Source organism: Indicator indicator, chromosome 26 (genome assembly GCF_027791375.1).
Source record: "Indicator indicator isolate 239-I01 chromosome 26, UM_Iind_1.1, whole genome shotgun sequence".
NCBI classification, from domain to species: domain Eukaryota; kingdom Metazoa; phylum Chordata; class Aves; order Piciformes; family Indicatoridae; genus Indicator; species Indicator indicator.
The window spans coordinates 8,665,845-8,726,792 of NC_072035.1; the positions used below are offsets into that span (position 1 = coordinate 8,665,845).

General features: G+C 38.7%; 1 protein-coding gene across 1 annotated transcript; it reads right to left on the minus strand.

Moving 5' to 3' along the window:
• Nucleotides 1–20,707: 20,707 nt before the first annotated feature.
• IFT81 (intraflagellar transport 81) lies at nucleotides 20,708–60,611 on the minus strand. The gene is made up of 18 exons (XM_054392748.1): nucleotides 60,468–60,611; nucleotides 59,574–59,677; nucleotides 58,812–58,992; nucleotides 55,833–55,922; nucleotides 54,718–54,783; nucleotides 54,291–54,401; nucleotides 52,853–52,937; nucleotides 45,631–45,794; nucleotides 42,929–43,024; nucleotides 40,841–40,987; nucleotides 32,392–32,541; nucleotides 30,138–30,266; nucleotides 29,102–29,191; nucleotides 28,089–28,175; nucleotides 26,478–26,549; nucleotides 26,303–26,388; nucleotides 21,764–21,809; nucleotides 20,708–20,890 (listed from the first exon to the last, which is right to left on the minus strand). The coding sequence occupies exons 1-18, from the start codon at nucleotides 60,609–60,611 to the stop codon at nucleotides 20,708–20,710; spliced, it is 2,031 nt and encodes a 676-aa protein (XP_054248723.1).
• Between the last annotated feature and the right edge of the window lie 337 nt (nucleotides 60,612–60,948).

Below are 60,948 nucleotides of genomic sequence, written 5' to 3' on the forward strand. Positions count from 1 at the left end.
CTGGACTGAAATTTGGAAAACACAAGCATGTCTCGCCTCAGATTTTGGATTATCAAGAAGCAAATAAATCCAGCAACTGGCATTTGAATACATTAATGCTGTAGATTCTATCATGGAAACAGGAAACTCTTTATGAGGCAAAAATATATCAGAGATTAATTCAGTTCTATATATAATATATACATTTTACATATACAAATCTTTGCCAAAATATGAATAATTTGCTAGCAAGCTGAAGTTAGAAAATGCCAGAATAAAGGTTACTTTTCCATGTATATGCCCTAAAATAATCTCTAATTGCATGATTTCTGGCTGCTTTTTCTAACACTGAAATTTTCTAGTCTCAGTGCATGCTCAATTCTGCAGTCTTAACACTTTTCTCTTTTAAATAAAGACTTTGGGGATGTATTTCCCCAGGTTTTCAGAAGAGCACTTGAAAATGAAGCTGTTCCACCCTACTAACATCCAGATTGTGACTTTTATCTGTCATACTAGGAGACTCCTGAGCTTGTAACTGATGTTGGTGTGATGTTGGAGTCTAGGCAATGATGCCAAGTGTCTTCTGTCAAGTGGCATGAAGTTACAGGTGTCAGACAAGAGGGCTGTAAGGAAAGGGGGTGCATGAGCAGAGCTTTCAATAAGTTAATCATTATTGCTCTCTGTCATCCTTTTCTATTCATTAATGCTCTGTGTTGTGCAACCATTAACAACGTTGCTTAGACAGCAGTCACGTGAACTTCATCAACCTGGTTCTGTACTGCCTTGTTCCCTCTGCAGGGTCATTTCTACTCATTCAAAATTAATGTAAGATTTGCTAATATTTTAAAGCTACTTTGTAGCTGGTTTCTGCAGTTGTGAATGGTGGCACATGGTGATAGAGCATACAAATCCAGGGCCCATATGCTGAGGAAGGTTGCACTTTAAGCTGGCTTTCCCATCACAGTTGTAAGAGCAATTGGAAATTTGATCCAGTGTGCTAAATCATTATCCCTTGTCTGCTTCTTTTTATTGTGGATTGAAGAGTTTTGATCAATAGTGGAGCCTCATGCAAAGCCTCATAAAAACAGATCATTTCCTAAAATCTACTTCCACGCTTAGGCAGTTAGTCTTTTATCCTTTGTATTGATAACTGAGAGAGTAATATTTCTAATTTCTCTCTGTGCACAAAAGAAATGCTCCAGGACTAGTATTCACCCCTGCTTCACTGAAAAGGCTGTCTTGTCCCAAATTCTACATTATCACAGAAGAGACTTCAGGACTTGGGGAACTGACTCTAATGAAACAGCTGTGAAGATTCAGGCAGGGTGTGAAAGGGTTACACACTCACTGCATGTTACTTTTTAGTTGATCAATTTAAACCAGGACTATGCACCTGGTACTGAAACTGAAAACTGAAAGTTCTCTGAAAGATCTGGAAAGAGTAACAGGCTGGCTTCCATAAATAATACTGCAAGTTAAACAGTGATTTCACAAGGTCCAGGACATAGTATAAATAAAAAAGCAGAAAAATCCAGGAAATCCTCGGTTAACAAATGTTTTGTTTTAAACATTATATGCTTTTCTTGATCTCTGAGAATCATTTTCACAGTAGATACTAAGCTGAGGGAAATGAAAAAAGTATTTCTCTGACTTGAGTGAGGTGTTTTGACATATTGAAAGCATCATTTGTTCTCGAACTTTTCAGAGTTAATCCACAGCTCACAAACCTGGGGAAAGGTGAAAACCAATTAAATACTCTATTAATGAGTGACCAAGCTTGTGCCAAAAAAATCTAAAATGCTACATGCTGACACCAACCCTCACAGCATTTGGCAACTGCAGGAGGGGCCAAATTTAGTCAGGAGGTAACTGTATTGATTTTACTGGATTTCTACCCAGAGGAATTTGGTTCTTTTTGTTGTGGCTACAATGCAATGCTTGGGTTTAAATTGAGTAGCTGTACAAAAGCTGTGATTTCTTTTTGAAAGATATAATTGTAAAAGTCATCCACTTATTCCAGCTAAGCACAGGTAGTACTTCAAATAATCCATTCTGTTGTTCTCATCTTTGGCTTCCAAAACAAACTGAATTGCTGAAAAATGAAAAGGAGGGAGAAAGGAGCAATTTTGAAGAGGTTTTTCCACTTATGGTGAACACTGATACTTGTTTTTTTTATGCCTCAATTATCCTCAGTCCACCCCATTCTAAATTCAGGACCTGTTCAGGTCACAAGTGTTCTCTTCTGTCTAAAGCATCATCTCTGATATTTATTCCACAGTCCAGTGGACTGAACAACCTGTGAGCAGGCCAGGTGCCAGAGGAAAATGTGCAGGCTGAAGGCAGCCAAAAAACTAGTCAGCAGACACTGGGAAGCTCTGAAGGATTCTGTCCTGATTTTTGGGTTTGCTTTTTTTAATCTATGTGGTTTTTGAGGCCTAGGAAAATACATATTTTGGCTTTGTACAGGTTTCTATATTCTGTTCAGCCCACTCAGCAGAGTATTAACTTTTGTCATATGATTTATTTTTTCTCTTGTCGTCTCCATGGGAAAAAAGTGTTGGAAGTGTAGTCCTTGTGTGGTGTTTAGGTTTATTATTTTTGTGTTTGAATTACATGATAACTAGGAAGTGCATCTTGCCTTGGAGGGAAAGGTAGCTGCCAGCTCCTGAGCAAGTTCAGGAGACCTGGGGCTTGTGAGCAGATGGAAAAAGCATAGCAGTGGGGAACTGTTCTGTATCAAAGGGAAGGATTTTCCTTATCCTGCCTCAGAGTAGTAGGGAGGCATTTGAGCAGCTATTACAGTAATTTCTATATCTCAGGAGGCTCAGAGTTGCTGTAGCAACCTTTTGCTAGATAGGAATTTGGCTGGTGAAGCCCCACAGGAATCTGCTCCCACTCTTGACTAACCTCTCACATCACCAGTCTCAACTGCCAGGGAGAAACCCCAGCCATGAATCAGGCAGGGTGAGGGACCTCTTTCCACAGGTTCCTCACAAAACCTTCCACTGATTACCAGGATCAGATGCTTTCTGGAAGTTTTCCATGGAGACAGAGTTTTGCTGTGTGTACAGAGTTCTCTGCCTGAACCCAAATTGTAAAAATGGTCATAGTAAATTTTGTGCATACAAACAAGCCCTTATTCATATGCTTACAGATGCAGAAAATGAACACACAAAAGCAGGGAGTACAGTTTTAGAGCCCAGTGTGGGAAGCTTGACTGGGAGGCAGCAGTAGTTCTGGTGACACAAAAGAAGTATTATAAAGTCACTGAGGGGATCAGGCAGATGGGAACAGACTTGAGTAGGAAGGAATATAGGCAAGGTCCCTAAAGCCTGTTACTTGGATTTGGATAAAAAATGAAGTGTGAAGTTGGTCAGAGCATGAGGGGATGCATCACTGCTAAACTAGTTCCTTCAAAGTGTGAAGTACCTTCTCGAGTAATGAAAGACAGTTTTTTGGCCTTCCAAGCTGCTGTATGGTTGAGAATAATATTTGGAAGATTTTATTTATAGATAATGTCACACAATGGCTATAGAGAAAAGACAATTTTGGACCCCTCACTTTTCTTTCTAATTCTACAGGTGATTTGCTTTATCAAACCACAGGACCCTGTATGTAAAGCCTAGAAAATGGTAAGTAATAGGATAATTAAAACAAGACTTTGGCATAATACATAGTTCAACAAATTAAATCTGCCTCAAGGGACTTCTGCCAAACAAAGAAGTCGTGCTCCCACTTTACACCTTGCTGCTCATTTCCATCCCTGTATCCTCTCTCGTTGTATGGACACAGGCACTGGAAAGTTATCCAGGGAAGGAAAAGTTGATTTTATTCAGAAGCAATTTTAGCACTACAGCTGACAGACAGTTCAGACACCTTGTGAACTGAATGCTGAACAAGGCTGTCTGAACTTTTCTTCCCTGCATTACTTTTCAGGTGAAGAGTTCTGTGATGTGGCTTGCAGTTCTGCTGCGTGAGCACTGGTGTCAACATGACTGAGGGATGGTAGAGCTGCACAGGGGCATGGACAGCAGGAGCAGGGAACCAACTGCAGTGCTTTAAACCCAGGCTGAGATTTCAAGGTGCCAGCTATAGCCTTGGTCCATGAAGGGTTCAACTAAGAAAGCATGCTCAGAGCTTATCTGACAGCTGTCAGATAAGACTCAGTCTTCCTAGGACTATGTGCTATCTTCTGTTGTGCCTCTGTTGGAGGAGATGTCCTAACTATCATTTTCCTTTTGTACATTTTTTAGTGATTATTGCTTTGGAATCAGGACATGTAGGGCTCGTCCCTTCCCTGGTTTCCAGTTCCTACTCCCAGGTCTGCTTCTGTAATTCATGAATAGCCTGCTTAGACTAGAATATCAAACAGTTATGGAGCAAGTACCAAAGCCAGTGGTGGTTTGAACTAGTATGCCAAGCTGGAGAACCAAGATGCCAGCCCAAATTCGTTTTTGCCAGCTGTGTTTCAGGGCAGCCATTTCTGGCAAGCAGACAGCTCGAGAGTTTAAATTGTCCCACAAGGATCACCAAACTAGCCTTGAAGCATTCAGAGGTTCTTCCCATACTAGAGGTGTAACAAAATAGATTTTGAGTCTGGCTGAGGTTGAACCAGGTCAAGTCTTTAAAACTAGTACAAGATTTAACTCTTGCAGATATTATATTATACAGACAAGTGTCACTAAATGCATCAAACTGTGAAAAATATATTTAAAGACATTTTGATTTGTCTGTGATGATTTTCATTGGTTTAAAATAGAGGTAAAGCAGGGTGAATTCCAGAAGAAGACAATCTCTGTTGTTTGGGGATTTTTTAAATCCAAACACATTACAGTCTGAAGCACTTTTTCATTATAAGCAGGGAAGAGACACATCTCTACTGACAGGTTTTTTTAGGCTGCAGACAGATGTTAGGTCTCAAACAGAAAGTGGGTCCATGCACGGTTACAGCAAGCTAAGTGTGTCACTGAGTGGCAGGAAGAAAGGCAAGTGGGCTTTGGAGAAATGACTGATCTCTGTGCACTAGCAAAGGAATCAAATCTGAATATGGACTGTGCTCTGGTTAGACTTATTCTAACTATCCAAAGCTGGGTGTCATTTCATGCAGTTTGGGATGCAGCCTGGGCTCTGTTTCGGGGGTGTGAGTGCATTTTTTTTACTGTGTAATTTTAAAAAGAGCACCCAGTTCTGAGCAATCTATTCCCAGCTAAAGCACACAAGCTCTGGAAAGGTCAGGGAGAGGCATCTCTAGCTTTGGTAAATAAACAAATCTCTGTGGCTGGGTTGTTGTATTAATAGCAGTAGATTTGGTTTCGCATTGTGGAGCTCCTCCTGTTTCATTGCTATTGAAGATAAGAGAACACAAAATGTTCTGTCACCCTCCCCATGAGAAAACAAGCCAACAGGCAGAGTCTGCTATGCTTAAGGATATTACTGAGGCAAAGGCTTGGAGAACACAAACACTCAGATTTATATTCATTAACTACTGAACACCATGACTGACACACTAGTAACTTGACATTATTTAATGTCTTACATGAAAAAGTTTGCAAGACAAAATCACTTACAGTAGAAATAAAGGTAAAAAGAAAGGTTGAGCCTTAAGCAGATGAAAGTTAATTTTTCCCTGTTTGCATTTTTCTTAGTGATTCAGTTGCAGCAAAAAGTAACTGGCCTTTTCTGCTTCTTAGCTTGTTCACCAGTCTGCTGCAACCTGTTTTACTTCAATTTGCAACCTGGAATTACTCAGCCTTTCATTGCAAGATACTAGGATTGAAAACAGTTCTCCAAACAATTCCTGAAAGGAAAAAAATTCCTGTGAAATTGTAAAGCCCTCTAACTTGGCAGTGAGCATGTGTGAAAAAAAAAATAGCCAAGCTGTCCCCTAATGCTTCTCTACACAAGTTATTTGGGAACAATTAAGTCTAAAAAATTCCACATGTGGAATATTTTACTTTGGACTATGTACTCCTGAGTGGAAGGTAGACTTAGCCTATGCTGGCTAGTGGATAAGAAGTGGGATGGGAAGAAATGAAGAATTTATCATTAACTAATATATATGACATATACAATTGCTTTTACAATGGTATGCACCTATTACATTAGCTAACAACTCTTAAAACATACCTCTTGTCCTTCGTGGCACCTTCTCTTCTGATCAGGCATCCATCCAAAAAGGAGACAGTCTTCTCTTCTGCAAATAAGCATCTTCTGTTGGAGAGCAGATTGCTAGATCAAAGTAAAAATAAACACGAACCAAATCAGATAATTCTCCCCCGAGCAGTTGTTTTCCTTGCCCTTGAAATGTCATCAACCACAGATTTCTTTCTTTCCCTGATGCTCAGGTAGAGAATCAGCTTGGAGTGGAGTCCTTCCTGCTTGCAGAAGACATTTTGTAAAACTACACCTCTGCACAGGATACATAAACAAACCAAATGATTCAACAGAAAAAAAGTTACATGCAGTGAGATCTTTTCCTCTAGGGATATTTTTACTGCAAGAAAATAAAAATATTGGCAGGAGACAAAGGCACTGAAATCATTGAGATTGTTCTCTGCCCAGTTTGAGTCTGACCAGTCTGGAATGTAATGTTTGGATGTGGTGCCTGGTCTGGCCTTACAGTAGCTGTCCACCTTTCTGTCTGTCGTGGGGAAAAGAATCTCAGCTGAGGTTAAGATGCTGCTCACATGTAAGTGTTTGTAAGTGAATATTGTTTCCCATCTGCTCTGCTCATCACATTTACAAAAAAGGATTAATTATTCCTTCTAGATCAGACATATGCAAGTTCCTCTAAAGAATGCATAAGAAATTGTAGGCAGAGACAATGAGCATATTTGACAGCTACCAAGGACTCTTTTCAGTCATCATAAATTTTCACAGAAAGTAACAGTCTTTGTAGTTAAAAATTAAAATTTAAAATTTAAAATTATTCCTAATTTAAAAAAAATGAAGTAATTGTTCCAGATTGTAGCTCCCTTACCACTTGAGAGCAACCCCAGGTTTAATTCTGCCATCACAGGAGTTTTGGCTGAGTTAAATGTGAGAAAAGACTTCAATTTTGAGCATGAAATTTCTTTTAACTGTGATTTCTGATACAACATATGCCATGAAAATGAGGGGGAAAAAAATCCCTGCAGTTAGTGTGAAGGCTTCCTGATCTTTCTGAAGGAGCCTGTGTGCCTAAGTATGGCAGCACCTGAAAGGACTTCGTATGGATGGTTTTAGAAAGGACTTCATATGGATGGTTTTGGAGAGGAGTAAGATTTATTTGTACCTGATACCAATGAAGTTGTCTTTTTCAAACAGATTTAATAGTCATTAGAGCTGTGCTATGAATTCTGATTAAAACTAACATTTTTGCACCCAACAGTAACGTTTTAAATTTTATTACATCATAAGTCACTAACACTGAAATGTTTGGGTTTATGTTAAGAAATGCAAATTTTTTTACGTTAAGAATTGTGAAATCTCATGTTAATAATGGTGAAACTTCAAGGTCATGTGCAACCCACTACATTTATGTACTGACCACTGGAAAAGCAGCATGAGAAACAAGATCATGTTCTTAAAAGACAATACACATTAAATACCCAATATATAGGAATAATATGGAAATTATTTCTTTTATAGCTTCAGTATTGATCCAGTTTTGTGGCTTCCTATGGATTTGTGGAAAGGTTGTCTCTGCAGATTAGTTTTGTGTAGTGATTTTGAGGTCTTAGGTGACAGGTTGGACTTTGATGATCCTTGAGGTCTTTTCCAACCTTATTGATTCTGTGATTCTGTGATTTTGGCAGACTGAACCCTATATTCAGAACTTAAATCTATTTTCTATTTGAACAGCACCTGGATTTTCCTGCAAGATATAATAAAAGGCAGCAAGCAGAGCCTCAATTAGCTAAGCAATAATATAATTGCTGCTCTGCTTGTCAAGGTCATGAGCTGATTTCTGATTATATATTAACAGCAACAAATTAAGATACTTCCAAGAAGATGAATATCCAACATCACTATTTTAGTAGTCCATGTGTCTTTTAAAAATTTCTTTTTTCTTTCAAGAGTGAAGACCATTCTCTGAGTTGGAGAATGAGGGCAGCTGAGGGCACCCCTAAATCTCAGGAGATCAATAGTGTTAGCAGCTGATGATCTAATTATGGATTATTTGGGTCAGACTCTTTTCTCCTAGCTAAGTGTGACTGGATTGACTCAAAAGAGTTAGTTCACTGAGTTCATAGGGGTTATAGCATGCGTGACTCATTCCCTTGATAATTGCCATCCTATTAATCATAAGGAAAGTCTATAATTTCCTATAAGCAGATATTTTGATCTTGCAGGACATTTTTTATGCCTATCTTAATGATATTGCATGAATTGCTGGCAGTTATCTATGTTATTCTATTTGTATATCTTATGTATATTTTTAAGAAAGCTCAGGATGAAAGCATTTACTCAGAAAAATAGATACAAATGTTTCCTTTGCATCCCATTTCTCTTAATTTTGCAGAGGCATAGATCCAGAACAGGTTGCCATAGCATGTAATCATCTGTGCACTCATTCCTTAAGCTGACCATAAGCAAGACACATGGTGTGGGGTTTATTACATATTTTACATTTTCATTGCTTAAGAGATTGAACATTATTGTCTACTTGAACTGCCTGCTCATAACTGGATTCCAATGGCTTTGAGTTTTCTAGTTTCTTATATAAGCAATTCTGTAACCTCCCTATTGTGGTGTTTCACCTCACATTCACTTACGGAACACGTACGGTGTGTCTGGGCATTAATGCAGTGCTCAATAAAACTCATGAAGTCCTGTCTTATAAGCCCACTGTAAACAATGGGGTGCACTAATTAGGGCAAGGCTATTTTCTCTTTGGTTGTTCCAAAATCGTGTTCAGGAAGTCAGGAGGGATCTGTCCGAGACATTACATCAGGAAAGTGACTTAGGTTGATTTATACCATCATGTGTAAAATCTGCAGATTTCCAGAACTTTATGTTCTAGTTTAACAGACATACAGGTTCTGTGAGGGAAGGACAAAGAGTTTATGGAGGGAAAAGCATTCCTTGGAAAATCAATAGTCCAGGTGATCATTCTACATCTTTGTGTTTAATTTTGTGAGAATCACAGAAAGCAGAGGACCATGACACTGCTGATCAAGCTGATCAGAAGTTATGAGCGTTAATTTCCTGCCTTCCAACAGACTGGCTGGTGAGCATTTCTCCAATGATAAAATGTTTGTGTCTTGGTTTTGTTATTTAACTTTTGATCACTCCATATTCCATTAGGGGAGCAGGTTTTGATGAAGGGGAGATTTCACCTTTGTTTATGAGCTTTTGAGTAAAACAGCTGTTACTTTTTAAAATTTGTCTTCAGAATGTCTCGAGCTGATCGTTGAAGCATATTGAGGACAATAAGAACTGCAAAGGTAGGTGTAGTTCTGCAGAACCTTTTCTCTGATGGTGAAGGCTCCTTTGCCCACTGCTCTCTACCCCTTTGGTTGTGCTTTTACAATTGTCTGTGGCTATAAACTGGGTTAATAATCATCTTTAACCAGGAGACTGATAAGCCTGACTGTGCAGCCCCACAAAGAGTTGTGTCAGCACAACTGAAAGAACATTTTCACGAGCTGGTTTAGACTATGATACCCCAGACCAGAGCTTCTCTTCTCTCAGGCTAACAGCTGGTTTTTCCTAACTATTCAGTGATATGCATCACTATGTGCTAGTGTGGTCTGTCAATTAATATACCAATGTGGAGGATTTAAAGTAATCTGGAACAGGATTCTTTCGAATGCAGAGCTGCTGTCTTTTGTAGGCTTTACTATCCAGGCAGTCTGGGGTTTCTCTACAGCTGTTTTACTCCACAGGCACTGTCAGTGGGAGTGAGTGTGCTCTGCTTGTGACCGAACTTCTTTCATGTTCTTCAACTAGCCCACTCATCTTAGTGTAGAACCTTCCAGCTTGTTGGCAGCACTTAAAATAATTTATTAAAAAAAAAAAAAAAAGCTAGCAGTGTGACTTTGTGCAGAGAATCTTACAGATGCTGTGCCTGTGTCTTGTGTGTCCACAGTGTGTGGCTGCAAACAAGCCTTGAAGAGGAAGTTTCTGACGGGTTAGTTCTCCAAAACTTTCAGTGTGCCATCAGTCATACAAGCAGTTTGCTGATGAAGCACAAGGTGGTTACAGCTGGAGGAACATGGGTGTGAGGACTGATACATTCTTTTTTTTAATGGTAATGGCTATGAAACAGCAATCCTATGGGGAAAGAAAACCTCTGTAGAACATATTTTCTGATGGCTGTGCTTTGGCTGGGGTTACTGCTACCTCTGGTCTTACGGCAAGAGTCGCATGCATGTCTGCAGTGCGTGTGTGTGTGGTTTCTCTTTTGAAACCACATTCTTTGAATTCTGGTTCACTGTCTGTACCCTGTAAAGAAAATCTGTACAGAATATATTAATATGTCCCAGGTCATGGATTCAGCTCAAAGTAGAGTTCTCACAACTATTTCACTGGAGGGATCATGGTTTTGAATAACCTTGGGCTTAAACTTCACACACTCTGTGTAGCACCCTGTAATTTAAGAAGCTACATCTACTTCCCCTCTCTCCCCCCCCCCCAGTTCTTTTTAGATTCCAGGTGCAAATTATTGCTGGATTTAATGTCCTGGAAATCTACCTCCTCATTGTATTCAGGGAGCAACCACTGTATGTGCTCTAAGAGGGGAGGCTTAACCCATGCTTACTTACTGTATGCTTCATCTCCAACCAATAATTACCCCCAGTGTAATTAGCTAATGTTGTGTTTAGGTATTCAATATTTACGCATCAGTGAAGCAATAACATTGCAAACCACTCTGTTTGTTGAATGCCTTCTTAGAAAAACTGGATGTACCCATATATGATGTTTCAAAAAGATAAATTGCATCAGCATTATGTATTTGCAGGTAAAACTGGCTCTGAGGCAGCTGCTGTGTCAAAGGCAATTTCCCATACTATGAAACCCCAGTATCCTTGCCTTTCCATGGAGAATACAGTGCTGTCAGCATTACTGAGCCTGCTGTGAGGAGTTCAGCTGATTCTGATGAACTGCACAGTAACAGCGTGTATGTCTTTTAGGTAAGGAGAACATTTCCAACAAAGCTATTTGAGTGGTGTTTGTTTCTGTGTTTTCCTTGTCTAAAGAAGGTCTGTTCTTTTCATTGGTTTGTTCTTCTCCTCGGTCTGTTCTTCCAAAAGTGTAAGTTTTCTTTTGAACATTTTGACTTTGCATTAAGAACTTGTGGGTTGTTTTAAACATGATTTTCCAATTTATTTATTTTTTTCAAGAAACAATATTAGCTTTTTTTTTTTCTGTTGAGATTGAAATTTTCATGGGGAAAATGGTTTTACTCCTCTCTGGCACATGCTTGTATCAACAAATGTTGCATTTGTTTAAGGTGTTAAATTTATCAGACTAAACTGGGGTTGTCACCATTGATGGGTTATTCATTAAATGAGGTTCCCCTGGATTTGTTCTCACACATGAAAACAAAATCTAGTGCTCTAGTGAGTGATAAATCTGTTGCCTTTCTATTTGAGGTCTAATGCCAACCCATTCCAGCATGCCAGTACCCTGAGGAGTGGACCAGACAAGCAGAAGCAGCAGCTTTGACCACAGCTGCCTGGGGAAATAAAAGAAGCACAAACTCTCTCATCCCCTCACCATGTTCTAAGCCAGACAGTTTTCCCCTTGGCATGCTTTCACATTCATGCATCTTTACATTTTTTTGAAAGCATTGAATAAATAATGTTCAAAATGTTTTAATTCCCTCCTCTAGATGTTTAAGGGAAAATAGAATTTCCTGTCATTTCTGGTTTAGGTTATATACTCAATGTGTTTCAGCTATAGCACAAGGCAGACACTTGTAAAAAGCTGACAATGTGTACACAGAATAGGCACAGCAAGAAAAAGTTGCCCCAGAGTGCTGTGTGCTGCTTTATAACCCAGAGACCTCATCTTGGTTGCATGCATGCATGCACATGCACACACGTAGGGTTTCTATTTAGGACTGCTGCTCCTGATAGTTATCTCTCTGGGATTAGAAAAGATCTCAGGGTAAGAGAAAATCTCACATTTAGTTTTGTTAGCTCAATGAAGGCAATTGTGCTGCTTCCTATGTCTGAAATTCCTCGTTATGATTTAAATCAAAACTCCTGCAGGAAACAGCTTTATGTTTGTCTAAAATTTGTTTGTCTGTATCTGTTACACGCTTGTTACTCACTTCAATGAATTATTACCTTGCAGGTGTACAGACATTTTAATTCTGAATTACTTTTAGGCAATGGCAGGGGTCGAATGAGGATATGCAAAGCTAGGACACTGACTGCTGCACTGGGAAATTCAGTGACGTTTAATGTATCATTTTCAAATGAACCAAACCTTGGGCTAGGACAAGTGTTCAGGGGTCTAAAAGCCATGCTTGGGACAAGAGTCTGGAGGTTTTTCAGGGAGATCAGGTTGGGAATCCTGTGCATGCCTTGAGACCACAGCCCAGAGACAAGGACTATATTCCCAGTTTTGCTTTTGTTTCATTCCATACTGTGGTTTGTTCATCTAGAAAATAATCCAAGTGGCAGCACCTTGTTTATCTGGCTATATGGTCAACAGGCTTTGCTAAGAGTTGTTTGTTAACTATTTTGAAATTCTGTGATGAAAATTATACCAAATAGTTTATTTTTCCCTGATTTGTGCCTATGCTGATGTAGTCATGCTCATAAGCATACAGGTTCACAGGATCAAAACTACTTCTCTTAAGCTGCCCATGAATACTTTACATGACAATGCCATAAAATCAGGGAACTGGATATTCTAGAGTTAGAACTGGAGCCATCACATGATAGAGCTACAAAAATATGTACTGACCCTGAGTGTGATCAAGTAAACACTTTACTTCCCAGATGTATATATACATCTGCATTTGCATATACCATCTATGTCAGATTGATTCCACTGGCATGTCTAGATTCAGTGTCCATGTTATACTCTGGATGTGATCATTAGGTAACAGCAGACAATGCTGTCATTGAAGAGAGTAAATATTGTACAGGGTAAATGACACAAATGCTGTGCTCTGTCACTTCAGTTGTTATTCCCTGCAGTAAAACTGCATGATCATTGCCACACACTAATTCCATTTTGTTACAGACTGCAGTATGCCTGTAACAGAGAGTAATACAAATTAATTAAAATCTATTTCTTACATAGAAAATTAAGTGCAAACCATTTAAAACATCTCAAGTGATTATCTGCAATAAAATGTTACCAATAGAATTGCACAGCTGGCAAACCTATGTCAGAAGAAAACAATCACCCCACTCTAGATGTCCAGAGAACCTGGCTCCTAACCTTGGCTTTCAAACTTGAAGCTTGACAAACAATACTTCTGCTGTGATCTGGACAGGTGGCAGCCCCATCACCGAGCTTTCACCAGCATTACCAATCTCCCCATTTAGACTTTACATCAAGTCTGGGTGAGCTCTGGCTTGAAATCAAACTCTTCATGTCTATAAGCAAAGACAAAGGTTAATGCTTATTTATTAACACTAGTTCTAAAGCAGCAAAGGTATTACATAAAAGACCACTGCTCGTGTAGATTACATGGTATTTTTGAGGACCATGTGACACCTCAGAGCACTATTTATATTGGCATTCAAAAGTAACGGTTGAGTACCCAAAATAACTCTTATCCTAACAGATTTGACACTGTGAAAAAGGTACAGAAAAACAATTCTACAGCTGCATAAAACTGTCTTATTTGTGGGTACCCGAAAGGATTAAAGAGTATAATTTTACTCTCTTAGACCGAATGAAGTCCTAAATTGGAAAAGCAGCTTCATCCAAGGTCGCCTCTGTTGTTGCCAAAAATATCTTGAAACAAACGCAAGAGGGGCACTTTGTTGGGTGTTATCTCGACATATATAGTTTCAATCAAATTCTTCCTGAAGTGTCAGAGTAAAAGTCAAACATTTGTCTGACACTGCCGAGTCACCAGCAAGTGAATCCCTTCAGAGGTTGAAAATAGCTTTGATAACAGAATTATGAATTATGGGATATTTTCTTTACTCTTATGATGGAACTGTGAATGCTTTGCAGCCATTTCATAAAAGGCTTGTATAATTCTTTCCGCTACATGGGGTGAGGTGTTACAAGGTTGTGCTAATGATCCCAGAAAATATTTATAGTGCTTTTTCCAGTAGATGAGTTCTCTCCTTCCCTCTTCTCGTATTTTACAATCCACCTTCACTTGATTCAATTAAATCAACAAGCAGAAAAGCACCCTCAGTGTACTGAGATTTCAGAGTGATGCACTTCATGTACAAGTGGTTGAAGTAGTATGTAGTCAATAAAAGAGTAACATTAAGCATAACAGTAACAACCCCCTATACAGTATGCCACACTCCACCTCTGTTAGAAGAATTCAAATTGCTTTCTTGTTGTGGGAGAGATATTCCTAAGGAGACTTAATTTTGAGATGACATTGTCATTGCCCATGAAGTAATGCCCACTTCTCACTGCTGTCCTCTGAGCCCAGTTCTCACTGCTGTCCTCTGAGCATTAACTGGAGCTCTCACTGTTGTGTGGCTCACTCATGCAGATACCTGAGCAGTCTCATCAGCCTACATAAAGTGAAAATGATGCAATGTAAAATATTAGTGGAACAGGTTGTCTGTGGGTGACTTTCAGTGTTCTGATACAGCTCTGTTTTCTTTTTAATATGCTATAAAAACATGGCAAGCTTTAAAGCACAGAATAAGGGAGATGGGTGCAATGTTTTATAAATACCGAAAATAATTCAGAGGTTTTGAATGCTGCAATCCAGAGAATGCAGTCTTGGAGCAATGCATCATTTAAACAGCAGTTGATAAGGACGCTGCATCATCGTCATGTGATTTGTAATGTTGAGATTTTCAGGTTTTAGAATCCCAAATTACTCAGCCCTTTTTGCTTTCGGTTAGTTTTCACTAATGGCTCTGAGATTTCTGGGATAACTGCAAACAAACAAATAAACCCCAAACATTTTAAATCCACAAACTGTAGAAAATTAAATTGTAGGAAAATTAAATCAAGAATTGTGTGGATTGTATGAACCAGTTGTAAAATTCATAATGAAGAAAATGTGAGATTAATTCTGTCATTATTTCCTTGACATGGTTATAATTTGTATGTGATGTATGCCTTCATGGTTCTGTTGTTGTTGATCCTTAAGTGCCAGGCCTATTTTCTATTCCATTCCAGGGAAATGAACTAGGGATAAAGAAATTTATCTCAGAAAACCAGTAAGATCCCATTTTTCAGACTCCTATGAACTATGTTTTTCCTGGTATTAGTAGAATGTGCAGGATTTGACTTTATCCTATTTCAAGAGCAGACCTAATTAAGTGCTTATTGTATAAATGAGCGGGTTTAAAACTTCAGCAGCTGCAATAAAATGTAGATGTTTAAAAATGCTCCTCTGTAATGAGAGGCTGGACTGAAACAGCCTAATAGACATTGGATTGAGGGGATCCATTTGCAGGAAAAGAACTTGAGTTCTTGGCATTCAGAAATGCTGGGTTTGTGTATCCTCATTTGCAAAAAGATACTTTTTTTTAGAACTACGAGGACTGGAAATGCAAAAAAAAACCCCAAAAAAACCACAAACACCAAACCAAAAACCCAACCAACTGAACAAAAAAGCCACCACCAAAACCCCGAAATCAAGAATTAAAAACGTATTTTAAAAAGAATATAAATAATGCCTTTAAAGGCAAGGTAATGCAGGAAGTTGTATTTTAATGCTAAACACTGTAAATACACTTCAGCACTCAACTTGTGCAAGTCAGCCTCTCATAGATGTCTCGTAAACATCAAACCATATTGCCAAGGATTTGTGTATTTTGATTGTTTGTGCTGAGGAAAACTTCCACAAATGTTCAGTTTTTGTTATAAATTAGGATGTGTTGAATGGAATGTTGATTTGCCTTGGATGAAAGTGGCTATTTTAGATAATTACAGTTCTTTTTTCAGTCTCTGTCTTATAAATCTAATGCTGTCCCTTTAATTCCTGCTTGCTCTGTCAGAGGGAAGAATACAGAGCTAAATCCAGCAGACCTTATTTTGGCAAAACTCCCACTGAAGTCAGTGAGGGGTTTGTGAAAGTAAGGACAGCATGATTTGTCTCACAGTTCCTGCTGTTTTTTTTGGAGTATGTTTGCCCCCCCTAGCCTCAAAGTCCAGAGCTCCTCATTTTGACATTACCATAATGCAGCAGCTCCCAGCGCTGCAAACTGGAATCATGAAAATCAGGGTCGTGCAACTGTGAAAAATACCCTTTTCACCCAGTGACCTTGACTAAACCAGATTGCCTTGGGAGTTTGGAGATGGCTTCTGAACTAAGGGTACAGAAAAAGAGACGCTGAGAATTTGGAGAACCCGTTTTAAACTCATGCAGATAATTTAAAGAACTCTTTAAACAAGCTGGAAATAGGTCAAGTTCTGATTGTTAAAAAACAACGACCCGAGTGGGTGTTGCCCAGACAGGTGGTACCTTGTGATAAAATTGTTGATTCATGTAATACTTCCTCACTGGAACACTGGCACGTTCATGAAAACGTCAGTTCTGTTTCCATTCCAAATCGCAATCAAGAAAAGGCAGCTGAAGAGTTAACAGTGTTCCTTCAGCAGGAAAATGCAGCTACCAATGATAACACAGGGCCCACAGTCAGATACAGACCTTTATTTTATTTCACCGAAGTCTGAGCAAACAGGACCAATGAGAGAAACTAGCTCTGCAAGCATCAGTGCTCCCCTCATCCACAGGCAAGGTGATGGAGAAGCAGCTTTCCCTACTCCACCGTGTCAATGTGTCATGACCTTTCTCCCAAGGGGACACATTTTGGGTGACAGCACTTTAGTCTCTGAGGTCTTTCAGTCATCCATCTGTCTGCCTTCATCTGGAAGCTGGCTCCAGGCTCACCAAACACTTCCAGAGTGGTGATTTAGGAATTGGGCTGATAGTGCCAAATCACTCTGCATAGATCACTTGCTGAGGACAGCTACCAGGTAGTTAGCAGTGAGCTTTCCCTTGCACTTCATCAGGGCCAGACATGAAATAGGGATCTAAAGAGAAGCAGCTCTGCATTTCATTTCCAGTTCCTGAACCAGCAAGTCACTTGGAGAACAGATTTCAGATTGCTTATTGGGTACTACACCCTCTATGCTTTTAATCACAATATCCTCAGCGAGAGGCCATTTTCTAGCCACAGAACTGTTCCTAAACACTTTGTAACAGTGAGCAGCATTATATTGTAGGAACATCTTATCAAGAAAGCTCTGGAATTCAGTATATTTAAACATAATAAGTACAATAGCAGGGCCTAACTTTTATTATTGTGTCCTACTATATGCATATGACTCCATTAGCAGTAATATCCATGTAAGTAAAGATAAGCAAGTAATCCTAGATTTGGGTTAATTAAGGAAGTCTAAGAATATTTCTTTTATTTATTACAGTTCAATTGGAAGTAAAATGGTATCACTAATATAAAAAAAAAAGGTATCTAGATGGTAAAATGGCTGGTCACCTAACAGTAGATGAAGTATAGCTATTTCATCTCTTAGGTCCATGTGGAACTTGCCTGTAGTGCTACGGACAGCTGAAGCCAGCATGACTAAATAAATTCTACAAAGCTGCAGAATACTATAGTCGTTCTATAGCTGGAATATTTCCTCATCCAGTTCTGGGGAAAGATAAGGAGAAGCCTTTTGAAACCAAGTCAGCTGCTGCTCATGAGTGAGTGCTCGGATCAGTGTTCCAAGTGGAAGAAATGTGGTAAGTGCTGGAGCCCCAAATTTAGCTGTGCACATTTCTGATCTCTTTGGACCTTCATGAGGGAAAGGCAGGTATTTTTCCATAGGGCGTGTTTAATCTTATTAGTTAACCAGCTAAGCTATTAACAAAGTAAAAAAAAAAAAAAAAGAAAAAAAAAAAGAGAAGTAAGCTTTTTGATGCAAGTTGTTAGGAAGTAAAGATAAAGCTGTGAAATTCAAAGATTTTTGAAAGCTCCCAACAAATCATTAACTAGGTGGAAAAGCCAAGCCAGTGAGCAGAATCCATTAAAACTGCATTTATTAAATGTCCACTTGTATGAAAAGCTAAATATAGCATCTGAGTTTTTCCAATTTTCCTTTCATAAAAGTTACTATCATTTTGTGCTTCATCTCAGAAAGTAATTTTGCTCCTGCTGTAGTGTATAATCTGTGTGCCCTTTCTTGGTGCAGTACAAATGACAGAACACTCATCAGATCAGAACAATCACGTCATCTTTGAGTAACTAGCAATAAACTGTTTTTACAAAGAAGAAAGATGAACTATTTTTAGGGTAACTCTGTAGAGAAAAACAGAAAATGATTATACTCAATCTTACTCTACATCCTTGCTATGAATTTCAAAAGCAGGGCTTTATCCTGGGCAGCAGGCTAATCCGTGTAATACATAAATGGATTTGCATAAATAGTCTGGTCAGATAGGGTTTCTAGGGGTTTGTTCAAAGTTTTGACTTCAAGGATATAAAATCCTCTTTCTCCCTGCCGTGTCTGGTGACTCCAAGCCATAAGCTGATTCCTAAGTAACTTAAATGCCCTTTTTTGGTGATTATCCCATGTTTTCAGCATGTCTCATATTGAGTTGTCTGTGTACTTTGCAGCTTTGGAAGTTCAGGTATGTGACTATCACACTCTTCTTCAGTTCAGCAGGCCCCACCGTGCAACACAAGCCATGTCTGCTCATAACGGCACCGGGCTAGCAAGAAAGCGGGGAGGTGTCTCTGGAGGTGGTTGTGCCCACACTTCATACGTGTGTAAGTCCTTTTCCTGAGCTTCTCCCTTCCAGATTAATACAGCCTCCCTTCAGTGCCCTACACCAAGGCCCATTCTCCTGCCATGTAGAGGAATTAGCTCATGGAAGCAGCAGGTAGAGGCAATGCAGCACATTTTCCCTCCCCCAGTGAACTCTACCTGTGTCCCACACCAAAGCCTTCCTTCCACAGTCACTGACGCTGTGTGCAGGGGAAAACATTCTGCTTCTCCTTGTCCTGGAAAAGGCTAGTGTGCAGCTGTTGAGAAAGCCCTTCTTCAGCTATTCAGCAGTGTGAGAGGGCTTACGTGAGGATGTCCCGGGACTCTATGGATCTGAGCCCCACTCCTTGTACACCCACATTGGCAGTTTTGAACTATTTGGGCTGAAATACATTTAACTAAATGTCCACTCAAACCTCTTTTTCCTGTGGCCCAGCAAGCTGCTGGTGACTAACAATGACCTTAATTTGCCTAAGAAATATGAGAAGGAAAAAAAAAAAAAAAGAATACCAGACAATCAAAATGCAGTAATCAGATTTTATTTAGTTCTGTTAACAAATGTATTTAATGCAAAAGCAAACTAGGAACTATAAAATTACCATACTCTCTCAAAACAAAAAGCAGCAGAAGATCTCAAAGTTAAGTACCAGAGAGAACAAAAATATTTTTTATGTCCTGAGAAGACATTCTACATTAGGCAGGAAAAAATGGGGAAAAAAACCCCAAACAAACTCAACTGTCTATCAGAACAGCAAGAGTTCTGGTCCTGCAGACTTATCTCCCTGCTTCTGATCTCTGATTGTGGCTAAGAGGTGCTCATCTGAAATGATGACGCGTGAGGGACAGTTTCAAGCCTCACCTACATTCCTCTTCTCCTAAGTCAGCTGGGGGGGCTCATGACACAATTATAAGGGCAGTGACAGTTGCCTGTAGGTCATGGGCTAAAGCCAGAGCAACCAGCAGCCTTGCCTGTCTAGGTGTTCGGCATACTTTCAAAGTTTGCACGAGCCACCGTGCCTTATTTGCAACCATCAATAACGCTCCGTCCCTGGGATGACTCTCTTTGAGTAGTGTCATCACTTGGAACTGCACTGCACAGACCGAACAGCAGTGGAGAAAGCCTTTGGTTGAACACTGTTTACACTTTCACATGGGCAGCCCAGAAAAATTAGAAAGCATATATGCAAGAAAAATACCTTTGCTAAAAGCAACTAGAAAATATAATGGAAAAAAAACTCAGAATCCAAGTAATTGTTCTCACCACCGACTCCTGACGCTGTAGCAATGAACTGTCTCCTGGAAGCACAATCAGTTTAACTCAACCGTGCAAGGAAAGTATGATTAGGAGTGTGCAGGCAAGGTCTCTGCAGCTCAGACTGAAAATGGCTCCATTCTTGCCAGTCACACTAGATGAGTAAAGACAATAGGGAAAGAGAGGGCCAAGCCAGGAGGTCCACAATTATACAATATCAAGTCCCAGGCCTTCCAAAAATGTAACCTTAGTGATACAGAATAAGGAGCAGAGCAATTACATAAGTTTTCTGTGACCCTGGAGAGGGATTTCTTTTCCTTTGATCTCTCTGCAGATACATGCTATTCCCAGCCTCATAAAACCAAGATTTACGATCAAGTTCACCCCAGTGCAGCTCTCCTAACAGATCCTCCACCCACATTATCTTGTTGCTTAAACAACAGAGGAAAAGTTTTGCAGAGAGGTTAGTTGCTCTCTTATCCACCAAAACCAAATAATGTACAACAAACTGCAGAACTGATGAAAGTAACAGTACTTAGTAAGAGATTACCTTTAGGAAGCCATCAGAGTCTTCCTAGACTGGTGTCAGGAAGGAAGAATTCATAACACGAGCCTATCTTTACCTCCTTCCTGAATGACTTGACCAATGGCTGTTTGATTTTGTTGTTTCAGAAAACATTCTCTCTTACATTCCATTAACTGCTCCAAATCCTGCCACATTTTAATTTGCTTCATGTTTGGCCCATGATTTTCTCGTACAACTTTCTGCTTCTCTCGTAATTTCTGTGAAAGATACAAAAGTATTGGATTTTTGAAACAGTTCTAGGCCACAGAAATTCCTTACACAGGCAGTTCGGAAGGACAACGATTTTCATGTGCTGCTGAAATATTCTTTTGTTCCAGTTGATAACGCTCCGCGCAAGTGATAAGTGCGTTAACACTTGGGACTCAGCTATCTGCTTTGTACAGACTGACAATTATTTCAATGTTTTAAAGCTGTCTAAATAATACTCTTATCTGTTTGAGAAGTTATGCTTAAAAATCTGAATTCATTTCCATACAGAGCTCTTGCAACATGCAGTAGATTCGTATCATTCTAAACATGGAATTGATGTTTTACAATTAAACCTGCTACTGATTATTAATAGTGGCAAGCCAAATCTGTAAAAATCACTCTTAGACTTACTTGTAGAAAGCCTAATAAAAGAAAGACATTTGGTGTGACTTGGTGAACCTAACTTCGTCCATGCTTAGCTGAGCTTCATCCAAGATTAAAAATGGACAAGTGCTTTTGTTTAGCACTGCTGATCCCCTGGCCTTTAATAACAGTGATCAGGCTGACAGGCTCAAAATTTATTGTCTTCAACAGGTTGCTTTATATACAACATAAAATTCAAGCTGGCATAGTTTGTTATGCCCATGTTTCAGTTTCTTATCCAAATGGTTTTCAGGGAATGTGCTGTCACATTAAGCTGTTTGACTATCTCTTACAAGAGATTCATGCTATACCCTGCAGGAAATCAAGTCCTAAAGAGCTGCATGATCTCTTTTCAGGGTATTGCTTACCAGCACCAGCAGTGATGGAATTTTCCTTGTGGGCTGCAATATACTTTTTATAAAAGGCTGCCCACAGCAAGGTCGAAACCTGATTCTTACCTTCCCAAGGTTTTCTTGTTCAAGGATCATCCGTGTGTACTGTTCTCTAAAGGAAACAGAAAACAATTCCTTTATGGTTTTGTTTGGTTCTGTGAAACAGGACACAACAATGATGCCAGCATGGAAAAATTATGAAAATATTAGGAGGTTCATAAATGAGATAGAAGAGGAAGCAACAAGAAACCTTTTTGTCATTGCACAACATATCCCTTGATATCAAGGATCAGATCTCTCTGTTTCTCTCAGCTGTGCAGTTGGGAAAAGTGGTATTGGATAAGGATCTCTGCCATTTCTGAAGCAGGCACAGTTACTGGTCCTTCCAGCTTGAAGACAACAGGAAGATCACTTAGATAGGATACACTTGAGCCCTTTTCAATAATGCATTTATCCTGATGATATTCTGAGGTTAGCCACAGCCTCTTTTCTACAAGGTCAGAGTTTACCAATCCACAGCCCTTAATTGCTGTGACTGTAGTGTTAGAATGAGTGGGAAAACACAGGAATGAAGGCGAACAGAAATTTCCCCCAGGTCTGACAAATCCAGTGACTGCGATGGGTCCGCTGTGCATTCCTCGCTTTCAGAAAACAGCCGTCACATTTAGGTGCCTAAATATAGGCTTAGGAGCATAACTGTTGACATTCATTATTAACAATCTTGGCTGTACACCTTTGTCTGTAACAAGTGGCTGGATCACTTTCTGACACAGGCAAACTTGATACGTGAAACCTGACAATATAATATGCAAACCACAACAGCACACATCAGATACGTTTCTATGCACTTGTTTTTTTATTATTAAATTTGACAATCAGATATCTTCACTGATTCACCTGGAAAAACAAAATCAATTATTGTATTTTGTGTGCAACAGGCAAACTTAGAGGTTGAGAGTTTGCTGGCAGAATACAAAATAGCCTGGTTCATCTAAAGAACTTTCCAAATTGCTCAGGGCCGAAGATCACCGCACAGAGAAATCCTAGATTCCAGAAGGAAGTATCAGCCTTCGTGATACCGGAGTGTGACAGTCTGCTAGAGCATGGCAAGCAGCTGTGCCAAACCAAGGCTCTGCCTTTCTTATGTTCCTTCCACTTCTACTAAGTCCTGCAGGCTTTCAGCAGGAGCCTTTGGGCCCCTGGCCACCTGGTCCCGCCTGCCATGCTCCCTGCAGAAAGGATGTGCAAGGAATGAAGTTGGATCATTTCATGATCTCTCACTCTTGGACAATTCCAGCCAGAACGAATCAGAGCAGCCTTGAGGTTGCTCCAAGTGCTGTGCTGCACAGCTGATCCCCAGCAATCCTCACCAAATCACCAGGCTGAACCTTCTTAGTTCCACTGGCATACAGCACGTGTTCACACACATTTGGCCTCAAGTAGAGCTTTCAAAGTAATCACCAGAAGATTAGATGTCTTTCCTAGTAAGTTTTTCTTCACTATTTATAATGATGCCTGGAAAGAATGCAACTTAATAACTTCATTAAAAACCCTACAACTTTCTATTTTTAAGAAAATTAACTTTTCACATTCCTAAGAAGTGACCCCATGGAACAGAGTTGGTATTTGATAAAGGGGGTCAGAATTAAGACATTTTTGGTCAATATGTTGTTAGGAAAGTGCTGTTCTATTTATGGTTCATTTTAACCCCGTTTACATTCCAGTGCCTGCTGAAAAATACATTCACATTCTAAAAGGATGTCTAGGAAAAAAAATTATCATCTCATTTTATATTTTGCAGAGATTTCTGTATTGGACTTCTTTGTAATACATTTAGATGTGACAGTCTGCGACCTCTTACAGAAGGTCAAAAATGTGCATAGTCACTGTGAGAAGATAATTTCCCCAGCTCCTGTGCCCACAGTTAGTAAGTGAAACAGGGAGAGTGGAGAGAGTGGTAATGCTCCCTTCGCATTCTCCTTCCCATACCTGGGATGACATAGCTGGACTCACACTGCATTCCAGTCCGTGGCTTTGATGGTGTGCCTGTGTGAATACTCACGCTCATTTCACAAGTATTTCAGCTGGAGCATTTTTTGCTTAGCATCTGTGAATAAACTCGGACCTCCCCTTCCCTGCAAGGCCATAAAAGGACAGTGCCTGCTGTCTGACCCCCATTTCCTCTCAGCTGCTTGGCTGAGCTGGTTGCTTTTCATACTAATGAATATTCACATCATTGCTCATATTTTTCTCACTGCCACTTCTCCTTTTGCCCTTCTGCTTAATTTTGCTGTTTTGTTGGCTTTCGTTAGAGAAATCTTTCATTTCCTACAGTCTTCCATATTTTGTGAGATGGGAGTAAGAAGCTTCTGAAGCCTCTTCTCCCACCCTAACATCAGTAGTTTTGATTCTTTTCTTACTGTTATTTTCCCTGCATTGTTTACTACAGAGTTTTTAAACATTTTCATGGCTCAGATCCTTGCAGAAGGTCTCTGTGATGGATATTAATCTTCATTTCCTAGATTCCTGAAGGGTCTGATGGATGAAGATCTTATCTCTCAGTGTCTCCCGAGGGAATCCTTGGAGTTTTTTCACTCATTTTGACACATTGCCCATAAAATTTTAGTAGTCAGCTACTGCTTTTTTCACTCCACTTCACAGTGAGTCAAGAAACTGCCTCTGGTGGTACTGAATGACATCTGATTACCTACACTACCAACTAAGGGTACTTCCCTCCCTGCCGCCAGTGCAACAGACAGGTCCAGAAATTATTCTGAAAGGTAAAGCTATCTTAGGAAATTAATTTATTTTTCCATTTCCTTTGAGAAGTGACAAATACTGATTCTCTTTTCCTGTTGTGATGTCAGCATGCTGGATGGTCTGAAGATTTCAAATGGAATGTAGGACAATTATTAATTACCCAGTTAAGGAGTTCTATCTTTGCTTTGCCACTCAGCTATGTTCTTGCATCGTTTTGTGGAGGAAACAATTTTGTGAAGCATTTTGGCACATGGCACAGAAGACTGTACATGAAACAATTCAGACACGACACATTACACTGATCTCAAGCAACAATCTGTCACAAATGGAGAAATCTAAGAAGAGGTCTCACATTAAGGAATTACTTTGCTGTGGCTGTAGGGATGCTGAAGGACTGTGAGATGGAGGCTTAAAGCAGAGCTGAATGCCCCCCTCTGCACTGAACTAGCAATGATACACACTGGAGAGATTCCTTGGTACAGTAGGGATTATACCTTTAAGGAGACCCAATTCTACTATCAAAACATCAGAGTGTTTTTCACTTATTCCATTCATTAAAAATAAAATGAAAAAAATCCCACAACCTTGATCAAACCAAGCAAACATGAATTTTAAAACTACTGTTTTGATAAACATTTTCATGACTCAGAACTATTGTGGTGTCAAAGCTAGAGACCACTTGGTAAAACTAATGACAACAGTTTAAGCCTGTTTACTTTGTTGACAGCTAGGATCTAAAAGTGTTGGTTTGGACAAAATAAAACAAGCAAAATTGTAAAATTTTGAAAAAACTAATTGGGAAGAATAAAACCTAGCTATTTTCATACCTGAATCAAATGAAAATGATAAATGCTTTGGTTTGGATTTGCCTGATGTTTATTTTGATGGGGTCAAACCAGCATGTTGACTTTATTCCCTGGCTTTTGTTTCACCTTTTATATTGCATGAAAAGATTGAACACATACAAAATTTTAAACAGGATACTTTTATAAAATGATTTGGAATGCAGTGAAGTGTAAAAAAAATATATTAACATGATAAGATTTGGATTTCTTACCTAGAAATAATTAATCCAAAATATCTCATTCTCAGAAAGCATTTCAACAGGATTTAAAATGGAAAACTACACCAAAAAAGCATCAGATCAATTCAGAACCCTTTCTGTTTCTCTCCCTGGCAGCCAAAGGCAAGGGGTCCTGGAAAACTCACAGGATGAAGCAACTGCCTTTATATAGAAGTAAATTAAATTGAGTGTAAAGGTGAAGGTTAGTGTGATGGTGCAGAACAATTTTCATCCTCCCTCCAGTAAGAACTACAAATAGGAGCAAAACTGAATCCGTTTATGACGTGTATTTGCAGCCCTCCATTTCTGGACCAGTGATGGCAACAGCTAGCATAGCTGAAAGAAGAGTAGAAGACTTGCAAGCAAAGGCCAGAACCTGAGGCAGCATATGGTTGCTTTCTGAGAAGTGGTAGACCTTCTACTGCTGCACACTGGGGTCTCAGGGGGAAGCTTGGCAGAGGCTTATGTCTGCTAGGGCCCCACTTCCTGCAGGACCCAGCTGAAGCACAGTTTCCCTGACCTTGTGCCAACAGGGCTGCAAGTTAAACCCCCTATATGGGGCCTATAATCTCCAAGCAGGAAGGGAAAAGCTTTTGGTATGTCTGAGAGAACTTGTAGGTTTGCAGCAGCATAGACTGGAATTCGAGATGCTTATTTTTAGTGTTGCTAAATTTATCAGGTGAACTCCTCCAGTTCAAATGCCAGTGAGAGAATTCCTAACTTTAACCTTAGTTTATGAACATCCTCGAAGTAAGCACACAGGAAACACATTACACACTCACCGAATTGCCTTTCGTCTCTCCTGGGGGTCTGGGGAGACATAAACCTTCATTTCTTCTTTAGCACGCTGCAGCTGTACTTCTAGATTCTGCAAACAAACGCACAATAAATAAAAATATATATTGTAATTGCTAATTCATTTCATAACAAAGAATTTGGTCCCTCTTGTGATCTTACCCTTTTCATGCAGTTAATATAACGGTAGTTGCTTTCTTCCTGAACACACTCCTCAAGAAGTCCTTTCACTTCCTACAGTAGAAGAATAAGATTTTGAAGGATATGGTAACTCAAGTTTACAGGAGAGGATGCCCTGTGTTGCTTTATAAACCATGACAGTCTGTAACACAAACAATACTGAATTGAGAAGTGCTTAAATGTTTGCATAATTTGGGCTTTACAAAACTAAAAGTGAAAGACAATTTAGATGTGCAGTTTGAGTCAGCTAAATGGTTGCTAATAGGTGGTTATTAATATGACTGACTTCTAACAAACACTTCCCAAGTGCTGCCAAGACTCTTGTTCCTAAGCACATCTGAAGTGCTAAATACACTTGTGAATAAGCATTTCCTGGAACACATCAGCAAAATATGTGTTAAAAATGACAGAGATGTTAATAGTATGTAATTAGCAATCATTAATTCTATTGAGGAGTACGCAGATAGCAGGTTAGTCCCATCTCTAAAGGATCCCTATCAAAAAGCCCTAACAATCCAAATGGAATTCATGTACTCCAGGTCACACAGCAGTTGTCAACTCCAAAGCTCTATCACTATGTGATTTTCAGACCATCAGCTGCAAAAATGAATCCTGTGGAACTGCAAGAGTTTGCTGACACTCCAGCTTTATCAGTGGGTGTGATGGTCACCATGTGTTAGAAAATGACAACTTTGCCAAAAAAAAAAAAAAAAGTATTGTAAAATAGTTCATATGGAGGGTCTAATTTATAGTAGGGTCATCTGGATTCTTATTTTTTCTTGGATTAAGCTCTGCAAAGGTGCTTTTAGTGCAGGAAAACGACCTATGTATCCACCCACACTTTAAATGTATGCCTTTGTTATTTTGAAATATATTCCTCATGTGAGCAAGGCCTTGACAAATCAAGCCCAGACAAAATTCACAGGAGGTGATGTAGTGAGATAAAGCATATCCATATAAACATATTTAAACTGCCCCCACATTAAAGGATTGCACTGGGTTAAACAGTTCCCTTCCTAGAAGTACTACAGTTCAAGTAATGCCTAAGTCACACAAACACAGAAGCTCTTGGCTGTACCTACAGGGCAGTATTTTAAAAAACTGTTGTACACAAGAACACAAAGGCAATCACATTTAATGAAGTATCCATGCCATCAGCTTCACTGCATTCATTATCCACTGGATTGGTTGTTAATTTCATTAACCTGCTAAATACATGTAAAGATTTGACTCGATAAATTAATCCTTACTTTATGGCCAAATTATTTCCTAAACAGATACTATCTAGGTCAGCAATACTTCTGGTAGACGCATCATCTTTTACAACACCCTTGCTAATCGAAGCTGGCTGTTGGTGGATGCACTGTCTCACTGAGATCATTTGCTGCTGTTCAAAACAGAAGCATGCCACTGTTGCTGCTCCTCAGCAGCTTCAGGCATGATTGCAGAGCTGTGGATCACCAATGACCCATTTCCACCTGAAGTGGATTTGTACTTCCTATATCCAGAGAGAAGGCAGGGAAAACATTGTCCTGCAGTGAATAACATGTTGCACAGCAGTTATTAACACACAAGAACAAGGCCCCATCTTACCTGTTCCAGCGCAGAGCGATTGCTCTCTAACCCCGCTGCACAACTGTCATACTGGATTTTTTTTTCATCAGATTCTTGAGTTAATTCCTTATGTAAAAAGGGCAAAAGGGTACATAAATGAAATCTTCAGTTGACTGGCATGTGACATTCTGTGTTCTTATCAGGCTCACACATCAGCCTCAGCTACTGGCACGCTCACAGACCCTTACATAAACCCAGCAGGCACACGGCTTTTGTTACACATGGGGAAACCACTCGCCTCCACTCGCATACTGGAGCATCAGCTGCACACACCACAACACAGCAGGCACATTTCCCCTTTACAGCTTCAATGTGGCAGGCTAACAGGGCAGCATTTGCAAGAAGAAAGGAAAAATAATTCTAAAACAGAGATTAAGAAAGGATTAATATACTTGCTACCTAGGAAAAGGCAGATTTCCAGTCGTACACAACAATGCCTTAGCTGTTTTTCATTTGCTGACACTTGTAATAGAACCATTAAAAGTGAGTTTCCTGGAAACTTGCTTGATAGATAAATGGATGGCTTTGTGGCAATGAGCCAGTCAGTTCAGCTGTGGATCTGAATGACTTTTTTTCAGCTCTCTATAACATTTTGAAAACAAATGGATGAACCTGTCATTCCTACAGACTGATAAAGGATTTAGATCAATGTATTCAACTCTTTGGATGAGATATTGTTTGCAATCTATTTAAAAAGGAGAGCCCTTGTTGAGATCATTAGTACTGAGATGTAGATAAAACTTTGAAACTAATTGAAAATTAACATTGCTTTGGTTCTGAATCGGGATTTTGTAAATTTTCCCTTGGTGTAGTCATTTTTTTAATTGCTATAAAGGACAGAATTGTGCCTGCACTGTGAGTTTTTAACATACTACCTGTTGCAAATCACTGTTGATCCATTCTGCTATTTCCAGTTTTCCTTGTACAGAGATCTGTAAATTATTTGTGATTCCAACTTATTTACACAGGGGCAGAGAGGTGTTTCTACTAACCTGGCACTTCTGACGCAACTGCCTCAGTTCTTTGATCACAGGAGCCAGGCTTGCCTTCTTCTCTGCCACCACTGCATTTAGTTTTTTTACCTGAGAGAGGGACAAAATAATGTACATTAACACTGTGATACTGATAGTACATTTCTATAACTAGGAATTTGAAAGGAAAGAGAAGTAATCAAAAGTTTTTAAAGCCAGGCTGGATGTGGCTCTGGGCAACCTGATCTAGTGGAAGGTGTCCCTGCCCGTGGCAGGGGGGTTGGAACTAGACGATCCTTGAGGTCCCTTCTGACCCTCACTATTCTGTGATTCTGTGAAAATATGGAGAGAAAAAGTATGTAATGAAGCCTGAACTATACAGAATATAAATTCAGGCCTGATTACCAAAGGGAAAGAGCCCATCTTGCAGTGAGGTCATTACCACAAATAAGACAAATTCTGCTCCCTTTGTTTCAACTGAGAACATCAGGGAGAAGTCCAGAAGACAACCTCTGTGCCTAAAGAGCTTCAGGAGTAGGTGAAAATGAAGAAGTTGCATAGAGGAGGACTGAGAGAAAGGAAGAAATCCTTAAGAAAACAAAGAAATAATCTTGCATAGATTAAATAAAGTTTGAAAATGCCAAAACAGAGTCACTTAAAAATATTCATACTTAAACCTCAAATCTGATTCAGTTGGGTTTTTTTGTTGGTGGTGGTGGTTTTTTTTTTAAGAACTGATCTGGTTTAATTATATTGCTTTATTTTTAAAGTGCCCTAACAATTTCAAAGGAAGCTATTTTGGTTTTTGCTCTTTTATAATATTTTAAATTAGAAATTCAAGTTCTCTCTTGCTTCTATGGCTATGTGGGAAGTTAAATAGAAAACATGACAGGTCTAAGGTAATTAAACATTAGGCTACAGAGAAAAAGTCAAGATTTAGCTTTTTAGGCTAAGATTAAAAAAAAAAAATCCAAACAAAAATATTCAACTTGGTCTCCTATGCTGAGGAACCGGATATTCAAATTGAAGAAACACAATAGATTAAGACAAAGATCACCATTTCAGACATGTTATCTAGTGTCCGGCCTTTCATTTCATCCATTTCACTCTTTACTGCAGATACTCTTTCCAGCTCCTCTTGGGTGTAGCTATATCCAGAAATACCTTTCTTCTCTTCTATAGCTTGCTGCAGACACGAAAAACAAATGCTGAACATGAGTCCATGAATCAAGTAACAGCAAATTCCCTTACAGAGCCAAAACATTGTAAGAAATGGGAAGTACTGGAATCTCTTTACTTTAAAAGTGATTAATCATCTAGCTGCCAGAAAAACTAACTTTTTCTCTAGTGCCTGTACAGTAGGATAGTAACATCTTCCTGTGAATACACTCTTTGGTCATCCAGCACTCAATGAAATCATCAAAATGTTTCCACAAAGTAACTTGCAGTTTGGGTGAGGCTCTGAAGAAGTTCCATGTGTAAAATCCAGATGCTTAACCTGAAGATGTAGATAATTCTTTTGTAAACAACCGTCGAGCTAAACTAAGTAAGTATTGTATTCATTACAGGAATACTAATGCCATAGTCACCAATTCCAGCATTACATGACACAGACTTTACATTGAATTCTATGTTGATCGAATGGTCTTTTGCAATGTTTGTTCATTAAGTACCTAAGGAGGGTATTTTCTGATACCTGAAAGCTAAGTGTTACACATTGGTTAAAAAGCAAAACATTCCTTCTTAGCAGTGCCATAGATCTATGAACTCCAGGTCATTATCCCCAAACCCTTTTACAACTCCCTGTTTGAAAGATTTGTCTCTACCTGCCTGCTGCTGGGAGCATTCTGCAGATTTAACTGCAGTGTGGAGTCTGACAGGATATTATGCCCAGGGCTAGAAAAAGTGGATTGGATTCTAGAGGGGAAAAAGAGTGTACTAGTCACCTGGTGGTAAGAACTTTATGAAGTCAGAGCTCTGTAGTTTTACTACAAGGTAGTTTAGAAAAGGTCAGAACTGAATGAGAAGAGATTGTTGACTACTTCACTGAAAAACTTCCAGTGCTTTGTCTCTGCTGTGATATTCCTGTGAGGTGACTGCTGTAGGTAAATAAACTCTTCCTAAGTGTTTATTCACCTTCCTTCTCACTGAGCAGCAATCATGGAAAAAGCTCTGATCCTACTGCTTAGGTGCTTCTTTCTACCCGGGTGGCAGTTCTGGGCTGAACTAGCATGACATCACCAGCTGCAGCTGAGTATCTTCCCAAAGTCTGCCCTGTGTATTTTCACACTTCCAATTTTCTTTTAATAAGGCAAATAAGGTTATGTTTAAAAATGCAAAATACGCCTGTATAACAAAATGGATAAACGATAAATAAACCCCAAAGTATTTTGACAACAAGAATAGTAGTACTGGAAGAAAATGCTACAGCAGCAATATTATATTTAGGATGCATGTATAGTCCCTGAATGCTTACAGGCACTATGTAGGACCTGAAGGTTTCTGCAGAGCAGAAATCCTTCTTCTGCTGTGCTGGCTTGAAAAAAGCATTCATTCAGTTTTTACTATTTCACTGACTATGAAATGAATTTTCTTCTAAGTATTCTGGGGTTAAAATGTTTCCTTCCTGCTCACTCTCTTTTGAAATGATACTTCTGTGTATTTTGCAGAGGTAACTTGAATCTTACTTTCTGCTGATAATTTTCAAACCCCTTTTTATGTATGTGGATACCAAAAGCTAATTTAAGAATCCAGCCTTGCTCTGGCTGGAGATAGTGAAGACTCACCACTGACTTTAAAAAGCAGGGTCAAGCCCCTCAGTCTAAAAAGGAATTACAAAAAAAGTCAGGACTGCCTGTAAGAACAGCTGCTGAACATAAAGTACATAAGACTGGCACAGACAACAGACAAAAATAAATTTTATACCCTAATGACTCTTACTAATGACAGGAGGAAAGCTGAGGATGATATACATTAGAATCTAACAGAACATCCATCTTAGCATGGCCTCAAGTTGCACCAGGGGAAGTTCAGATTGGGCATTCTAAGAAACCTCTCCTCTGATAGGGTTCTCAAACACTGGAACAGAGTCCCCAGGGAGGTAGTTGAATTCCTATCCCTGGAGGTGTTTTAAAGACGCAGAGATGTGGTGTTGAGGGACATGGTTCAGCACCAGACAAGGTAGAGTTAGATCACGGTTGGACTCAATCTTACAGGTCTTTTCCATCCAGAGCAATTCCATGATTCTACCATGTGGCTGTTAACAGGGCAGGAAGAGTGATGGGACTGTGGGACTGTAAACGCTTTATTACCAACTGCTGCTGAAGGGCCTCATGGCGCTGTTTCAGCAGCTCCTCTGTCCTCTGGAGGATGCCATACTCAGCTGTAATTTCTGCTATTTCCAGTCGCTTCTTTTTATAAAATGTGTTCTTGCTCCGGAGCTTATTAACATAGTGTTTAAACTGGAGAGAGAGAGAGAGAACAGAAACACCATTTAACTTAAAGCAAAGAAGCCTTATCACAGACTGTTGCTATATAAAATATAATTATTCTATTTGGATTGCATATTGCAGATTAAGTGTTTAGAACAGAGGACTGGAATTCAGGATTCCCAGGGTCTATTTATTTTCAGTTCAGCATTTGTTCATGGAGTGAGATCAAGAAAGCCAGCTCAATTGCTTTCTGTCCCAGCTCACTCATTTGTAATAGTGAGATCATTCAGCTCTGCTCACACCATTTGACAGCTGGAAAAGTAATTACTCTTCACAAAATGTTATGAGAGTCCTGGATAATAAAAAAAGTTAATGTAATAGTAATTTGCACTTGTAACAGAGCACCGGCTCAGCAGTGCATAGCCCCAAAGAGCTCTGCAGACCAAGAACTGTGATAAGAAAGTGCAGAAGAATCAGAAGAGATGAGGGCATGGGAAAAGACTTTTTTTTTTTTTTTTTGGTAATGCCTGTTCTCAATAGCTAAAATTTGTTGTTCTCTTTCCTTGACTCCTTCAGACCTCAGTGATATCACTGGGTAAGTTGTAAAAATAGGAAACTAAAAGTAGAGTACTTGGCTAGAAGCAGAGAAATGCAGTGTCTATCTCGCTCATAATCTAAAGCAATGGAGAATTTCTGTTTTTATTAAAGAGTAGGTAAAATAATACATATCTTTACAGACCAACAGCCTTAGCTAATTTACATCTAAACCTGGGCGTGCTCTGTTTGTAACAGTTAAGAAAGATCAGGTGTTGAAACAAACATGTATATTTTTCTTTGCCTTAATGTTTTCCATCTGTCAAACAGGCCTAGCTCTTATTCTTATATTTCACATGGGAGCTATGAGGCAAATGCCAGTCACAGCCCAAAAACGCATTCAGATTCAGAGCTGGAAAGCAAATTAAATTTATTAGAGTAAACGATGTAAGAACAGGCTTCAGAATGTTTCTTGATGAGGAGGGGTCTGGTGTGTGCAAAGTGTAAAACAGGCAGCCCCAAGGAGAAAACAGGAGTCCCACTGATACATGTCGGAAGTTCAACCATAAAAGAACTTAAGATTTTGAAATTTACATCAGTTTTTCTATTTGCCAAATTACGCCTCTCCCTTCCAAAGACTAAATCCACAAAACCAATGTGACCACAGCCTAAGAACCCCCAGAGTAACTGTATGTGCTATAAAAAGTGTCCTGGGCAAAATGCCCAAAATGAAATCAACCCTGTTCATCTGCCATCCTGTGCAATATCTAGGCCAAAGCTGCTTCTCTCTTGCTATGCTCCAGAACTATTTTTAAAGCCAAAAGCTATAAACGTTTTTGGTGAAAGAACAAACCCACAAATTACTCAATGTGCTCTATGCAGATTGGACTCCGTGTGGCTTTGGAATACCATTTTACATTGTGTGTATTACCTAGGACAAGGAGAGACAAGGTCACCTAAGCCACAGCTCTGACAGAGGAGGCAATTCTGTTACTGTCATGCTGTTTTTGTTGTATTGTTTGCACATGTAACAGAGTATTGCCCAAATTAATTCTTTTTCTTTTCAAATTCAAGTATATTCACTTAATTAATACCTTTTTTTTAAATTGCTTAGACAAGACCAAGTTTTCTGTGATTTTTCAAGAGATCATAAAAGTAGAAACATAATTTCACCAAATAACTGAGGAAAATCTAAGGGAAGCATAGTCATCTGTCTTGATCAGACAACTCCTGAGGTATTTCATTTGACCAGTGGAATATAGTAAAGAATGATGTAAAGGATCAAACTTACTTAATATGTGACCACAAACAGCTATCAAATCTGAACAATTTTCTGTCGATCTATTTCAGGATGAAAAGCAAACTCTTCACTTCTACAGCTACTTTTAAGGTCTTGAAAATAGCTTGAGTGGGAAGTAAAGTATTTGCATATTCTGTATTCAAAGCATAATGCATTTTACAATGGAAGTCAAAGGACCTTGTTGATTAAAGAACTGATTCAACCAATGTTCTATTATTAGCTGATGAAGTTAGGACTACATAATAAAACTTTCATCCAAAATGAACTACAAATGCTCACGTTGATGAGCAAAACCTATTTGGTTTAGGAGATGGATGTCCACCTTTCATTGTGCTGCAGTTTTTTAAAAGCAAACTCAACTTTTCACATAGCTTTTATTGCTGCAAATAAAGTAAAATAAGGTAGAAACAAGAGTAGCAAAGTGATAACATCTGTAGAAGATCAATCAATTATTTGGCAGAATTTTCAAAAGGCTTCATCTACTCCCAATGCAGCAGAGATCAGTCCTTCAAAATCTCAGTAACCAAAGGCTTCTTTATATCCAAGGCCAAATGCAGAGCTGGAGTTATTAGGTTTAACTCCACTTCAGTCAGCAGCTTCTGGGATCTTTGGCCAAAATTAAGTTTCTTCAGCCTAAAAACTGAGAATCATTCCATAGGTCTCCAAAAGAACTAAAAATAAGCTTCTTGTAAAATAACAGTGTTTTCATTTGTGTAAGCATTACTTCAGAGGCTTTCTACATCTCATGCTCCTATCTTTATGTAGATGAAAAACCAAGCCCTTAAAATGCTATAAACTATGGCATTTCACTGTGGTAAAAGGTCTTTTAAATAACTTCCCTAGTTCACAGAAGAACAACATTGCTTAGCGATATCACTTTAAAGCTAACTAACCAAAAGGACTCCATTTCTGAGCAACAGCATTTTCCCACAGACCAGGTCAACTGCTCCCTGTGCAGAAACTCAGCAGGCTCAGCCTACAGAATTCCCATGATCTGTCAGTGCCCGCAGTGATGCACCACTCAAGGCGATGTCCACCAGTCAGCTTTTCTTTCTCAAGCAACTTAACACAAATAGTTATTTAAGCTTCAAAGATTAAATGACTGGACAAGAACCAACTGCTGGCACTGAGTTAGCAGTTTAAGTAAACAAGGCTGGAGACCCATGTTTGCTAGCTAAGTCAGAGCCCCCTGAGAGAGAAAAACTATCCAAATGAAAGCGAAGCAAGGTCCTGCTTTTTCACTTGGCTGCCTTTATGGGTGACTGTAGCATAACAAGTGTGGAATCTAGAATATGAAATAGAGTGAATGAAAACAGGACTTTGGCCCCTTGTGTAATGTCCTGCAGTATGCAGGTCTCTATCATCCTAGCAGATTTCCTCTATCATAGTTCCATTTTTACTGCAAGAATCCAGTGGTGCTGGTACTTCTCCACATTCTACAATCTGAAAGAGATTGCTAGCACTAGATTAAGTTTTACCACACTTTTGGAAGAAACTAAGTATTACAACAATTCTAAATCTGACAGAATCAATTCACAGCTATTAAAATGGCTTCTCCAGGACCATACAGAGCCTGGCAGGTTACCCCCCCTCCAGGGAAGAACAGAAGGATGTTGCCCACATGCTTCAGTGCATTGCTGAACAGAGATCAAAGTCCAGATCCTCTAATGCTGAGCCTTATGCTTTCACTGTAAATCCATAATTTCATCTCCATAAAAATAACATTTGCCCCATATGAAGTTTTCACAAGGTTCTTATTCCACAGTCATCATTAAGGGAGAAAACGGGCAAAATTGTTTTCTGAAGAGAACAAATCCCAGATGAATCCTTCAGTTTCAAGTCAAATCTTTATACCCAGTATTTTCTGGATTACTATATCAGTTTGTATTACAGTAATGAAATGGTCTTCACATGAAAGCATTACAGAAAATAAAGTATTCCTTGTAAAAAAACCCTGAACCTTTCTTTCAGAAATGCATAATCTAAATGAGGTTTCAAATAACAGTTTTGATAATAAAATTATCTGCATAAGTGCAGTAATTGCAGAAAATCTTAGATGACTGTCTCTTATTTTTATTAAGAACGGAGGAACAGATGTTTAAATTTTCTAACTAGATTAAATTAACAGGATACAGACTGTCCACAGTATGAAAGTTAGTTAGGAAAAGTTCCTGATCACAACAGATTTTCAGGATTTTTTCCTAAGAGGCTCTAAATTTAAGCTGGTACAGCCACTATTGGATGTAGTTAATAACTTCAACACAGGACAAAATTCCATGAGATTTGAGCAGTATTACCTTGATCTATTAAAATAAAAGTATCCTGCAGCCTGACAGATCAATCATGCAAATTCTCTATTAGCCTTTAGCATTAGAGTAGGTTATCTCTTCGAGGAGTGATTGCTTCCGGTCAGGAAAGGAGTATTACAGTAGCCATTACCAATAATTTGGAGCAATCAGAGTATTTATAATGAAAACCCATTTTCAGTTATCACTGAAAATGCACAGATCAATAAAATTAATGATTTATTCATGCCAGTGGGTGCTGAAACAGCATTCAGATCCGTTCAGGTTTGTCTGAATCACTGCATACATTTCGTTTAAATGATGGTTAACTTCTTACAGCAAAAAACCTTCTCTAAGAATCCTACAGATTTGCCACGTTTGCTCTCACAACGTGACTGCCAGCTACTCTCCTATTTCCATGTGTAAGGAGCCTTTGACAGACAGGAATAACTGTACCTAGAACCTTAGTGAGAAGTTGAGAGAAAGAGAACAAACTGAGAGGATAATATATCCTGGGTCTTGGCTTAAATCATTTAATGCCTGAGTTGTGTAGCTGCTCTCTTAAAAATCCACCCACTTAGTTGTTTCTGCTGAATTCAGATGGACCTGACAGTTTCAGAGGAAAAGGGACAAGATCTGTGGTCCAAGACTGACTGTTTTCTTTAAACTGACACATTTTTTAATATTATTTTACAGGGGGCAGGCATTTGTATTCAAAAAACACCCAACTCCTTACCTAAATGAATATGCAAGCCTCACACATCTATTAATAAATCCCAGAGGACTTTCTATGCCACATTCTCAACAACATATTCATTTCCACTGCTGCAGCTAAGCGCAGCTATGACACCATTCCATTCTCATGCCCTGGGGAAGCTGAGGTTCTTGGGGCCCTATGCTGAACTCTGAAAAGTACAATGTGTTGTGTAAAGAGCTAAAAATACCACAGCTTTACCTGGGATCACTTGTAATTGAGCCATCTAGCCTTTTAAGTGTCAGCATTTGATTCTCTAATTTTCAGGATCTGACAGCTGCAGCTTGGAGCCTGCCAACTTTGCCCCATGCTCATTGTACTTTCTCTGAAGTACTTAAAAAGATTTCATAATCCCCAAAGCAGACAATTTATTCCTACCTTTTTGTGCTCAATGCCAATGAATTGGTTACTCCCTGCTGTTTGTATCTGACTGTACAACCTCTCCAACCAATTGGAATGCTGTAACATTCCTTTTTATGATTAGAGAAGAAAGCCAAACTTTAACACCCAAAAACATAAGCCAGGGTTGACCTTTTGGTGAATGAAGTACTAAGAAGACCTCAACTGGAGATCCAAATACTGGTAGGGGAGCATGAACTAGGAGGGCACCAATGTTTTGATTGTCAAGTGGTGTGAGTGGCATGATGTAAGAGGATACAGCAACATGAGGCAGAGAGAAGATGAGAAATGCTGGGTAAAGGGGAAAAGTAATTCTTTAACTGTAGCATTTAGATAGATTAAATGAGGCAGAATTTAAAGCCCACTTTAAACGGAAGACAACAAAGCTATTTGTTCAAAAACCTTCTTTCCCCCTTTTTGAAAATAGAGGAAATAAATGCAAAAAGCACAAGGAATCACTCAGTTGTCAGAGAGCTAGATGAAGGTTGAATGTACAACCTCTTTCAGTCCCCACTGAACGTATATGTTGCTGCAGTGACTCACCACTACTACATTCATCAAGATTCCTCTGGTACCGGCTCAAAGCTGGAGCAACAGAGCACTGAATCAGAAAACACAAATTTAAAAGTATAACGTATCAGAAACAAATCTATAGCAAACATTGTCTGCTGAGTGATGAATCGAGACTTACAGATGAGAAATAACCTGTTCACTTTTGCTTCATCACCTCTTCCCTGCCAAAACTGATTTGTCTCTCCTATTGGTCCTGGCTTCCCAGCACAGCCTAAAGCAAGACAGTGTCTATGACAGTGTCTCTGAGGATATACCAAAGCTATAGTACAAAGCTCCTATGCAGCATTTCTGGCAGCAGACATTTAGAAACAAATTAAATACCAGTATTTCCATTTTCCAGATGATGAATCTGTGACCTCAGAAAAACAAGAAATCCAAATCATCAACAGTTCAAATACTTTCCTAGTTTTTAGCCATAGGAATCAGTCTTTTTACTGCTTCACACTGGTGCCCATGAGTACCACTACAGTACCCCTAATGAAGTAATAAACAAGAGCAGGACATAGATTGTATAGTACCGGCTGCCTTGGGCCAATGTACAGAAGGTATTTTACAAACCAGGAAATACTTCTTAGGAAAAGACAAACAGTTCTTATTTTAAGCTGAAGGTTTTGTCCAAAATGCTTAGTCATTTATTCTTCAGTCCTCAAAATTACTTAAAAAGTAAAAAGCAGAACTTATTTGAACAAAAAGAATGCAGTTTATGTTCAAAACAGGTCTCTTTATTCTGTCCTCTTCCTTGTGTCAGACAATTAACTTGAATTTTTCATTAAGGTTCTGTAACCATGTCTCCCTCCTACCCTGCTCTCCTGGAATTACCAGGAATCACAGTATGTGTCCACCTCAAGAACAGGCACAACATGAATTATTTCTTACCTTACAGTGCATTTATGGATAAAGCATATGTTGCTATTCTGGTAATGCCTTCTTGATGATTAATTAAACACTTCTTTCACATCACATGTCACAAAACACAGATTGTCTGCTTTCTGGTTTTATTTTTACTTAAAAAGGTGTCAGAGACTTCACCAACATGCCCACTAGGGTTGAAAATCTTGGAGAGAAATCTAATGCGGTGGTCTTACTATTGCTACCTATGGAACCCCTGTGGAATGTGTATAAAGTATTATGGTATGAGATCAACACATTAATTCTTCAAAGTCTCTGTGCCTTTGCTTCCACCTGTAGTTTTCATCCTGATTTACAAAAGGGGAGAAAGGCAAGAAGGCACCAGTGAAATACGCATGGATTCCATATGATACAGGAAGCCTTTAAGCATGGGTGGACACATACACATTCCCATACTTGACTGACTCTTTAAAACTCCTTCAAAAGAAATGTGATTTCTGTGGAGCAGGCATATCCTATGGGATCAGGAAGGGAGTTCCTTCTGCAAAGGGCGTTCCCTGTGCTGAGCAGTATGTAAAAAAAGCACAGAAACTGATAAAGAAAAAGCAAGCAAAGTGTTACTCGTGATAAATGATGGCAGTGCAAATTAACACAGTATGGAGGCAATGAAAAGATACATGAAGTCAGAGAATGATGCAGCTAAAATACTCCTTGCTTTAGTGAATACACTTAGCAGGCTTTTTCCAAGCTGAGAACAATTATTGTCTGAAGAAAAGTCAATTACTTTTGCTGACAAACTGCTACCCAGCTGCAGCAGCCTTAATCTTTGCAAACTCTGAAGAAGAAAAAGCTGCTTTGATAAGTAGAGCCTCAAATATAACTTTGCCTGAGCTATGCTGACTGTGCTAGTCAAAGTCTGTCTCACAGCTAAACTTCAGGAAAGTCTGGGAAAGCTTTTGAAGTACAAAGTCTTGTGGGTAATAAATACAATGGGATTAACTGTCTTTCTCATAACTGCTGGTATTATGCTTTATGATCATATATCATGGAGACAATGGATCATAGCACAGATTTACATTCTACATCAAATGATAAAAATCAATCTACGTGACCTATCACAACTCCTCATCCCTTCATGCATCTCACTGACTTTTATAATTAGCTATTTGCCATCATACCACTGTGATGATATTGACATTATTTTGACTCAGAATCTGGCATGTTAAGCCAGCCCATCACTAAGGTCTCACAGACCTTTCAATCTATAAGGTACAATGTGAATAATTGGGAAGAACAATTTTGAAAATACCTACAGGTCAACTACTGCTGCAGTATAAATATTGGAAAGCACTGAAAGCACTGCACAGCATTGTACTATCTGCATATTAAGAAAAAAAAAAGTCTTCAAATATGTTAATTTTGGAATTTGATGACAAAAAATGTGCATTAAAAAACAGAGGGCAAATTTTTTTGCAATGCCAAGGACAAGCAGTTTGACAGCACAGTATGAAAATGGATAAGGCACTGTAGAAGCAGTTATTGCAATATGAAGTTCGAAGGAAACTGCAAGTTAACAAAACCTGATCCATCTCTTACAAATTTCCTCTTCCTTATACCCACTGTTTCACTGCATACCTCATCCCCTTTCAGAACATCAGCACCTTCTAACTCATGGGCCTGGCTGGTCTTCTCTAGCATCTGCCTTTCAGCACTGGACATCTCTTCCTTGGCAGCCTGCAGTTCTTCTGCCTTGGCTTCCTTCTTCCGGGAAATTATCGATGCCTGCATGATCATTAAAAATGCATATGGACAAGTGGAGTAAAAATTGCCTTATTTAATCTCTAGCAAAATGTAATCCACTACATTTTCAGGCACTGCACCACTGAAACCACATTCTAACTGTCAGAAACTGATTTTCATTAAGAAATGTGAGCATGTCTCACTGCAAAGGAAACAACATCAATTACACCTTATATACACCACAGCTTCACTGGCCTTGGCTGCAGACTCTAGATTTCCTCAGTACAGCCAAGACTTCAAGCACACCCTTTCTTCTTAGATTCATGTTGATGTATTTTACATTTTAGATTTGCATTTCTCCACCTCATTTTTCATTTTCATTGAAGAAAAGGGCAGGCATTTTAGCTGCTCCATTTCTTCTGCTTAGTCCCTTTTTGTGCACATGCAAGAAACACCAACATGGCTTAACTAGAAAGTTATCCAAGATTTCACAAATGTCATAATACAGATTTTTATAACTCCAACCTACTCCAACCTACAGAAATATGTTATACTAACAGCAGAACTGAGCCACTAAATCCTGGCAAATAGCTAGAAGATGATGAATAAAGCAACACAGTACAGAAATCATGTAGATTAATGATTATTCTTTTGTTTGGAATCTGGAAGATAAAGTATTTAAAAAATAATATTCTCTACAAGACAGACTATTTAATAGCACCTAACATTTGACTAAAAGCTAAAAAATGTGAAAACATGAGTATACATTAGTTTAGGAGGAATAAAAGGCATTTTTAGCCTGCTAAAGTCTGCTATTTAAAAAATATTTTAAAGCAATACATTAATTTAGATGTATACACATGAATTTGGAGGCTTGGTTCTTCATAAAGGGAAAATTTAGGATAAAATGAAGCCAAATACACACTGGCTTTCTCACCCTATGTTAAAAGGACCAAGTTTATTTCTAAAAATATATCTAAGAGAATTCTGCTGGGGTAGTGCCTCAGCTCTTTGCTTCATGATGTATCTGCAGTGACAAATTGTGGTATGATAGATATGTTTATTTTGTGAAAGAGAAGCCAGTCCTTCACAACAAAGCACAGTCCCCACCACATGCTTTCAATTCACAGCAGCAACCTGAACTCCTGGAGTGTTCATGAACAGAATTATGCCATGAGCCAGTTGGTCTTTGGTACCAGCACATTATGTAGCAGACTTTGGTTCTGGGAAGAGCACCTCCTACTAAAAAAAATGCTGCATTTCCTGTTGAACTGCAGTATACTTTTTATCACCCTTTTTTTAACTCCCACTGATACATTTTACTTCAGCCTTTTTATTTTTTAAACCATCACCATAAGCATCACCATGAAAATCTTCAATAAAATTAGCAGCAGGACAGGTTGCCTGGAAGAGAAATCACATTTCTGCCTAAGCTCTGAACATCTCAGAGTTCATAAATCCTTTTTATAACTTGTGAATTTACTAACAGTAGACCAGACAGCTTATTTTATGGAAAGACTATTTTACAGCTTCAGGATGAAGAATCAAAGAATCCCTTCTTAATAGATGTTACAGGGAAAAACAGCACATGGTCAAACACAAGTGAGGGACATAACTGAAAGCCAGCCTTGCATCCTGGTCTGACTGCAGTAGCCAGCTCACACACAGCCTTTCAAGAATCAGTTCACAGCTGGAGCTTTACCAAAATAGCTCCTCCAAAACGATCCTTCCAGAATTACTGTGATGCAGCTGAAGGACAAAACACCTCACAGCTTATGGACATGACCAACATGATTGAGGGCAATCATTTGACTCAGTCCTAAACAGAAATATGTTCAGTAGCTATTTATTTGCTTTTTGTCCTCCATTATTATGTATTTCTACTGATTTATGCTAAATAAAGAAAAAAAATCAGTATGTGATACAAGCAGTGACCAAAATTGCTCTACATCTTCTGCTCAAGAAGTTTTTGTTCCTTCTTACCTGTTGGCGATACATGGAAAATTTACTATCAATTGGCTCGTATTTCATCATTCTTTTCTCAATAAGCTGATTCATTTCTGCATTTACTTCATTTATCTGCAAGACAGAGTAGAAAACAAAGGAAATGGAGCTTTATTTCTTTATCTTCTCCAAAAATTAAATGCTTTGCAAACCAGATTTACAATTGAGCTAGTTCCATTTTTAAAACAGAGAAACAAACCCAAAAAACTCAATGAGTCATTAAGATTTGGCCAGGAAGAGGCTATGGTTTTGGATTTCCAGTTCTGTGCCTTTATGATAAGGCAGAAGCATGAAGCTGGCCCTGAAAAAGAAGTAAACTGATGTACATGGAGAAAAAATTCATGTGAATTGGTACAGACAGAAAACAGACTGGTGTTGTCACAGACTATGTAAAAAACGTAATTTTATCAATATTAATTCCTTTTCATTCAACAAGTTTTCACAAGTTTAAAGGGGAGAAAATAAAGACTAATTGATACCAAATTTCATCATTTTTGGATGGCTCACAGACCATCATGTTCCAGTTGTGTGGCACCTTCTCTCTACTGCTGCAAAATGCACCTGTTTGTCCATGGTCCCTAACTGTCAATCTTCATCCTAGCCAAAGCTTCAGAGTACCAGGAAACTCATATGCAGCTTACACCAGTGTACTGGTTCCAGCTTTCCCAGCCCTGACTTAATGCTACACTGGGACTCTCATCAGCCATGGAAACCACAGCCCTAGCAACCTTCCTTTAATTCTCTGCTAACCAGATGAGTGCTGATAAGGAAGCAGCCTAAATATGAGCTGAAACCCAATGAAGTCACAATGTAACACAGGTACGGTGCTGGGCATTCCCTTAATATTTCTATGAGCAATATCCTTGTACTTTGAAAACTCAGTGTTTCAAATGAAGTGCTCAGGAAAACTACAAATACTCCAACAGCTGAAAAAAAGATTTGTAAATTCTGTTCCTTTGCAAAAGCTGTTAGTGGTAGAACAGGCCTGAATTTGAAGATGGCATAAAAATTCCCTCCTATGAATAAATTCCTGGTCTATATATTACAAGATGTATGACAGTAGCATGCTTAGTGCAGTTCAGATCCTTTCTAAGACACAGAAAATAGAAGGCTGACTTAAAAAAAAAAAATGTTGTCTAAAGCCATGCTGCAGTAACAGCCAAGTATATGACACGGTTTTATTACCTATTAAGAAGAACATCCTTCCAAAATATACCAAATTAAAAAGTTACTTCATGGAGAAAGAGGAAAAAAAAAACCAACTTGAAGCTTTTTAAAAATATTGCCAAAACCTCAACAATACTCTTGGAGAAGAAAGGTGCCAAACAGGGCTTCAAGTATGCTTGAGAGAAATAAATGCAACCACAACTATTGTTTTGATTAAAAGAAATAAACTAGGAAAGCAGAGGCTGAATCATGGGGCTAGTTTATTATTCCAGACCTAATCTACTACTTAATAAGGCTGTCACCCTGTAAAGTATAACAATTTGAATTCAAAATTAGGATGTCACCAATTTCACTCTTGTAAAAGTCAGTCTCAACCTTAGAATGTATTCTTCATGATACTTGACTGCTGATTCTCATCTGATCCAAAAAACCTGTGGGCATGAATTACATGACTTTGGCATGTTCTGTGTGTGAATGCAGAGGCTATGAGGTTGTTGGTGTTGCTGAACCTTCCTCTGGTTTGAGACACAAGAAGAATGGTAGCCCTCACACCCACAGGGCACTCATTTTCTGATCTATTACGAATACCCTGTTTCCTCATTAGTTAGCTTTCACAGCAAAGCCTGAGTTGGAGATCCTGGGAATATTAAAAACCAACTCATAAGAGAAGAGACCTTTGGACTGACCAGTGTATGTAGGAAAATGTAAGACTAGTCTTCCTACCCTAGCTAACATTGTTCTAAATCTTCATCAACAGAAATACTAATAATTAGCACACTTCTGAATTCTTCCAGGACATAATATTTACATATATCATCAGTCATTTAGCATTATGAAAACTTCATTGAGTGAGATATATAAATGTACTTCTGTGGCTACAAATAGATATGATACAAATAAGGATATATATAATACAAATAAGGATTTTTCCTCATTCTAACACCATTTGCTTTTCACTTCTGAAAAGAATCTGGAAAGGTAAATCAACTATTTGATTCTCAAATTTCCTTTGATCTTACCAGACCTATGGCAAACACTATGGGGTTCTGAGCACTCTCAGACTTACTACTGGGAAGATCTACCACTCGGAGTGTGCTGTTCACCTCCCCATAAACACTCTCTGTATGTTGTATAAACTCCCCTCATGTCAGTGAGTTTAAAACAAGTGAAATCTGAAGAGAAGAAAAAGCAAACCTTGTGTCAAATTAACATCTCTGCTCATACCACAGCAAATTGCTGACACAATTATTTGAATAGCACTTGAGGTTAGGTTTGGGCTTGAGGTTGGTTTTGGGGTTTTTCTGATTTGTTTAGTCTGAGGGGGTATTTTAAAATCATCTGACAGTTTGCATTTAGTGATTAACACACCCTCTTGTTTTACAACTGCAGGGATGTCCCTTTGGGAATGAAACATTTTCTCAAGGATATAAAGCAGGAATAAGAAAATTACAATGTACAAGAACCTTAAGACAATGCTACAGAACACAAATAAAACGTGATCTTGGTCAGCTTACCTTCATTTCAACTACACTGAGATCAGACTGATTCATAGCTGGCTCTGCAACCACCTTTTGTAAGAAATACACTGAATTCTTCTTACTTGCAAGCTCTCTAGGTATTTTTTCAGTAACCAGGTATGAATTGAAATTTATTTCCTCTTCTAGTTTCTTCATTAAACCTTAAAAAACAATTAAATCAGTGTGTGTTCATAAAGGATAATTAAGTTTGGTTTCAGCAGCACGTTAATTAGCAGATTACATTAACAACAGCAAAACATTTGAGTCTGCTTTTCAATGCTCAAAGAGACTGGAAGTTGGTTGACACAGAGTTTTAGTCTGGATGTTAAATGATACAATATGCGTTACTATCTATGTGCATCTCTAACATACAACTGTTAACTCCCTGACAGATTATTTTCATCAACAAACAAATAAATCCCTTCTTATATAACACTCCAGCTGAATCAGATGCAAAATTCCACATGCAGCACTGATACAAAAAGCCATTAACCCTGTGTGTGTGTCTTGCAGACATCAAGATACTGGATTCTATGATACTATTTTTGTGCTGTGAATTACAGTCTTCTGAAATTTTACAAGTTAAGAGATAGACTTTGGTTTCTTATGCATAAGCAAGACAAAGGGTTGCAAAGCATCCTGAAGCTGGTCCTACTCATAGATCAAGTCATTGTTTATGTAAATTACATCTGTAGATGAAGTCATCTACAGAGAGAAATTATCTCTGTGTGAATCCTTTACCCGTACAAAGATCTTAATTTCACCTAGCTTGTGTATAGATTTGTTATCTCCTTGGAAATTATTTCTCAAAATAAAACTTGATTCTAATCCGGCATCTAAAAAGGCCTTAAAATGAGTAGAATTTAATGTATGTTCTCTTTAAAGGTCTTTTTCATTGCTGGAACACTTATAAACTCCCTCCTTGCAAATAGCACACAATTTTTTTTTCATAGAGCAAATGTTTAAGCTCAGGACAGTATATAGATTGAAACAGAGATGGGAAAGGATATAGGTGAAAGCAGATTTTTTATGCTTCTCAGGCTAAAACACCTGCTGACCATTTCACTGACCGACAAAAGGAGAAGGTCAGAACAAAGAGAAATACAAGCCTACGAAAAAGGGCCTCCACTACTCGGCCACTGTTTACCTCTGACAGATCCTCCTCACCCTCTGCTGCCAGCTCAGACTGAAAGGAAAGCTACTTGGTCTAGCTGTCAGAGAGGAAATAAGCCATCAGTCCTTGAGAAAGCCTAGAACTAGAAGAAAGCAAACAGACCCTAGGGAAAGCTGTGCTGTTAACAAAGTTAAGTCAACACAAAGTAAAACCAGTCAGGGTCTTCTTTTCCAGCAGTTTAGAGTTCTGAGTTTATGAAAAGCAACGCCACCACAGGATCTTCTTCCCTTTGAGGAAAGGTCATTTATCTTGTGCAAAACCCACAGCACCACTGGTTTCAGAATGGTAAGTGGATTTACTCTACGTATGCAATCGTCATCATGTACCTGGCATTACAGGCATAGCCTAAGAAACACAGTTGTACTCACAGAGAATTCCCACTTCTTTCTTCCAGAAGATCTCAATTCCAGTCTTCTTGAGCCCATGACAGAGCTGGGCAGGAGGGACCACATTTTAATGTCTCACTAGAAATCTACCACCTCTGCAAATGCAGCAAAACTTCGCATGTACACTGAGAGCTGAATTATCACTGCAGAACGGACTAGGAACACAACTCTCAGTTTGGTATTTATAACCAAGATCTTTGGTTAATTAAATTATTATGATATTAATACTAATATTTTAATTTATTCAAACCAACTTCTTGTTTTCCTCTTAGTAGCAATATGCTTTATTTCTTGTTCTTCTCCAGTTTTCTTATAAAAATGTCCATGGCTAGATAATTTGTTGTCGATCTGACAGTAATCTCAGGAAATGACCACACCTAAACAACTGCTTTCATAAGAACTGGAACCTATTGACTTCACAGGGTATAACCTTGATCACTATCAAGATTTATTTCTCAGATACCCTCAGAGCTACTACCAACTTCTGTTAAACATGGACTGGTTCTGCATCCTGCTTGCCCCTGACAGTAAAACAAGCAGCAAAGCGAGTTAAAACTTGACATCTTGATGGGGAAAGACATGATGATGTCAACACCTCTTGTGACTAACATAGTTTATTTCCTAAATACTTTGGATAAATTTTTCCTCCCATAAGATTCAACACATGGAGAAGTAACTACCTAAAACCTATTTCTGCTGCTTAACAGAACCTTAAAAGACAAAACATAGGGCAGCTCTTGTTTTCTTTCTTTTTTTTTTTCAGTGAAAAACATTCCCAGGCCAGAGGAAAGAAAAGCAAGCATACTTCAAATCTTTCCATTACACATATAAGTTATTTTTTTAATGTTTTAACATTGACTTATGGTTACAAAATCTACATACGTAAGCTGCACAGAAAGCCTGGCTCTGTGCCCTAAGGTTATTTTAGCAAGGTTCTGCCAACCACGTATTTACATGTGGAGAGCTATTAAGAGCAGCTCCTCATGTTTTCCATTCAATTTTTTTTATTATTATTATTACAAAGAGGGATGAGAGAGTTTCTTGGTGCTTGCTCAGTCATGCAGGAAAGAGGCAATTTTCCCTGCATAATTCTGCTAATGGATCTAAAATTTGATTCACTTTGCCTCAGATTCCTATTTATTTCCCTACTTCTTTCCCCTCTCCAGGCTACCAGTTGTACATCCTGTACCAAACCCATTTGCAACAATACTGATTTTTTTTTTAAAGGGAAGAAAAATGAAAAAGGAGCACTCATTTTATAGGCTATCTACCAAAACTTTTGTTTAATGTCCATTGGAAAGCCATACAAAAGCAGGTCGAGAACAGACATCCACATGGCATTCACTTGCACCAAAGCTTTCACCTCCCTTTGTGCAATCACCCTCAACAAAAGAGCATTAAACTTATTCCATCCACAGCTTCCAGTGACATCACTTCCAATTTCTCTGTATCAAACACAGGCCTGGGCCATGCAAACTCTGACAGATTATGATGAAATTATCCTTTTCATATCTCCTCAAAAAACTGAAAAGCTTTTTGAATTTGCCATCGTAAGCTATGCTTTCCATGTTTTATAGCTATTACTGATGCTCCTTGACATTTCTCAGACCTTTCAAGATTCTTGAATTCTGGTGTTGCAGTGATGGAGATACCAGAGCTAAACCAGAAAGTACTAACTCTCCTATTCCATTTTCTCCCATACATAAATGCATGGATAGCACCAAAGCTTTGACTCTGAGAGCTCCATCTCTACCATTTCTACACCATGACCCACAAGTCCTTTTCAGAGTCACTGCTTAGGGAAGAGTCCCACATGCTGTAGCTACATTGCACACACATTATTCCTAGAGAAATACTGTGGCATTTGGCTATTCCTTAAAATACACAGTGTTGGCATGGGCTTGGCTTTGGAGGCGACTAAGGTCACTTCACATCAACTCTCTCTTCTCCTCATTTTTCAATCATTTTCCCACTTATTATTTCACTTGACTATTTCACCAGTGATCATTTATTATTTTCTATGAAATATCTGATGTAATACTAAACAAAAGACAGCCAGACACTGCATGTCCCAATTAGAAACATATCCACTTGGTGATGATTCCTTGATTGAATTTAATTCTAAAACTTTCAATAAACTCCTTTTAATCTTTTTAACAGATATCATATTGATTTTTTGCTGCTTGTTCTTCAAAATGGAGTGGAAGCTAAGTTAATGGCCTTAAAAAAAATAACCATAGCAGTACTATTAATCTTACCAAGCAGACTTGTATTCTCATCAAAGAGGGAAATTAGCTTAAAAGTGCTTTACCCCTGACCTTGCATCAATGGTCAGTGACTTTATATTAAATAAAATAATTTACAGTTGAAAGTAACTTTCCGCCTAAGACATTGTCCTTTACCAAATATATCTATAATTTTAATTGTAATGTAGTCTGCAGCATTAGTGGAGATCATTTAAATTTAGGATTTTTAGGGGAAGATAGTTCTGTGGAAAAGTGTCAATTTTTTTGTTCAAATGGGATATTTAAATAAAAATGGGGCATTTAAATAAATAATGGGATATTTAAATAAATTAATATCCTAAATGTGTATTTTTTCGTCAAGTGTACAGGATGACATGAAAAAGACATCTATACAAAGCAATTCCAAGTATCTTTGCAGTTCTCAGTGCTCTAAATCTATTACTACATATTAACTTAGAGAAGCATATAAATTACACATATTGCTGTTTATTAACAACAATCATCTTAACACATTCTTTTAATCAGTGTTTTCAAGCTAGTCATCCACTTCTTTGTATTTCTGCCAATAAAGTCAACAATAATGTTCTGTAAAATGGACAAAGATCAAGAATTTCTGTCATTCAGTTCACTTCTTGGCATTAACAATTTGTGCTTGTGCCAGCAGAGATATTGAGAGCAAAATAACGGTAATCTTGCTGAGCAAGCATGAGCTAGGTTATTCAAAGTACTGGTCAGTGTAACAAAAATACTATGAAAATCTGGAATAATAACCGAAAAAAAAAACCAACCAGAAACTGCAAATTCATGTTACTTAGTGCTACCAGCAGCAGCTGCCTCTCTTTAGTTCAACATACGGAGTAGTAATGGTATTAATAAAGAGCAAAGCCAGTCTGATCAATTTTAGTCTACAGAATACCTCATAACAATCAACTGGTTTTCACCATACAGTACAAAAGTTTCTAAATGTTAGAAGAGTTAAAAACCTTCCTGGCTAAAGCAGGCTGATGTTAACTGCATGTTAATGATACTCATGAATATGTGCTAGCTGTGTCTTAAAGAGCTTCTTTACACTTCTTTCAAATACTTCATCCTAAATTAATTATGAGATGAAGTAATCAAAGCAGCATCCATCTGTAAGACAAACTTTTACTCATTGACACTTTTATGAATTTATCTTGCTCTAGAAGTAGAAACACCTGAAGCACAAAAAATGGAAGAAAATTATTTAAAGTCTCTGACTTGCAGTGAAAATCCATCACAGATGCTGTATTGTCAGCGTACAAGCTACGCTGATAGGAGCAGGCAGCTGAGGCACCAAAGTGCAGCCAAGAGGAATTTTTAAAATAAAATAAATTGTGATAAATGTAGAACAACAAAGCTTTTAAAATAAATGGAATCCTTTCTGGTGCACTGTGGTCACCTCATTTCAATTATTTAGAAAACACAGTTGGCTTTCTGTAACTGCTACTACAGGCAGTGTCCTAGTAACTACTATAGGGAAAAGCAATTACAAAGCTGAAGCCTTTGTTTGGGCAAAATTTCAACACAAGTTTTCTTAAGTAAGGACTCCAAGTTTTTCTTCAGAACATCTAAACACTTTTTTTCACCTCCTGCAAGCAAGACTCAAGATAAGGAAATTAAATATGTTGACTTTATGTTTATTTTCATCTCAGTGATTAAATGACATATTTACTGGCTTTTTATTAGGTTACCTTTGCTTCTCTGAACTGAACCCATCAAGTTTCCATTGGCCTTAAAAAAAATACAGGAACTGAAACAGAAATGTTGACACAGCTTTGCTGTATAAACTCTCTGATAGCTGCTGCAGAAATGGAACAGTTACAAAATCCACTGCAGGTCCCTTTGAGTTAAGAAGATTTGAATTCCCTTTGTGGTACAGTGGCTGATGAGCATCATAAAAAAATAATATTACAAAGTAATAACAATGCAACATGGTGGTTGTGGCTGAAAAAATGCTCTAACTCAAAAGAGATGCTGAACAGTTATGTGATGCAACTGCAGTATTAAATGTACAGGAAAGAGCAGGACAATGATTATTTTAAGTTTAAATCAGTAATTTATACATATAATAAAAGTTATTATATGGCTTTTTTCCATTTACCACAGCAACTTCGAATGGAACTGGCAAAGCTCTGTGGAAAGGACCATTCTGAGTCTTATGCCTTCACACTACTTTACACACAGTAAAATATTCCCCTATAAAGTAGCCCCAAAGCTGGTGTGAATATCACATAAACAACCCTGTGATGGATTACTAATAACCAAGCGCAAGAGACAAACAGGAAGGGGTTAAGTGATTTGCCAAAGATCACATACATCTGAAACAATGAACCCTAAACTGACGCCCAGTTTTGTTGTCAAACTGCCAGGTTCATCCTTGTTATATGTCCCTCACAGTGATTAAACCTGTAGAAACCTAGAGATTGTCAAATTGTGGCTTTTGGAGAGAGTTAGTTATGCATTTATCTGGTAACTGCATTTCTGTCCCACCTGCTACTTTTAGAAATGATCACAGAGTTCTAACTTCCCCCACAAGAAGCAGAATTTATTTTGCTGAAGTTATTTGCAGACTGAGGGATTGCTGAAAATGAGGATCAACAGTCTTGCTGTTGTCAATGCAATGCAGCAACATACAACTCCATCAGCTACAGTCCCACCAGAAGAACAAAGCATTTTCATGTGTAAGTAAATATGTTCATATATAAATATATAGACTTTAGTAGATAGGTATCTCTATATACTTAAAATCTTTATCTCTCTGTGTATATATATAATCCATGACCTATTAAAAAAGCTTAATTAGCAAGTGGCTTTAGTGTTGGTACCATACAAAACTACAACACGAAATTGCACTCCAATAAGAAACTCCAATAAGAAGCTTTTCAAACAAGTATTTCATAGAAGGCAACTAGAAAAACAAGTCCACACTGAGAGAAACGTGGTATTCAAGTTATTTGTACATACACAGAGAATGTTTTTAAGCAGCAATATTTGACCAATGCCCAGTTACAAACACAAGAAGCATAAAACCTTACTACATCAGAAGTTCATGTTTTCTAAGAGGCTTCTGCTTTTTCCAGCCATTTGTAGTTCCAGCTGTTCATTTCTTGCAGAATATCATGTTATTATTCAGTATTTAGCTGGTTTAATGTTTAGTAAAAAGTAGAGGTCAAAAATATGACAGCTACTATCTTCCCTTGTGATTTGGGACAAGGCACATCCAGGCTTAGGACCCCCATCACATGTTTTTAGAACACAAGTTATTTCTCTCTTTACATTCTCTTATGATCCTATATGCTCTTTGGCACTACACTATCACTGACAGCAATCCAGCTTTGATTTAATTTTTACAGAAAAGTGTCAACCCCCAGCCTTTAGAGATTACTACTCACTTTCAGGTTTTGAATCCACTACTGCATGGTGCATCTCCTTCAGCTGGAGCTGTGCTCTTTGCAGTCTCTGCTCTGCGTGGAACAACTTTTGAGAAAGAATTGGACAGACATAAGCACATTGCTTTGAGATGCATATTCAAATTACTAAAACAAGAGTATCAAAATGAGTAAGTATCAGAGATACACTATCAAAAGAATAGTAGCTATAAGCGTCTGGTGATTAACTGTTTCACAAGGGAATGTGCCAAAACAAATTTTCAGCAATTGGCCTGGGTTTACTTGATATTCTTGTGTGTTAAGCAAAGTATTCTTGAAATCCCAAGAGGTATGGCAAAAATTCATTAAATAATTTCCAACCAAAAACTGGAGTGGCTGGAACATCAGAACCACAAAAAGACAGCACGAATCAGGATTGCAGCTGCAAACTATCCTCACACTACAGTTCTTCAATGCAGCTGAGTTGTCAGAGCAATCCACTGCCCAACCAGAGAGCACACAGGAAAACTTGTTGCCAGACAACACCCAGAGGATGAGAACTGTTATGATTCAAAGAGATGTGTTCTGAGAACTGGAATTAGCTGGACATCCTATTTGTTTTACTTGTGATCTCACTCAGGTTCAAGCAAAGACCCAACAGCTTGAAAGCCGACTGATTCACACCTATTCCACAGCCAGATACAGACTGTGAGACTGGAAATCCAGTGGTTTTTCCATCTTTTAATAGAGTGTTGAAGTTCATGCTACAGAATTTGGTGAAATGATGTAACAATGTGGCATTAGATATTATTAAAGTAACTTCTTTGGACAGCATAGCTCAAGACTAAAATCCACCCTTATATTCAGGTATCAACTGCTTCCAGTGCTTTCCAGGACATCAGTTTTGTCAAACTCAGGGACCAAAATCCCAAGGTTGTTCCCAAATACACATTCACCCCTCCCAGTGAGGAGCTGAATCTGTGCTGCTCAACCCCTGAAATCTTAGTGCAGATGCAAAGATACAAATCAAACTAAGGAAACACTTGCTCACTACCATAAATACAAAGAACTCTCTTTGGGTGCTCCCACAGTAAGTCATGGAACATTTCCTGGGACTGCTAAATGATGAGGTCACGAGCAGCTGAGGCGGCCAAGTACCTTGAATGAGGTGTTCAAAACTTGCAGGGTCAAGCCTCTTCCTTTAAAATGTACAGAAATATTTCCGATTTAAATGGAATTTCATTTTCTAGCGTTGGAAGAAACTCTGTGTTGTTGTTCCCGATGTACCTCTTTAAATGCATGATTCCCAAACAAATGTCAACAACTGTTTATTTTCATAGAATCAGTAAGGGTTGGAAGGGACCACAAGGATCATCTAGTTCCAACTCCCCTGCCATGGGCAGGGACACCTCACACTAGATCAGGCTGGCTGATTTTAATACGTTTGCTTTTATGTCAGTACCTGATTTTTTTGTTCTTGTTTCTGTTGAGCCAAAGACTCTTCTCTTTCTTTTTCTAAGCGAAGCTGTCTTGCTATTTCAAGCATTCGTTGATGATTTTGTACTGTCTCCACCTACAGCAAGTGAATAAATAGTGCATGCTACTGTCAGATAGTTGAGAAATACATTAAAGAGATCATATGTCTCACAAGCCCACTTAGCACTTCCTTTACATACATGTTACTACTCAGAAATGACAGCGAAGTACTGGACTCAAGATTCTTAAAAGCTCTGGACTCACGCCTAGGGAGATTCCCTGTGGGTCAATTAGTTATTCGATTCCTTCCTAGACATAGTGTGTTTATCTTAATCCTTGTTTGCATTCCAAAATCAGAGTTGCAAGCCAAGGATTCTGACACTGAAATGTAACAGCGTTACTTCTCTTATTACCCTCTTCTTAAGACGCTCTACTCGCTTCATGAGTTGATCTTTTTCCTCTTCCATTGCACTGATGTCCTAAAAAGCAGAAAAAATAGATAGAGAAATGTTAATTTCTTTATGATATAATATGTATTGGACTAAACTTTGCTCAAATTAACATGAAAATTAGAATTCTTCTCTGAATACACTGAAGCAGTTATAATTCTTCTGATCTATGATCAGAAGATCTCTCTCCTCTTTTACTTCCCCCACAGTTCCCACTCTCTTTATGCTAACATTCCTTCATCTGCATCCTCAAGTATTAGTGTGAGCATTTAAAATAAAAGCAGGTGGATTTCTCTAAAACAAAATCAAACAAACAGAAACAACCAAGGAAAAATCAGCATGAATTCAACACCTGATGCAGTCTAACATATGTTCTTTATGTTACCATCATTACCTACTTTCTGGCAGACAATTTTGCATGAAATTGCACAAGTGATGTTTGCTGCCAATTTCATATTAAAGTTGTTTTAAAAGAAACATTTTCTACTGCTAAAACAAGTATCTGACTTTTACTCTCCTCTAATCCTATCTTAGAACAGCAGGTTCCAGAGATTGACAGTTATGAGAGAAAGAGCAATAAATTCACCAAATTCAGGTCTTATCACAGCATTTGCTTAACTTGCCCATGGAAAGCTGTACCTGTGTGATTAAATATTTTACTGAAACAGGGCAAATATCTTTACTTAGCACCTTACCACAGAGGATCATAATTTTTGTTGACTTGAGCTCATAATTCATTCAACAGCCTCTGAAATCATTGCCCTCTATCAGTACAGAAGGCTTTGTGTCAGTTTGTATACAGAGGAAAGGGAGTTCTAATATTTGAAAAATCAAGCTGAATAGAGCCTTGGCAGCCTTGCTTCCCAATCTGCTTCAGAAAGCTCAGTCCTAAGCAGAAGCAAGGACCTTCTCATCTGTTTGCCAACAGAAAACAGTTTCCATAAGGCAGCTGCAGTGCCTACTAGCTCTGACCTGTGCAGCTTATTAACTGCAGTGAGTCCACAAAAACCAAGAAAAACAGAACTGACATTCACAAAAGGTCTAAACAAAGGTTGAGTGATTTTGACAGATATTTTTACCCTTCTTATTTCTGCAGTAGACAAACCAGATGTTTTGAGCTGCTCACACTCCTTATGCAGGTTTTTAAATACTTCCATCAGCTCTTCATACTATAAAATGAAATAAAAACCATGCAGAATGAGCTCAGTGTTGAAGGGTTTTCAGATTAATACGTTGCTTTACTATTAAGATAGTAAGTATGGAGGTAGAAATACGGGGAGAACAAGAAGTAAAGGCATTTTGTTCATCACAAATGCTTGTCAACTTATAAAGCAAAAATAAATAAAAAAACCCAGTGGATTCTCTTCCATTTGAAGACACACTCAGAAATGTCACAGTTTCTTCAGGATTTTCACCTCTTCCTCTGTAATACACAGTGCATTTTCAAAACAGGAAGATATTATCTGAAAGGGTCAATGCTGTATTAACAAATTATTCTCTCTTACTGTAACTCCATCAAACAGGTAAATTTATCAGCTACAAAAGAAAGAGTTTGATCTAACATCATCCTTGACTGAAGCAATGGGGATTGAATTCAAAGAGCCCTGAGCTTCAATCCAGCAAAATGTCCCAAGAGCACACCTGACTTAACACGTGAGAAGCAGTTCTGACACATTGCATAACCATGCCCCGAGATATTACCAAGATTGATATATATGGAGTTTGGCAGTTAGAAGAAGTAGACAGTGTGCTACTTCCACACCAGTACATTGCCCACCAGTAATCTTAAACTGAGAGGCAGTGTGAAAGTCTGTGTGGGTAGAGAAATAACAGGGGACAGAAAGAGTTTAGAAATACGGATGGGAAACAAATTTAGATTCAACTTGGAGAAATGCAAGCTGAGATGGAAGAAATGATAATCTCCACAGAAACAGCCATTCAATGAGATAGAAAAATCTAAAAAGAGAGTATCTAGTCATCTTTTACTTCCTGGAAAGCACAATTGATATGAATGCTGAACACAAAATGGCAATAGCAAAGGACAGTTCAAAGACAGACAGCAAAGCAGCAATTCTGTTCTACAAATCCCTAGGGAAGCTGCATCTAGAGTGCTCTGTTCATTTCTGGTTGTTTTAATATCAGGCATACACTGATGAGCTGGAAGGAATTTAAAAAAGAAGCAACAAAATGGCTACTGACGGGAAAATAAAGTAACAGAGAAGAAGGTTGATGAAATGGCAAATAAAAAAGTAAGATAAAGTATGCACACACTGGACAATCCAGAATGAGTTACAAAAAATTTAGGAGTAAAAGCACAACCAATCTGTGTTGTATCACTTCTGCAGTATAGAGGTTCAGTACAGTACTTCAACAAATAATATTTCATTATTTGTTAGGCATTCTCTGAACGACTGTGTTCAGGATTGCTGGTGCCTGACAGCTTTCCTTCGTGTGGATTCTCCACCTCTTTGGAAAGGGGAGTTTCCTGAGTCTTTGTGTCCTTATTGGGACACAAAATGTCAAAACCAATGGCATGATTCAAACAAACTGTTTGCCAGATTGCAGCGAGGGGAAGGTTTCTCACTTTCACTCAATAAAAGCTGCAGATATCCCTTGTGTACCTGAAATAAGGGACACACTCAAAGTACGGAAGAAAATAGGTTCCTGAAGCAGGAAGAAAGGCTCTTGGCATGTAGGGGCACACACTGTAGACTGGACAACCAGATTTATGCTTGGAGTTTGTTACTTGTTAAATTATATACTGCAGCCAATCTGATGTCCAAATCACAACACAGTTGAGAACATGGCAAGTACTTTGAGTACCTTTTAAAATAATTTGAGCACTTGGAGCTTGATTCTACATCCATCAAACTTTGAACCATGTTCTGAGATTTCCAAACTCTCATATTTGAAATGTTTCTCTTAAAAGACACTACTGCAAGCCTGTATATCGAAATAATTTAGGGCAAATTATTTAATTCATTAATATCTAAATATCTGCATTGAAATGTTATATGACATTAAGGCAGTATATTATCCCAGCTCCTGTTTTGAATTAATCACCAGGGTATTAAGTTAATAAGATAGTTCTATTACTGTAATCCCAAAAAGGAACACCTCTTACGTAATGGAAATAAGAGAGCTGGGTATTTAGACATATTAAGACTATGACATACTGAAAAAACATACAGTCTGCATTCCTTTCTCTCTTTGCTACTTCTGCTTAGTTATTCCAAGTGATAAATTCAATATTGTCAATGGTAACAAAAAAAATAAAAGGCTCAGCCAAGCTTCAGTCAGACTATGGAGGTTTGCTGTGCACAGTGAATCACAGAATAAATCGAGTTTCCTGTTACAAACATTTAAAAACACTGATTTTGCAAGTCACTACACAGAGCAAAGCACAGAAAGCTGGATAAAAATGAGGTACATATGTACCTCAGATAATACAGATCTAAAAAGATAACTTTGGTTCACTTTAAGCCTTACATTTCAAACCCACCCACTCTTGACTACCTAAAATCAACATGTAATGCTCACAAAAGAAGTGGGAACATAATGAGTAGGAATGTCAGCTCAGGAAAAAGACATTTTTTAACTTACTCCCCCCAAAATAAATGGTTGGAGCAGAAGTGGGATAAGGCTAATACAAGCATTAGGCACTAAATACTATAGAATTAATTGACAATTAGGAGACATTGGCTTTTGGTCATAATATTTTCAGGACCAGTTTGAAGTAGTAATTGATAAAGTTAAAAATAACTATCTCATAGTTCACAGTGGGGAAAAAAATAGTGATAAAATTTTAGAAATAGGTCTTGGCCATCATGGCTTTGAACATTATTTAGCACTTTTAATTCAAAACGTGTCAAAGTTATTGGTAGAAAGGTGAAGAGATACATTTCTTGTTATGAATCTTTGCTCAACCTTGATTCAAACATGTTCTTAACTCAGCTGAACACATATCCCAACAGTAACTCTCTAATTCATTTACCCCTCCTCCGATTGGCACTTTAATTAATTAATGTAAAATGTTGCCTATTCATGAAAAATAGTACCTGTTTGTTGATGTCAGCCACAGTGTCATCCTGTAGGAACTCTGCTGGCACTTCCAGTTTTACTAAGAAACGTGCCAGGTAAGCTCTCTTCTTGAGTTCATTGGTCCTCTGAAGAAGCCAGTGCAAGACAGGATGAATTACAGGTTTGCTTCCTGTAACTAACCCTTGGCGAAATGTGCTCCTATACAAAAACACCAAACAGAAAGTACCAGTCAATCTCAAACTAAAAAACACTGGCTTGGAACAAACATTTTGCAATATTTTGACAGTCCTTCTCCACTTTCTTAATGCTGCTAAAAGAGGAAACATTCATGATGCCAGTTTGCTATTTATAATGCAAATTCTGCTACCTTCAGACCAATAAAAACCCCATAACACATCAAAAGGCTAAAGCCAGCTTCCTTTTGTTGGATATTCTTTGGGAATAAAGGCGCTGTGGGTTTTCTGAGTTATAACTTGATGCAGGAGGGTGCAATCCAGCCCCGGGTGGCTGGTCTGAGAGGGACGGGGAAGGCACTGACCCTGCTAGTCATGCGGCACCCTCTCCTGGCTGGCTCCGCAATAGCAGCTGCTGCAGCAGGACCCGAGGGCAGCAGACACCTGCGGGAGCCTTCTTTTGCCATCCCCTATACCACACTCTCTAGGTATGAGCTGTCTTCAAGGCATCACACATATACCCACTGGGATAGTTCAGGTCAAAAATACACACAACTTCTGAACTAAAGATGTCTTACCGTGATTTGGAGACACAGAGATACTCACAAGTCAGATATACTTCCTGGAGGTTTGTATTTAAGGATACCAAGAAGACTCAACATTCTTTTAGCTGTTTGTTCTGGCAGCTCTTCTCTAATGTCAACAGCATGCTAGAGAATTTTACAAAATTAAATTAATTCTCCACTGTTTCTCCAAGTCATGTTACTTAACTAGCAACACTAAAAGAATTGACTTTCTCCATTTGTAACTTGCTATGTCAATGAAGTGAGATGCTCCACATAGAACATCCTTTTTATCATCAAACCTTGATGGATTTTTCTATAATGTGTATCCAGGTACATTTATTCTAGGTGTACATTCTCTCTGCTCATGGTACCTCATCCACACAGACAAACTGGTAACTTCCACCAAGGAAGTCCAACACCCAAGCACACCAAGGCACACGTATCTGTGCCCAGATATATGAACAATTACTTATGATCTCATACACATTTTTGTTAGCCCTAAAGGAGATGGATTAAACATGTATTGCAGCAGACAAGTCATGAGGTTCAGTTCTTCATCAGTTCCTGCCCTGTGTACATGTGCAAGACAGAGCCTGAGGACTTTTGACTTAACACAGCAATTGTCAAGATGAACCAAGGAAGGATCTGTATCCTGATTCCCAAGTTAAAACATACACTCATCATCTCTGGGGGAGAGAGATCCTTTGCCCAAGAACCATTTCTTGATTTGCCAAAAAACATATGAATGTATAAATAGAAAGCATTCTTGCCATGCGCATTGATTTACAGGAAGATTCCTACAGGCCATTTTGGCAAACTAAACATGCCACAAGATTATATAAAGCCAGCCTAAACAAAAGCAAAATTTGACATCAAGCCCTTGTAATATGTTCATGATTACACAGGTCTGAGCAACTCTGATTGCCTTCCTTACCTTCGGGTCAATCGCCCCCAGAACATCATTGAGCAGCTGCAACAGCTGCAGGGACTCCAAAGAGTCAAACGTGATTAAATTGTAGTTTTTCCTGAAGGGCTCCTGATTGAGCTTCTCAACAATGAACTGGATTTGATCACCCATGATCGTGTCCTGGAAAAACCTCTGCAGAAAAGAGAGATGTCACAAGGCCTTGGCGAGGAAAGGGACCTCGGGGCTGCCAGGAGGGCGGGTAAATGCAGCACCTCAGCGATGCCCACGGCAGCCCAGAGGGGCTGAGCTGGCAGAGGGCTCGGCAGGGCCCGGCAGCCCCCTCAGCTCCAGGGGGAGCCCTGCGGCATACGAAGGAACATCCAGCCCCTCACAGAGACCGAGGCGGGTAGGCGGCGAGGCCCCTACCGCGGCCGGGCCTGGCGGAAGCCCTGAGGCCGGGCCTCGTCCTGCGCCCCCAACGCCGGTCTCGCGCGCGCGCCTCCCAGTT

Excerpts from the sequence above, each read along its gene's own strand:
- IFT81 (XM_054392748.1), bottom strand. The coding sequence starts at position 60,611 with ATGGGTGATCAAATCCAGTTCATTGTTGAGAAGCTCAATCAGGAGCCC. Across the intron at positions 28,176-29,101 it reads AGTTGCGTCAGAAGTGCCAG|GAATTAACTCAAGAATCTGA; the intron begins GTTAGTAGAAAC and ends TTTTTACATAAG. Across the intron at positions 21,810-26,302 it reads GAGAGACGAAAGGCAATTCG|AGAACAGTACACACGGATGA; the intron begins GTGAGTGTGTAA and ends TGTTTCCTTTAG.